Source organism: Chiloscyllium punctatum, chromosome 42 (genome assembly GCF_047496795.1).
Source record: "Chiloscyllium punctatum isolate Juve2018m chromosome 42, sChiPun1.3, whole genome shotgun sequence".
Classification (NCBI taxonomy): Eukaryota; Metazoa; Chordata; class Chondrichthyes; order Orectolobiformes; family Hemiscylliidae; genus Chiloscyllium; species Chiloscyllium punctatum.
This window is the reverse complement of record NC_092780.1, coordinates 26248882-26320970: the sequence shown is the minus strand read 5'-3', so window position 1 is coordinate 26320970 and position 72089 is coordinate 26248882.

The window sequence follows — 72089 nt, the reverse complement described above, 5'->3', positions numbered from 1 at the left end:
TTCCCCGCTCAGGTCTGGCAAGATCCGATTTAACCTGGTGTGGTGTCTTCTCCGCATTAGCAACTCTGCTGGAGCTTTACCTGTGGTTGCACGAGGGGGGGTCCAAAAATCCTATAGTTTTGCAGCTTTAATTGTGGTAAGTTCTATAGCAGGCATTGCCATTGACATTCATCACATATGTGGAATAGGCAAACATGGCACAATAAACCAAAAATCAATTCTTGAAGACAAGCTTGCTTGTTGATTTATCTCCTCATGCCATATTAGGAATACTGTATGTTCTAAACATTTTGGTGTTAATGAAACCACATCTAAAGCAAACAATTAAAGTATTAAAGCTGCGGAATGTGAGCCAGAGTAATGTTTCCCTTTTCCCCTTATTTTACATCTCCTCAGATTATTGGATTGTTGAACTGGCTTTACAAAGTGACAAGTTTGTGTTTACAGGCATTGGGTGGGTCATTGAACGGTTATGTCTTCTGTTAGGAATTCCATGCTTCTGTCTACAACTCCTAAGCATCAGACAATTACATTTTTGCTTCTTGTTAGTGTTGGTATCCCTCAACATCTTAGGTTATTTGATGTTATTACTATTGTATTTGTACCTTGCCTTTAAACTAATTCACCTTAAAGAATTCCAATGCTTGTGTATACCATGATGCAACTCTGTCTGCCAATTGTCCAGCTTTGTGTTTGCAAATTCCAAACATATAAATCAATTGGTTTGATTTAATGTCTGCTTCATAACTTATAATGTTTTTTATAATGTTAAATTATCTAACCCATACTTGATGGCTGACTGATTATTTGACCATTATCATTCACATAACTTGCATGGGCAAGGTAAATAAACTAGGTCTTTTCTCTGGGGTAGGGGAGTCCAGAACTAGAGGGTATAGATTTAAGATGAGAGGGGAAAGATTTAAAAGGGACCTAAGGGGCTATATTTTCACACAGAGGGTAATGTGTATATGGAATGAGCTGCCAGAGGAAGTGGTGGAGGCTGGTACAATTACTACATTTAAAAGGCATCTGAATGGGTATGTGAATAGGAAGAGTTTAGAGGGATATGGGCCCAGTGCTGGCAAATGGGACAAGTTTTTTTAGGATACCTGGTCGGCATGGACAAGTTGGACCAAAGGATCTGTTTCTGTGCTGTACATCTCTATGACTCTATGAACACTAGTGGAAAACATTGTTCTGATGATTCCTATGATACTTGAATAATCAACATGCAAATTATTCTGCAGGCAAAATACGTGATCGATAATTTATGTGTCAAAGAAAATGTCTTTGTTCATTACAGTATTGGAGAGAGTTGATAAACAGATAAATCCCTACTCCGAGTTTAACTTAACCTGACCATTTGCTTTCCCAGGAATGTGCCAGGTCTGTAATAAGCAAAGTCATATTTTCACAATGGTCACAAAATGCCCTAGCTTACACTGGAACACAGCAGACGTCCCAACAGGATCCAAAATGTTTCAGCAATTCTCAGAACTATCAGTTCTAGATTTGTACGTCTGTTACATAAAAGCAAGCTATTACAGTTTGTTTCGAAATTGTAAATGGAGGTTTACAAAGACTTAACACATCAGAATTAATAGCCAAAGCACTAAAAGAGCACCCCTCAAAAAAAGGTTGGCATTAAAAGATTAAATGGAGAGTCAAATTTAACTTCCATGTTCATTGATTAGAATTCATGTCATTTCAACTGGAGCTTACAGAATCTAAGACTGCTTTATGAGCAGGTACAAATGAAAGTTCTCATTCAGAGAATTTAAACAGAATGGTTGAGTTGCTGTTTGCATCCACCTCCATGGAAGCTTTCTGGAATGATTTGCTCAATAAATCATTGCAGGTCTACCTGGGGTGTCATGACCTCACAATAGTCAGAACTTATGGAATCAATCAGACATCAGAGATAGCAGTCCATTCAAGAAACATTTGTAGAATTGAATATGAAATACACAGAACTTCACTTTCTGCTGAAGTAGGGGAGCTAAAATCTCAGCTTTCAAGAAAAATTGAAAATGCAGAAGGAAAAGATTGAACCACTCACTCAGGAGAAATTCACATTTCACAGTGCTATCTCTGAGATGATGAAATGATCTCCTCTTCATCATGACATGAAGGTCTTCTTCATCCACGCAGCTCACAAAGATACATGAAGATTTGGAAAAGAACAAAAGGAAGCAGGCCGAACGATGAGGTCTGTAAACAGGTGAGGCTGAGCAGGAACAGCTACAGAAATATTGACATGGGTTCAAAGCAAAGCTAGAGAAAAGGACAGGACCACAAAACAGCTGAAGTATGCAGAGCACATAACAAGGAGCTACAAATCACTCACAGGACAGCCTTTTCAGAAATAAATGCCAGCAATGGCGTTCTGGTGAAAGAACTCAAGAAGAACATGCCAGAAACCAAACAACTACTGAAGCAGTAAATGGGTGAAGTTCAGCTTCAAAGAAAAGCAAAAAGGAAACATAAATTGAAGCGACGGGATAGTTATTCGAGCTGGTTATGAAGGAAACTATATATGGAACAAATAGCAGGGTGAAACTTTGATAGCATTTGAATATCTGAAACTTCAAAAGAGGTATTATCTTTTAAGGAACTAACCTGTAAATGCCATTCCAACCTCAAGCACTGGGAACACTTTGGGAAATTAGATATTGTCTTACCTTATCAGCATCTTTCTTATTATAATCAGCAGCCACTGATGCTCAGAGAAACTTTACATCTTGAGGTAGTTCAATTGGTGCATATTCAACTTAATCAGCACATGCTGGGTATTTCCTTTCATAAAAAAATTCCTTTTTACCATATATGACACTTGATGTAGATCATAATATGTTTCCAAAATGTTTTTTACTGACAGTGCTACTTTCTATATTCATTGCAAAACCTGAGAAATAAGTGAAAAATATGTGAGAACCATAATAACATCTTTCAAAAAACCATCGTGGAAGATTCATACCAGTTTTTGTATGTTCAGCAAGAATATCTGGAGTTTATCATTAATAATATAAATCTCCATATTTTTTCCAACACCACTGAAGACGTGTGAAGTGAAAACATTATAATGATATCAAATAATGATAATGATATTTGATATCATTATAATGTTTCACTTCACACGTCTTCAGTGGTGTTGGAAAAAATATGGAGATTTATATTATTAATGAGAAACTCCAGATATTCTTGATATTCTGTCATAATTAAGCTCACCAGAGATACCTTTACAAAATGCTCCTAAACTTCCTATTTGAAAATTAAGAATGATCTGCTGGGGTTTCACAAATCCATGAATAGATCTGAACTGAGGGACACAAATTGTGTGTGGATGCATGAGGATATGGCATAATAGCTTTTAATAATAAATTGGATGGTGGAAGTAATGCAAATAGATTGCTTGTACATCCAGTTAAGGACTTTTCTGTAGTCCAAACTTTTACCTTTTATCTTGGATGACCATGCTTGACATAACTGTTATGTATGTTTCAATTATCGCTTGTCCTTGTCCTCTGTTTGTGACCAATTCAGTGCCACTGGAGAGATAGCAGTTTGATGTGATCAGATTTACTGACACAGTTATGTGATGACAGTGGGATTATAATGGTTTATTCTTGTTCATTGACTCCATTTTGACGATAATATTATGATTTTCATATGCAACCATAAACTAAAAACTTCTTGTTAAAGAACTAAACTCTGCTGAAGAATTTCTCAGCTGCTTTGTGTTGTAAGCTGATCTATGTGTACTTTTAAATGTATTTTAAAATGTTGTCACTCATTACCATCATTAAAATACGATCATTAATCCCAAAACTGGAACTCTGACTGCAGTAGCAGGTGGTTGGACTTAGTCACTTTGAAACATTACTTGAAAATTATCTTAATTTCAAACAAAGAATCCTAATTATTGAACTCTGAATAAGAGTCATATTGGACGCAAAACATTAAATTCATTTCTCCATCCTACCAGACTTGCTGAGCTTCTCCACACTTTCTGTCTTGATTTTAGATTTCTTGCAACTGCAATACTTTGCATTTAACTGCATTATTATTTTCAAGATTAGAGTGGTGCTGGAAAGGCACATCAGGTCAGGCAGCATCTGAGGAGCAGGAAAATCAACACTTTGGGCAAAAGCCCTTCTGTCAATTTTCCTGCTCCTCAGATGCTGCCTGACCTGCTGTACTTTTCCAGCATCACTCTAATCTTGACTCTAATCTCCAGCATCTGCAATACCCACTTCAGCCTGCATTATTATTTTGTCCATCCTTGCCATATGATTGCTCCATACGTGTCGAATACAAGAACATATCACTCTAAGTAGACTCATTTCTTTTCCAAGTAACTGCACAGAATTTTACAGTGAACTTTTGTCCATAGCAAAGTGGATGAATAAGGCCATGAATCAATGTATCAGCATTCATGCCTTGCGCTCTGTTAATACCAAGACACTCTTGGAGAAGCTAATGGTTCTATCAGCTGAACTCCAATAGACCATTAAAGGACTCTAAAAGAGCTGCATGCAGAATCCCAATCTCCCCATAACTACAGCATTGAGCAAACATCTGCCTTTATGATATTAGGACATGTTTCTGATTCTAAGCTGAATTTAATCTCCTACTGGCTATCAAGTGAACCTCATCACACCTTTGACTCAATATATAATATTTTCTATCTAAATTGGTAACATATTTTCCCCTTCCTCTGCAAGGAAGGTCAATATAGCACTTAGAAAGAAGGAGAAAAATATATTAACAATTCAGGTAGAAACTATTATATATAAGTTTTTGCAGAGGTAAGCCTTATCATCAACTGTACCTTCAGTGGATTGGGTGCTAAAATCCCAAGAACATATTACAGCATTAACACATGGTCTTTGTAAATCTTAATCTGAAGTTGCAGCACATGAAGAGGTGTGCCAATAATCACACTTTAGACTAGGAAAACATCAGATGTGGAGATATATCTTACCCACAGTTGAACAGGTTCATTGATAGCTATCCTGATGAAGGAGCAGCGCTCAAAAAGCTAGTGCTTCCCAATAAACCTGTTGGACTATAACCTGGTGTTGTGTGAGTTGTAGCTTCACACACTTAAAGCAGACACTTTAGGGAGAAGGGAGCTTTAAGAATGAACGGTTTCCCATTCTGAAGAAATATGGATACTTGGACAAGGCAATATTATTTGAGTTGGTGGTGGCACAGTGGCACAGTGGTTAGCACTGCTGCTGCACAGCGTCAGAGACCCGGGTTCAATTCCTGCACATTCTCCCCGTGTCTGTGTAGGTTTCCTCTGGGTGCTCTGGTTTCCTTCCACAGTCCAAAAAATATGCAGGTTAGGTGAATTGGCCATGCTAAATTTTCAGTAGTGTTAGGTGTAGGGGAATGGGTCTGGGTGGGTTGCTCTTCGGAGGGTCAGTGTGGACTTGTTGGGCCGAAGGGCCTGTTTCCACACTGTAAGTAATCTAATCTAATGGCGGTAAAACGGTCCTTGAAAAGTTTCACTTCAAGCTCATATAATGAAAATGTTTGATGTTCATCCCTTGGTGATACTTTAATTGAGGTTTATATGTTTCCTGTATCCTTTTCAAAGAAATAAAATGGCTTCATAACTGTAATTTTTATACAATATAATCCAGACCAGCAGTTGGTAGTCTTTGAAGACATCTTTTACCTGGCTGTAAAAGTTGTGGATGCTCTTTTTTCGCCTTTCACTACCTGTATTTCTTCATAACTCTTGGTTTGTGCCTAAAATATCAGAAAGATGTTGTGAAATTTGAAAGGGTTCAGGAAAGATTTACAAGGATGTTGCCAAGATTGGAGGATTTGAGCTATAGGGAGAGGCTGAACAGGCTGGGGCTGCTTTCCCTGGAGCATCGGAAGCTCAGGGGTGACCGTATAGAGGTTTACAATATTGTGAGGGGCATGGATAGGTTAAATAGGCAAAGTCTTTTCCTTGGGGTCAGGGAGTCCAGAACTAGAGGGCATAGGTTTAGGGTGAGAGGGAAAAGATATAAAAGAGACCTAAGACGCAACTTTTTCATGCAGAGGGTGGTACGTGTATGGAATGAGCTGCCAGAGGAAGTGGTGGAGGCTGGTACAATTGCGACAATTAAAAGGCATTTGTTTGGGTATATGAATAGGAAGGGTTTGGAGGTACATGGGCTGGGTACTGGCAGGTGGGACTAAATTGGGTTGGCATGGACAGGTTGGACCAAAGGGTCTGTTTCCATGCTGTACATTTCTATGACTCCAAGACTCTATTGTGCCAGCATTATCAAATGCCAAAAATCTAGTTTTGGAGTGATTTCTCAAAGACCTTTGCTCTAGAAGACTAAAATCAGAACTGTAAATGGCTACTTCAAGACCACTAGTTGATTTGAACACCTTGTATTTTACCAAGCTTGTTTGCACTCATTATTATATTTACAGATTCAAGAATGGGGAAACCAAAAGGAGTCCATGGAGCAAAAGGAGGTTCTTGTTCAAAATCCATGAAATGTGAGGATATTTGAGCCTATTTGGTTGGGGAACAAACCAGCTCTCATAAGAGTGGGAATGCTTTTAATTTTCCATGGATAAAAGAATCCTCCTCCTACAGGAGAGAAACGTAAGAATGTAACAATGAAAAGTGATCAACTCAGCTTTGTCATCCAAGCTGTCCTACATGATTCAATTTGTTTATCTGTCCCATCAGATACTTGTTTTATTGGCCAGTGTTTACTTGGTTGGTGGCTCAGTTCCTTGTAGTACTTCAGTTTAGAATTTTTGCAAGGCAACAATAATTACAGAAGACACTGGTTCAAAGTTTGAACGATGCCCACCTAAGGAAGTTAGGTCAAGCCTTCAATAGTTCCTAATTTTGGTTGTGTCTTATAATTTTAGATTTATTTGTCTTGTTCTGACAGAAGGACAGACAGCTGATTCAAATCAGTCCTTTCTACATCTGCATGTACAACACAGTAAAATTAAATTCTTCAAAGACCTTCAAAATTGATCCAATTGTTCATAATCAGATTTCTGAATAACCAATCCCAGACATTATGAATGAACAATTCCAGGCACCAGTTTGCATCTTAAATAAAAGACTTAGCAGTAATATAAAATAAAATGGCAAAGTTATCTAAGTTTTCCATGTTTTAAATCCAAAACTTTTGTTTCCAATCCTAACCACAGAAAAGATAGACAAACACAGTTAAGGATTAAATAAAAGAAAGTAACCAAACTGGCCAGATTACTTAAGTGTTCCACAGGCACAGGTGATGGTTTCTTGATTGATTTTCTGACAATGTCAAACATTTTAGTTCACTTAGAACAAGACAGTAATACTTATAATTTAGTTTGTTTTTATTCTCAGGATTTCTAAGAGTTGAGAAGGGAGGTTAGGTCAGGAGCTTTCAAACTTTCATACTGTGGCATCAACAGCCAGATTCCTTTTGTCACAGAAAACACAGTCCAAAACCCAAGTCAAACTCTGACCATTCCATTGACAGACTGATCCAGACTCCATGAGGCCTTTTCCAGACTTGATGGAACCAATTCTCAGGGTTTGATCTTGTTAAGAGCCAACCTCTGCTATCCATTTAAATATTAGATTACTTACAGCATAGAAACAGGCCCTTTGGCCCAACAAGTCCACACCGACCCGCTGAAGGGCAACCCACCCAAACCCATTCCCCTAACACTGCAGGCAAATTAGCATGGCCAATTCAGCTAATCTGCACATCTTTGGATTGTGGGAGGAAACTTGAGCACCTGGATGAAACCCACACAGACACGGGAATAATGCGCAAACTCCACACAGAGAGTAGCCTGAGGCAGGAATTGAACCCGGGTCTCTGGCACTGTGAGGCAGCAGTGCTAACCACTGTGCCACCATGCCGCCCAGATATGACACTCTTCCCCAGTGATGAAGCATCTGCAGAACCTTTTGGTTGGGAACCAATTTGCAATTAATATCCAGGCCCGGCCTCATGAATAAAAGAAAGCTTATTGGATCTGTTTTCCTCTTAATACAAGCTGTTATTAATGGCTTATAATTAAGCATCGTCTTTGTTCTTTCCTTTTGAAGTGAGTTCCATTGCCTTGCACTTCAAGTGGGGATGGACTCTGCAACACTTTGGAACTGACTAGTCTTATATGGTGAGTCAAATCTTGCTTGCATAATCTATGCTCAAAAGGTTTACTTCTACTCCAAAGCATCTTACTGTCTCTTCAGACACTAAAGTGTTATGTAATATTTGTCAAGCTATAAAATATAAATCCTTTTCCTTAGCTTAAAGATAGGCATGCTCTTCATTTTGTAGTCCCACGTCTTGTTACAGTATGTTACTCATAAAACAGGGTATGATGCTCAACTCATTGATTGCCAGTTCCAACATGCCATAACGAGGAACCATAATGACCTCCTCAGGAGACAGACACGAGCTGCAACCGACAGGGTACCCTTTGTTGTCTAGTGCTTCCCACGAGCTGAAACACTATGCGATGTTCTTCGCAGCCTGCAACACATCATTGATGAGGATGAGCACCTTGCCAAGACCTTCCCCACACCTCCATTTCTCGCCTTTAAACAACGACCAAACCTTAAACAGATCATTGTTCGTAGCAAACTACCTGACTTTCAGGACAATACCACACAACCTTGTCAAGGTAGAAGCTGCAAGATGTGTCAGAGTGTTGACACAGATACCACCATTACGTGTGGGGACACCTCCTACCATGTACATGACAGGTACTAATGCCAACGTTGTCTAACTCATACGTTGCAGGCAAGGATGCCCTAAAGCATGGTATATTAGCAAGATCAAATAGAGGCTATGGCAACGGATGAATGGACACCGCACAATAATGAACAGACAAGAATGTTCCCTCCCAGTCAGAGAACACTTCAGTGGTCCAGAACGTTTAACCTTGGACCTTTGGGTGACCATCCACCAGGGCGGACATCAGGACAGACAACAACGCAAAGTGGCCGAGCAGAGGCTGATAGCCAAGTTCAGTATCCATGGGGATGGCCTCAACTGGGACCTTGGGTTGATGTCACACTACAGGTGACCCCATTGCACTATACACCGATAGATGGACACAGAAAGACAGATGTACACATGCAGACACAACCACACAGACAGACACACGCATACAGACCCTCTCTCATAGGCTCACACATACATTCCCACACACACCCTCTCACAGACTTATACACCTTTACACTCATATTCACACACATGCACACACTCTCTCACAGACACCCTTAAGGCTCCCCTCCCCCCCACCGCCACACCCATGTGCACATATACACATATAAGTTTGTGGAGTGAATTTGTACTTGCAGAATTACATTTTACTTTGCTCAAAAACTGCATGAATCCATGTAAGATTCTGTAAACTGTTTTTTAGATTAGAATCAGTCTGACCATTGTGGCACAGACAGCCTCACACAGGGAAGCTAACACCTTCAATACATCATCTGGGCCAACATGACATCAATTATTAAAATTCACTTGAGAATGCAAATTTTAAAAACAATTTTGTGATTTACATACGAAAGAACTGAAACCAACATAATCATTCTAAAAGCTGAGAGACTTAACAAATAATCCAGGTCTTTTTCAATATGTAATTTCAGTTACATCACACTGTCAACTTTTGTTATAAATTCTGTGTCTTACAATTTTATTCACCACCTGATGAAGAAACAGCACTTCGAAAGCTAGTGCTTCCAAATAAACCTGTTGGACTATAACCTGGTGTTGTGTGATTTTTAACTCAGTGTTAAATGTCAGTGTTAGAAGTATAGATAGAATCATAGTCATACAGCACGGAAACAGACCCTTCAATCCAACTCGTCCAAGCCAAACAGAAATCCAATATAAATTTAGTCTCATTTTCCAGCACTTGGCCCATATCCCTTTAAACCCTTCCTATTCATATACCTATCCAGATGCCTTTTAAATGTTGTAATTTTACCAGTCTCCACCACTTCCTCTGGAAGCTCATTCCCTACACACACTACCCTCTGCATGAAAAAGTTGCCTTTTCGGTCTCTTTTCTATCTTTCCACTCTCACCCTAAACTTATACCCTCTAGTTCTGGAGCTCCCCCACCCTGGGAAAAGACTTTGCCTATTTACCCTATCCATGCACCTCATGACTATATAAACCTCTATAAGGTCACTCCTCAGCCTCCAGGAAAAAAAGCCTCAGCCTATTCAGTCTCTCCCTATGGCTCAAATCTCTAAGGGATAAACAGAACACCTCCAGAGTTGATTGATTAGAAAATACATTTTAAAAAAGAGCTGGGTTCTGGGTTGGTAGAAGTTTATTTAAAAAAAAACAGAGCTAGATCCTTGGCAGTTGCACCCCAATTTAGTTATTGGAAGAATTTTTTTTTCATATTTGGTTGCAATTCAGCCCCATGCTCCTGATCTTTGGCGCCCAGTGTAGAGGGACCTGGCCAAGGCAGAGGACCTTTCCTTGAGACTGTTCCTCAGCCTGGTCAAAGGAGCCATGAAAAAGTCTGGACAGGCAGGAGGCTGGAAGAACATGAGCAAGGCAGGCAGCATAGGAGGTGGAGAATTCGACATTTTGGGTGTAACCCTTCTTCAGGGGAAGCAGGTGGTGGAGAGGGTCAGAGTTTCTATTCCCTTGCCTGTTTTCCATGGTGAGTGTCCTGATGTTCTTGAAGAGGGAGCCTTCAAAGTCTTCAGGGAGAAATGGGCACTGACGGAGTTGGAATGTGTTATTACCTCCCCCTACCTCCATTTTAATTTCATTTCCTTCCTCTTTCTCTGTATCTTCATCTATTTTTGCTGTTGCTTGTAAATTAAAGTAAAAAAAAACTAAGTCTCAGTGCTTGTAATTCATTCATAGTTTTGTTTGAAGCATGGGTGATTTAATAGTTTTAAAACAAAGAACTGGGCCCTTAGAGGTAGACACTACAGGGGCTGAAGTGCATTATCGCCCCCTGCAATTCCATTTTGAATTAACCCCTCACTCTTTCCCAACCCTTCCTTCACTTTAGTTAATGTTGAACTGTCCCTGGTGGACAGTGCTAATTAATTGTTGTGTATTTTCATTTGTTAACTGAGTGATTTTAATGGCCAGTTTTATTTAAATCAAAAGGAATTGGATTCTTGTTACATTGCATGGGCAGTGCTTGTTAATAGTTCCTTGTCTGGTTGTTGAATTGGGTAATGTGGTGGTAAGTTTACAAAGCAAAAGAACTGGGTTTGTGCCCTAGTGGGCAATGATTGTTATTTCTTATTTGATAAGTAAATATATAAATGGTTTGATGAGTGATATTACAAAATTTTAAAAAACCTTCGGTCCCTGCACTACCCCAGGTTCCTGCATTTATTTATTCTGTGGAGTCAATGAACAATGCATATGATGGTGAGGGAGATTATTGTTCTTTTGGTTGCACTTCAGTCCCATGCTCCATTTTGTTTGACATCTGGTGTGGAGGGTGATTGAACAGTTTAAAGGGATGGGCCTGCTCCTGGGCCTGGCTAAGATCGACATGAACAGATCCAGTCAGCAGACCAATTCCTACTGCCTGATTCTCATCTATGACTATGTTTTAGTCTGGGTGCCCTTGGAGAGGGAACACACAGTGTCCACCAGCACGCTGTAATCTCTGTGACAGCGGTGGGCATCACTGGGGCATTATTTCTCTCTCCAACTCTATTTTGATTTAGCATCTTCCCTTAAACTCCCCTTTCCTTGAATTTCTTTGTTGTGTGCCTTTATTTTGATAATTAGGTGTCTTTGTTAATTTGGTAGTTGGTTATTGAAAAAAAAAGTAGCTGGGTTTGTTCCCAGTGGGGGTTGGTTTCAGGACATGGAAAGAGTCCAGAGTAGAAAGGTGGAAACTGGATTTTGTGTGAAACAATCAATTTAGAATAAAATTTAGTAAATCTTTGAAAATCTTTCGCTGCCTAATGCAACGCATTGACATTGGTCTGTTAAAAATCAAATGCAATATGTGAATAATTTGCCTTATTGTTAAAGTTATAAAGATTATTGCTATCTTGTCTGAAGCTGCAAAGTTCCTGCCTAACTGGTGTTATTTGACAACTTGGCCATTTTAATGTGAGACATTAGAGTCATAGGGACACACACCATGGCAACAGACTCTTCGGTCTAAGCAGTGCATAATCGCAAACTAAACCAGTACCACCTGCCTGCACTTGGCCCATATCCTTCCAAACATTTCGTATTTATTTACTTATCTAAATGTTCTTTAAACATTGTAACTGTAGCCACATCCATCTCTTCCTCTGGAAGTTCATTCCAAACATGTACCACTCACTGTGTAAAAAAAATTGCCTCTCATTTTTTAAAATCTTTCTCCTCTCACCTTAAAAATATGCCCCCTAGTCTTGAAAACTCCCACGTTAAGGGAAAGACACTGCCTTTCATCTTATCTATATACACCTCATCACCTCTCAACTTCTGATACTCCTGTGGAAAAAGTCCCAGCCTGTCCAACCTTTCCATGTAACTTCAACCCTGCATTCCTCTTCTTCAACAACCTTTCACAAGTATCATCAGCAGCCAATCCTCAAACCCTTAGCTAGCATTCTCTGCAGCTCATAACTTCAACTGGAATGACTTTGCATGTTTTGTTGAAGTTTATTTTGGCAATTATTTCCTACTCTTATGGCTGCACCTTGCACTTTATTCACTTGTGCTTCAGGAAGCATTTTATCAAATGGGCATAATATATAGAATCATCATAGAATCCCAACAGAGTGGGAACAGGCCATTCAACCCAACTGGTCCACACTGACCCTCCAAAGAGCATCCACCCAGACCCATCCCACAACGCTATATTTCCCATGGCCAATCCACCTCACCTGCACATCTTTGAACTGTAGAATAAGAAAATGCTGGAAAACCTCAGTTGAGAGAGGAGTTAACATATTACATCAATAATTTTTCAATTGTAATTGCTTTAATAATTCAACTCTTTTCCCAAATCTATACTTTCTGCCTGATCTGATTATTTCAGTAGCATTGCAATTTCAAGAGTAGGATTTGATGCTTTAGGTAACGACCCCAACATCAGGGTCAAATGTGGGTTCTGACCTCACAAGGTGTTGGGATCAGCAAACTGACATCAGTTTTGATAGCACCCAGAAGGAATAATCGATGTCCAAATGAGGATGATGGATCTCCCTCAAAGTAGAAAGACCAGTAGGAAGTATTCCAGTGCAGAGAGAGCTGCACCCTGGTGCTACAAGTAAGACAGACTGAATCGTCCCAAGTGTGGGATGTGTGTGGAGGGGGGGGGAATGGTGACGGTGATGAGGATCTGCATATATAACTGTGACCATGGAGGGTGAGGTGTTCTGTATTGTTGGCCCCTCTGTCTGCCACTAGGAGATGACCTCCATGTTGCTGACACTGGGGACATTGCAAGGCAACAGGACAATTCCAGTTGATGTCTTACCAATGACTCTAATTGATCTTTTAACCATTTTAACTCTCTACCTGCCACTTATAGACAAGTATCCATTTCGCTTCTGTCTCAAAAGATGGTTTAGGATTGGGATGCTGTTGGTAAACCAGTCAACCAATGAAGCAAAACTACATATCTGCTCATCTCAGTTTCCATCCTGCATTCGGATTAAAACTTGCTCCATGTTTTCAAGAACTGCTGTATTTGCTTTTGTCCATTTGTGCTGTCATTGTTATTGGAGAATTATAATGTTCCACCTTTCATAAAATCATGGAAATTTGAAATCATTGCTGGTATTCTTGACAAATACCTACGAATTACTTCATGTATGCAATACATTGGGTATTAGGTAAAAGATCAGTAATCTCAAGGGTTATGCTTCTGTTTGTTTTCATTTCAGAGAATGCAGGATCGATTGTAGCACCTAAGCCTTGCTTTGATAGAAACCTATTAAGTTTTCCCAAACTTATTTTCAGTTACTTGAAACCTGTTGATGTTTACTTATTCTCATATTGAGCTCTCAGCTAAAGACTTCCTGGGCATGAAAGAAACTGCCCAGATACGTGATCCTCAACTATGCAAACCTTGTCTAGATTGACAAACACTAGCTTTTGGTGATGATTATGTCCAGCCATCATACCTTTTGTTTCCTTTGTGTTAAATATGTGTCTCCCTCTCAGTCTGATTAAAGTTAATGAGATTGGAAACCTTTCACGTGCTGTCCATAAGGTCAGTTCTGTCATGAGTCAAGTCCAAATCTGAAAGCTGACCATCATTCATCATTTCAATCCAGCTGATCCTTGCTCAACTTGATGATATTCAGTCAATGGTGACCATGAAAAGAAAATGTGAAATGATGCAATCTATGATGAACCCTGTCAGTGTGTGAAGCCACTAGGGCCTCTAACCTAACAAAACATCTTGAATTCTCTGTGCACTTTTCAAAGCTGTAACTAGCTTTGTTAGCATGCTCTATGGAGAGTAAATTTCTTTTGGTGAAGACTGACATGCTCTATCAAAGGTCTTGGTGAAATCAATAAAGATGATTGCAATGGTTAGTTTTTGCAATGATGAGACTCTGTTGTTGATAGGGCATGATTGTTCTTTGCTTCAATAATTGGTCAGGTGAACTGAACTCTTTTGTATGAAGTTTCTTCAAAGTTTCTTTGGTTTTCAAGTATTTTTTACCACACATGGGAGACAGAGAGAGAGATGTCTGTCTGCAGGTTCTTTATATTTTTTGCTGTATGCTGCATTGAAATTTTTAAAATAATTTTTAGCTCTGATAATCAGAGACCTGCTGCTAGGCAGAACTTCTATAACTCAGATTGAACACGTTCGGACTGTTTTCCTTAGGGAAGAAGGCTGAGAGCAGATTTGACAGAGGTCTTCAAAATCATGAGTGGGCTGGACAGAGTAGACTGTGAGATGCTGTGAGTTCCCACTCATAAAAGAAAAAAGGAATGTGAGGGCATAGATTTAAAGTGAGGTAGAAATGAAACAAGGGCAATGTCACATAGTGAGTAGTTACAGCATGGAACGTACTTATCTCCCCTCACCCCACCTCATCCCAGATCCAACCCTCCAACTTGACACCGCCCTATTAAACAGTCCTAACCCTGTCCATCTCCCTCCCTAACTCTCCACTGCATCTTCCCCTCTGATTTATCACTAACACCTCCTCCATTTGCATCAATCTATGGCCTTCCCAAGTACCTTCCTCCACCCCACTTCCATCCCCGCGCTCCTATTTACCTTTTAAACCCCTCCCACTATCCTCCACCCCTGCAACATTTCTGATGAAGGGTTTATGTCTGAAACATTGACACTCTTATTCCTTGGATGCTGCTTGACCTGCTGTGCTTTTCCAGCACCACACTTTTCGATTCTCATCTCCAGCATCTGCACTCCTCAATTTCTCTCAGTATGGAATGCACTTCCTGGAAATATGGTGGAGGCAGGTTCATTTGAGACATTCAAGAGGGCTTTGGGTGATTATTTGGATAGAAAGGGTGTGTAGGGATATGGGGAAAAGACAGGAAATTGGTACTAGGAAAGAGAAGCAGTGCAGGCATGATGGATCAAATTTCCTCCACTGCAGTCTAATAGTTCTGTGATTCTGAGAAAAGATACTTGGTGTCATTCAGTATTGAAATCTCTCTCTTAATTGCTTCCAGAAAGTAGCCGCTCAACAACATGCAAAATGAACAAAGAAACCTTGGAGTGCAGGTTCATAGTTCCTTGAAAGTGGAGTCGTAGATAGACAGGAGAGTGAAGAGGGCATTTGGTATGCTTTCCTTTATTGGTCAGTGCATTGAGTATAGGAGTCGGGAGGTCATGTTGCGGCTGTACAGGACATCGGTTAAGCCACTTTTGGAATACTGTGTGCAATCCTGGTCTCCCTTTTATAGGAAAGATGTTGTGAAAGGGTTCAGAAATGATTAACAAGGATGTTGCCAGGGTTGGAGGGTTTGCGCTATAGGCAGAGGTTGAATAGACTGGGGCTGTTTTCTCTGGAGCGTTGGAGGCTGAAGGGTGACGTTATGGAGGTTTATAAATCATGAGGGGCATAGATTGGGTAAATGGACAAGGTCTTTTACCTGGGGTGGGGGAGTCCAGATCTAGAGGGTATAGGTTTAGGGTGAGTGGGGAAAGATATAAAAGAGACCTAAGGGGCAACTTTTTCACACAAAGGATGGTGTATGTATGGAATGAGCTGCCAGAGGAAGTGGTGGAGGCTAGTACAATTATAACATTTAAAAGGCATCTGGGTGGGTATATGAATAGAAATGGTTTAGAGGGATAGGGTCCAAGTGCTTGCAAATGAGACTAGATTAATTTAGGATACCGGTTGGCATGAATGAATTGGACAGAAAGGTGTGCTTCTGTGTTGTATATCTCTAAGGTTCTATGACTCTGTGACTTGATTTTCAAGTTATGAAACTTGCCTGATATTCCAGTTATAGCAGTCCAACTTTCATTTCAGCTTATAAATAATGAAAAATATTTGGTGCCTTCCAGATGCAAGAATATTTTGGTCTGAAGCCTGCATGTTTCTCTAGTTCACCATCCACTATGTCTCAAATCCAGCTGAGGACATTTTAACAGTGGATTTTACCTGGTATTGGTAGGAGAGTGATTCCCTTCCCATTGTCACACTTGGCAATATAGTTTTTTCTGGGGCTACAGACAATTGACCCATTGTTCCTGTCTTGATATTTGTTTTGCTCTTGATGGAAGTTCTTTTGTTACTTTAAAATTTGAGGCACTGCTTGGTTCTTAAAAAAAAGAACACCTTGGCTGTCCAGTTTACATTTTCTGAACATTTGCAGCAGCCCATTTAGAATCTCGATTGTTTTGTTGTAAATTGTACAACTGACACTCCTAATAGGAGAACATTTATGTTTGCTTGTGAGATGTGGAGGATTCCCGAGTCAAGTGAGTTCTGTTGAAATAGATTTCAGATTTATTAATAATAAAGCCTCTCCAAAAAGACCTGTAAGATTCAACTCAGTACCAGTGTCCTTTCATGAGAATCTTCTGTCAAAATTTCTCATTCTTCTATTCCTTAAATTGTCTTCATTGTAATTTGGGTGAGGTTGGGATGCAGTACGTGGGGGCAGGGAAACTTGGAAATGGATATTATTGATATAAGTTGGATTTGCAGACCTTAAAATAGTACTTTGGTAGGAATGATGCTAATAGTACGGATTTTTGACAATTTTGAGCTAGTGTTTCCTTCAAAGTGTTGTTAGTAGTTTTGGTTCTGTATTAACTCTTAGTGAGCTGGGAAAAATCTCAGCCACAATGCATGCCTTATCTCCCCTGGAATATTATATGTAGTATAAAAGCTATCAATAGGGTGGCTAGTGACACGAAAAGTAATGTCAGGTCACATGACACTCAATTTAGACTTGCATCCAGATAGTTGGGACCACTCCCTGCTCTGTATATAATGTATATTGTTCAATAAACAGTTCTGATTTGCAATATCTATTCTACATCCAGGTCTACGTAATTTTATAGTACAGTAGTCTAGTTAGTTATAGTATCAGAAATCACACAACACCATGTTATTGTACAAGAGGTTTATTTGAAATCACAAGCTTTTAGAGCGCATGGTGATGAAGGAGCAGCACTCTGAAAGCTTGTGATTTCCAATTAGCCTCTTGAACTTTAACCTGGTGTCGTGACTTTTGATTTTGTCCACCTCAGTCCAACACTAGCACTTCCACATCACAGTTAAAGTATATCAGATATTATCACTTCTGGTCCTCTGCATGTTGGTTTCCAGAGTTCTCAATGTAGTGTAGATAAACTTAAAAGATACACGATGAGCTGAAATGAGTTTTTTGTTCTGAAATTAACAAAAGATAACATTGGCTTTGACATTGTTTCTAATCTTCAAATTGCCCATTATGTGTAGGGTTGAGAATAAGAGTAAATTGGAATAAAAAATCTTTACTTATTACATATCATGTCTTTTGCAGAAAATACTTATTTTCTGAAGGTCCCCGAATGGCAAGCTGCCATATTCTGCCTTGGCATACTGCTGCACAATAGAGCTGAATGATTACTTGATATTTCATATGACAAAATAGGCAGTAGCTACAGAAAGATTAAAATCTAAGGTGGTTCTAAACCATGCATAACTCAGTAAATGTTTTAGTGAAGATTTGGCAGCAGTAAGTGACTATTGTGGTGATTTTCTAAGCCAACTTTTTAAATCAGTAGAATCCTAGTTATTGATTGCTCCTGGCTCTGATTCTATTTCCTCATCTCTATTTCCCAAGTTGAGTATGTAAATCTTTGCAAATAATATAGCTACAATTACTACCATATTGAGAGTTTGAAAAAAAGGAAACATAATTAAAAAGTAAATTGAATTTTCTGGGCCTTTGTAGTACAGTAAACTACGAAACAACAGTGACTATTTTGGAAAGTCTCATTTATCAGATTAAAAATGCAAGGAATTGCTCTCTGTCCTCATCAGGTTTAGCATAATCATTAAATTTGAAGCAGTTTATTAATTTAACATAGTTGCTTGAATAATTACTGTTTGAAAAGTTAATGACACTTAAATAATATGAACTTCAAATAACATTACAAATAATCATTGAAATTTAAATTATTGGATGCAGTAAGCTTTTAAGGCATCTCCTGTGATGTGCTGATTTATTTATGTCTTAAATGACCTTCCCAGCACTTTAAAGGGGCACTGTCTTCAGATAAAATGACCAACAAATTTACTCATTTGAGAAATCACATTCTCTTCACTGTGAATGACATTGCTGTCATTATACTTCAGAAAATTAAGTGGTGAAGGATAGAAATGGACCCAATCTTTGCACACTTTCACAAGGTTTTATTTGTAGTGATTTATATTTCAAATATACACCCCCTAAAAGGCACTACCATTCAGTCTATTTCACTTTATAGAAGCACAGATGAACCATCAGTTAATGACTAATACTTACATGCAATTAACACAATTAACATCATGTTGAAAAGTGTACGATTAATATATTAGCATCTTTGAAATTTAGTTTTCAAAATATTTTGTCAGAGATCAGTAGACTGTGAACCCGGTGACATTAATGGAAAGATTGTTGGGTTACAACAGGATAGAGTAAGTATGCAAGGCCATTAGGTTTGTTTTCAGTTTAGTTTAGAAAATGCCAAGTATTGAGTTTAGAAGCATTTTTAGTTTCTATTCTAGAAGGAATTCAGGGAATAAATCATCTTAGCAGAAGGGTTTAATTTGTGAAACCTCTAAGCAGTTTGTAAAAATGTTTAAGCTCTCAGATCTGTGAGAGGTTCATGTCAGTAGATTTGGAAAGGACTATTTGAATTATCGTCTTAGACCACAGTGAGGAAATTGTCAGGAACCAGTTCAGTAGATCAGGGGGAAGTAATTTGTTTGGACTTCAGTCTCTGTCATGGATAGAGTTGGGAACAGGTTGGAGCTTGTCTAGCCGTGCATTTCAAAATCATTCCAATTGTTTCATATATTGAGGTAACTATTTTAAAAAAATGTCTTCCTTTGAATCATAATCTTCTGTTCTGTTATTAAAGATTGTCTGCAGCTTCATACAAATATGTGACTAACTACTTTAATTAACTACCAACTTAGTGAACTAAGCAAAACTTTGGTCTAACATGTTAAATTTCATTCCGGGATCTGACTTGTCCATTAGTACCATCAACTGGGATCACAACAATATAAAATAAATAGCCATTAGGTGGTTAATGGTCCTTTTAGTCGTTTCTTGGTCTCATATTGTATCAAAACAACTTCTCAAACACTCCTGGTGAAGTTGCTGCCCTACTGAAACAGACGAATGGCACATTCTTGTCAACCATTTGTCTCAAACGGGGTTTTATTTTTTGACTCATTTTGGGGATGTGAGATTGATGACAAGGCCAATTTTTATTGCCTAGTCCAAACTGCAGTTGGGAAGGTGGGTTTGAGAAATTGGCATTGAGCTGCTACTGTGTCATTGGTTACATAGTTGACCATCAAGTCACGACTGACACCAAAAGTGTCAAGCAAACATCAGGCAAAGATGGAATTTAGTTCAGTTTGGTTAAAAGCTAACACACAAAGGTCAGCCATGCTCACCACATAGCATTGAGTCACAGAGTCATAGAGATGTACAGCACAGAAACGGACCCTTCGGTCCAACTCGTCTAAGCCAATCAGATATCCTAATCTAATCTAGTCCCACTTGCCAACAACCAGCCCAAAACCCTCCAAACCCTTCCCATTCAAATACCCAACCAGATGCCTTTTTAATGTTTCAATTGTACTCACCTCCACCACTTCCTCTGGCAGCTCATTCCATACACATACTACCCTCTGTGTGAAAATGTTGCCCCTTAGGTCTCTTTTATATCTTTCCCCTCTCACCCTAAACCCATGACCTCTAGTTCTGGACTCCCCCACCCCAGGGAAAAGACTTTGTCTATTTACCCTATCCATGCCCCTCATGATTTTATAAACCTCTATAAGGTCACCTCTCAGCCTCTACTGCTCCAGGGAAAACAGCTCTAGCCTATTCAGTCTCTCCCTGTAGCTCAAATCCTCCAACCCTGGCAACATCCTTCTAAATATTTTCTGAACCCTTTCAACTTTCACAACATCCTTGCACGCAATATTCCAAAAGCAACTTCCTATAAATTCGGAACAAACCAAAGGGACCCGTTTGTTCAGATTGCAAAGTGACCGGAATGTAATGCAGAATACCTCCAACACTACAACCCTGACATCAGCTCAATCCTCACATCAGTTCGACCATTCTTGGCTTTCTCCCATGTTATTACCATGATGTAAGCCATGAGTAGAAACCTCAGATAATGATGATTTCACATAGAGAGAAAACAAGGCAAAAGTAATTAATGACACTTATATGTCAGTGTAAGGTGAGAGGTCAGATTGTGGAGTGTTAAGGTGAATGGGCCATGGCGTATCTAAATTAATAATACAGTACTTGAATGTATGGATAGATAGAAGAAAGTCAACAACACATGGAAAATTGTTTAATTTGGATAATTAAAGATTACTTAAAAGAAGGCATGAGATAGAATACTGGTACAAGTCAAACATTTACCATTCTACTGAAATCAAAACCTTCTTTTAAGTATTATTCTATTCATATCTATAAACGGTAGTGGGTATGTTTGCCGAGCTGAGAAGTTGCTTTGCAGATGTTTCGTCCCCTGTCTCGGTGACATTTTCCGGGATTTGGAGCATCCTGTGAAGTGCAGCTGTACTGTGTCTCCTGGAATTTATTTGGTTCCATTCCTGCTGGGGTTGCCGGTTCCAGTTATAGTGGCCGGTATATTGGGTCCAGGTCTATGTGATGTTGATGGAGTCTGTGGCTGAGTACCATTCTTCTAGAAATTCTCTGGCTGTCCTACGTTTAGCTTGTCTTATGATCATTGTGTTGTCCCAGTCAAATTTGTGGTCCTTGTCATTTGTGTGTATGGCTGGTAGGGACAGCTGGTCATGTAATTTAATGGCTAGTTGGTGTTCTCGATGCAGATTGCTAGTTATCTGCCTGTCTGCATTAGGATCTTGTTCAAAAGAGCTACAACTTACTGCAGCACTCCTGACCTATGAAGGGAAGAAGAACACCTCTACAGAGTCTTCACCAAAAATGGCTATCCCCGCAACTTTATCCGCAGATGCCTAACAGACAAACAATGTGATGAGGACATGCCATGACCTAACTCACAAGCCATGCTACTTCACATAAAGAACAGCTCGGAATTGACAGTCAGACTTTTCCGACCACTGGGATCCATGACAGCCCATAAACTGACAGCCACGCTGAGACAACAGCTTTTCCTGAGATGTTTTCACCCCAAGACTGGTTCCTCTGATTCAGACTTAGACACGGGCGATGTGTACCAGACTGTGGCTCATCTCCTGTATCCAGAGTAAGTCAGGAGAGTTTCCTCCTCTTCTTCCGGTGGTAATGGTATCAAGGCTACATCCATCTTGGACTCCGAGGTTTGCTTGACAGCTTTCAGGTGATCCACATGTTTGTTCAGGACTGTATACCCACCCGAACTTTATAAGAATGGGACCTGACCTCACATCAAACTCTAGATTAGAGTGGTGCTGGAAAAGCACAGCAGGTCAGGCAGCATCCGAGGAGCAGGAAAATCAACATTTCAGGCAAAAGCCCTTCATCAGAAGGCCTTTGAAGCTCCATGATTAATTATTCTGCTGATAGAGTTTAAAAATTCACTTCCAGAGATGCTAAGAATTCACATGGAGGAACAGAAAGTTCAGGAAGTGAGAAGGGCTGCAGACTTAGCAGATGAATACATGCTGGTGCCTCAAACACGATTCCGGCCAGAATTTTGTCCAGTGAGGGATCCTACACTATGAAAGAATGAGTAGAGAGCACTGGTAAGAATTCATCACGTGTTAAAGAAGCCCAAGAGGGTGGACAGGAGGCAATAGGCCTCAGGTGTTTTCACTGTAGTGGAGTGGGACACAGATAATTGCAATGCCGGTGGTTTCAGAAGGACATTGGGAAAAGGTGTTTTCACTGCCAGAAGGTAGGACACATAAAGTCACAGTGCTGGTCATTAAGGAATGGCTCTGTGTGAAAAAGATGTGGAAAAGAAGCTAAGCCAGTGGCATTAGTGACAGTAATGAAGGTAGTAGAGGAAACCCCAAGAAGAGCTAAGGAGCTGCAGGAGAGTGCACAGCCTAGGCAGGGGTTGGGTATGGAGTTAGTACCTGATCTCTACAAAGAATTCATCTCTGTGGGTAAAGTTTACTCAGAAAGAACAGGAGGAGAAGGATAAGAAGTTATAATTTTGAGAGATACAGATCTAACCAGTCGCTGATAGTAAGAGATGAGTATGCACTCTTTCTGATCTGTTACCTGAGTGTGTGGCAATTTGTGGGATAGATGGACAGAAATTTAGCATTCCCTTATGTAAGATTAGGTTGAAGTGCCAGTCAAAGACTGGAGAAGTAACAGTGGGAACAATTGACAGTGTGTCAGTTCCAGGAATTCAGTTTGTTCTTGGGAATGATTTGGCAGAATCCAAGATGCGAGTGACATCCCTTGTTGTGGAGAAGCCCAAGTAAGACCAAGAAACAGAGGAGTTAAAACAGAAATATCCTGGTATTTTTCCAGATTGTGTAGTAACCAGATCCCACTATCATAAATCACAGCATGAAGTGAAAAATAAAGAGAAAGATGAGGTTAGCGGACACCCTGTTTGATGTAATGGTGCAGGAAAAATCTGAACAGGTAGAGGGTCAGACAGGAGTGTTGAGTCCTGAAAGGCTAATGGACTTGCAACAGCAAGACAAAATTATAGAAGATATATATGTGGGTGAAAAGGAGGCAGAGAATATTCCGGAGGCTAAGTATCTGAAAGATAGAATCCTAAGATGGAAATGGAGACCATGGCAGGCTAGTGCAGAGGAGAAATGGGCTGAAGTGTACCAGATTGTGTTGCCAGTTGCACACAGGCAGGAATTGTTATGGGTAGCACATGAGCTACTTGTAGGAGGTCAGCTAGGGGTACGAAAGTCTCAGGCTAAGGTACAAAAACATTCTTATTGGCCTGAAATGCAAATAAAAATGTGGTTAACTTTTGCCATATGTGTCATACATGTCAAATGGTAGTTAAGCCACAGGCGGTAATAAAACCAGCCCCTTTGTTGCCAATTCCCATATTTGAAAAACCTTTCATGTGCGTTATAATTGATTGTGTAGGTCCCCTCCTGAGAATTAAAAGTGGGAACCAGCACTTGTTAACCATAATGGATGTGTCTACCAGACTTCCGTAGACAATTCCATTGCGGAGTATCAAGGCAAAAAGGGTAATAGAGGAGTTAGTAGCTTTCTTCACATGGTATGAGCTACCCAGAGAGATCCAGTCAGACCAAGAGTCAAATTTTACTGCTAGGCCGTTTAATGCAGTTATGGATAGCTTAGATATACAGCACTTTAAATCCAGCACATATCATCCTGAATCCCAGGGAACTTTAGAAAGGTGGCATTAGACCTTGAAGAACATGTTGAAAGCATACTCTCAGGATTACCTGAGTGATTGGGATGAAGGTATCCCATTCATAATGTTTGCTATTAGAGATACCCCAAATGAATCTACTGAGTTTACTCCCTTCAAGTAATTAAGCAAAAGCTGACAGGACCAACGTCAAAGATCTCATACTTAGATTATGTATTGGAGATGACGAAGAGACTAAATTGAGGACGTGAGCTAACTAAACAGCACCTAAAGAGGACATAGTGTAGAATGAAACAGGTGGCGATAAAAACTCTGAGACTCGAACATTTTCCCGAGGGGATGACGTGCTAGTACTGTTATCAGTGATAGGAAATCCCTTCAAAGCCAGGTTTAGTGGTCCTTATCCAATTGAGAAAAAGTTAAGCCAAGTGAACTATCTAGTAAAGATGCCAGATAGAAAAAAAGGTGTCGGGTATGTCATGTGAACATGTTGAAACCGTATTATACGAGAGAGAAAGAACTGGAGAAACAGGTGTTAGTTACTGCCCCGCAGAGTGAGGAATCAAACCCAGATGATGTGGATTTTGATGTACTTTAAAATAGATTAAAAAATGAAGAAGTCCTTGAGGAGTGGAATAGGTTAGTAAACTATCTGTCTCATGGGTATAGTTGAAAGATTTGTTCCTGCAGTATAAGGACATACGTAAGAATTAGATGGGGAGGACTAATGCTGTTGTACATGAAGTAGACGTAGGGAATACAGCTCCGATAAAACAACACCTCTATCGGTTTAACCCTTTCAAAGCCAGACAGGTCCAGAAGGAGGTGGAGGCCATGCTCAATGAGGATATTGTTGAACCAAGCCAGAGCGAATGGAGTTCGCCGGTCGTCTTAGTTCCCAAATTAGACAGGACTCAACGGTTCTTCATAGATTATCGGAAGGTCAACACTGTTACAAAATTGGGCTCATATCCAATTCCTATATTGGAGGACTGTATCGAGAAAGTCAGACAAGCCGGCTACATCTCCAAGTTGTACTTAGTGCGTGGTTACTGGTAGGTATTTTTATCAGAGATGGCAAAAAACATTTCTGCGTTTGTAACCCCAAATGCGCTATATCAATTTAAAGTGAAGCCCTTTGGAATGAAGAACGCACCTGCCACATTCCAAAGCCTCATGAACAGAGTTGTGGCTGGGTTAACAAATGGTGCAGTGTATTAGGACAATGCAGTGATCTTTAGTAAATCCTGGAAAGTTCACATGGTACAATTGCTAAAGCTCTTTGAATGACTGCGAGAAGCAAAACTGGTGCTAAACTTAGACAAAATGGAATTTGCAAAAACAGAGGTGATGTTCTTGGGCCATAACATTGGTCATGGAAGGTTGACCCCATGGAACGTGAAGACGCAAGCCATGGAGGTATTTCCATGACCAATCTCGAAGAAAGAAGTGCTTTGATTCTTCGGACTCAGTGGATTCTATCCAAAGTTTGTTCTAAACTTCAGCAGTGTCGTGGCACTGTTAACCAATTTGCTGAAAAAGGACACAAAGTTTTGGTGGACAGAACAACGCCAGGAGGCACTCAACCATTTGAAATCAATATTAACCACCAAACCAGTTTTAGTGACATCAAACTTTTCAAAACATTTTAAAATCGCCATCAATACTCGTGACATAGCAGTTGGAGCGGTACTACTGCAGAAAGATGAGGATGGGATTGAACTGCCAGTTGGTTACCGTTCGAAGAAACTCAGCGTTCAGCAGAGGAAATACTCCACGATTGAAAAAGAACTATTGAGTTTGGTACTGGCCTTACAACATTTTAATATGTGTGTCACAAACAATGTGTCGGAGACAGTAATGTACATGGATCACAATCCTCTTACATTCTTAGAATTCTTTAAAAACAAGGATATGAGACTATTTCATTGGAGTCTTATGTTATAAACATTTAATTTAAAAATTGTGCATATTGCAGGTCATAAGAATGTCATCAAAGATCCATTATCATGGATTTAACTGATAAAGTTTAGATGAAATTTGTATTTATCCCATTTATACACATGTGTGATGAAGTTAAGGTGAACTTAGATTAAAGTTATCTGTATGTTTGGATTAGATTACTTACAGTGTGGAAATAGGTCCTATGGCCCAACAAGCCAAAGCACAACCCACCCAGCCCCATTCCCCTACATTTACCCCTTCACCTAACACTACGGGCAATTTAGCATGGCCAATTGATCTAGCCTGCACATATTTTTGGACTGTGGGAGAAAACCCACGCAGACACAGGGAGAACGTGCAAACTCCACACAGTCAATCGCCTGAGGTGAGAATTGAACCCGGGTCCCTGGCGCTGTGAGGCAGCAATGCTAACTGCTGTGCCACCGTGCCGCCCACTTTTTAAAAAATTTATTGCCTCACTCAGCAGTTTCAGCCTACACACTGTATACAAGTTAGTTTCTGCAGCTCATTTGCAGGAGGGGGGTGCAATCAAGAGTCAACCACACTGCTGTGGGTCTGGAGTCACGTGTAGGCCAGACCGGGTAAAGGGTGCAGCTGGGATGACTGAGTAAATCCTTTCCTGAAATGGTAGTGTCATTCTCTAAAAAGGACATGAGTGAATAAGGTGGGGTTTTTCTTCCCTTGAAAATGGTTTCATCGTTTATTTCTGAACTCCAGATTTCAATTGCACCATCTACCATGGTGGGATTCAAACCTGGGAGTCCCCAGAACTGGGTTGATTGTCTAGTTGAAAATAGCACTTGTCTGTCGCTCCTTCAAGTACCCTGTGATGGCATGTGAACTCGCTGATGTCTCTGGAGATAGGAGGAGCAGGTGAAGCCCTTCCTGCACTTGGAGTAGGTGAATGGCCTCTCCCCAGTGTGGACCTGCTGGTGTGTCAGCAGGCTGGAAGAATTGGTAAGTCCCCTCCCACACTCGGGGCAGGTGAATGGCCTCTCCCCTGTGTGGACCCGCTCATGCTGCCGCAAATTGCTCACATGACTGAATCTTTTCCCGCACACAGAGCAGGTGAACGGCCTCTTCCCTGTGTGGACTTGTTGGTGCTTCAGCAGACTGGAAGAGTCAATGAATCCCTTCCCGCACTCGGGGTAGGTGAACGGCCTCTCCCCCATGTGGACCCACTCATGATTCCGCAAGTTGCGTACATGATGGAATCTCTTTCCACACTCGAAGCAAGGGAACGGCCTCTCCCCAGTGTGGAGCCACTGGTGCCTCAGCAGGTTACTAACACGACAGAAGGCCTTTCCACATTCAGGGCAGGTGAAGGGCCTCTCCCCCGTGTGGACCTGCTCGTGCCTCTGCAAGCTGCTCATATGACGGAAAGCCTTCCCACACTCTGAACAAGTGAATGGCCTCTCCCCAATATGGACCCACTGGTGGGTCAGCAGTGTGGATGAATGCGTGAACCCCTTCCTGTACACTGAGCAGATGAATGGCTTCTCCCCAGTGTGAACACGTCTGTGAATTTCCAGCGCTGAGGGGGAAGGGAATCCTTTCCCACAGTTTCCACATTTCTAAAGTTTCCCTTGTAATGTGTTTAAGGAATAGCAAAAAAAAGTCATCTTTTCATTTTGATCGCTCATTTTTTCTTAATAGGGAGGTGTTATGAAGGTGTGAGGGGTACTGTACCTTTAAGAGAGTTGAAGGATTTAGCAAGAACACAGAGTACTTGAGAATTTGCAAAGTAATATTTGGTCCAGCTGCTAGTAATATGTGGGTTGCTATGAGACAAAAAACAAATTCAAATTCAGCCAATCAGTTTAAATTATGCCCCAAGATACTAACCTTCAATCAAGTTTGAATTTGGTATTCTGACAGTATTAAAATTAATGAAATGATCTGACGCTTTGGGGGTATAAGACAGGGAAAAATTGAACAGTTGGAGGAGAACTGCCAGAAGACCAACAGATGTAGGCTGCTAGTAAGAACTCTCTGAGAGATACCTGTCTGGAGAAGGAGATGGACAGGAAAAAAGATCGACACCGATCTGGAGAGCAAATCTAAAGAGAAATATACCAAGAGAAGATTCAACAGCTGGCTGGTTTTGAAATTTGAATTTTTCAGTGAATTTTAATCGAGAGTTTTATCAGACCAGTATTGTAGAGGGGAAGGTAAAAGATAGGTTCAGATAAATGAGTCTTAAATAATTATCAATTAATTATTCTCTGTTAGATTTTAAAAAGAAGTTATTAATTTTTACTTTAAATCGTGACATTTGGGATAGTTCTTTGCCTCTTGAGTTTTCACAGATTACAGAATGGGGTGACTCTTTTCTGCGTGTTGGGTTTAGATTAGCAGAGGGATTTACCCCATGTCGCAACAAATATTACAAAGTAAGTTGCTGATGTAGTTGAGATGCTGTACTTTTCTTCCCTTCTGTCTCTCCCTTTCTGTCTCTCCCATACTATCTCTCCCCCTCTGTTTTTCTTCCAATGATCCTCCCTCTCTGTTTCTCCATGTCTACATTACAAAACTGTAAGTGGATTAGGCATGTGCCATGATGTTTCATAGAGACTGGTACATGTTGGATGCCAATGTCCACAGATGTGACGTGCATATGGTCGGTGTCTGCGATGCTTGGTGCCCAGCATCCAATGTGGAGATCTTTTCGAGCAAGTGATGAGGTGAACCCATCAAGAACATTGTGGATGGCACGGTGGCTCAGTGATACTGCTGCATCACAGCACCAGGGGCCTGGATTCAATTCCAGCCTTGGACGATTGTGCAAACTCCCACAGACAATCTCCCTGTGTCTGCTTGGGTTTCCTCTGGGTGCTCAGGTTTCACCCACAGCCCAAAGATGTACAGGTTAGGTGAATTGCCCAAGCTAAATTGCCCACAGTGTCCAGGAAAGAGTAAGCAAGGTGGCTTAGCCATGGTTAATGTGTGATTATTGGGTAGAGTAGGGTGCTGGGTCAGAATTGGATGCACTTTGGAGGGTCAGTGCAGAGCCATTGGGCTGAATAGCCTCTTTCGGCACTATCGGGATTCTACAGTCCTAATCCACTCTGGATTCCAGATCATATTTTCCTGAAATCTTGTTTGTATGGCGAGGTTAGTAAGATTGTAAACTGTGGTGAAGTAGACTGTTAATAAGGTGTTTAACAAGCAACAACGAGCATCATTTGGGATCTCACCACATCACTCGAGAAAAGCATTCTTTTCTTTATTTCAAAAATATACTTTATTCATAAAAATTCTTTGTATAGAAAGACATTGTCACAAATGTAAATCAGTTGTATATCAAATAAACAACACAAAAACATTGAACTTTGACTCTATCCAACTGTCTTTTATGTACAAAACCAATATTTACATATATTTGAGACACTGGGAGGGTCCGATAACTGAATGGACCCCCATTTACCTTTATATCAGAAAGACCTCAGACAGTGGTCTTTCCCCATTGCACCATGGTGGCAGCTGCCTTAAGCTTTAGTGAATCCCTCAGCATGTGGTCCTGGACCTTGAAATCTGCCAGTCTGCAGCATTTGGTTGGGGTCAACAAGTTTTGGGCATTTTTCACCAAGCTGATGGTCCTCCAGGCGTAATTGATTTTTGTCTTGGTGAGTGTCCCAGGGAACAGACTGAAGAGTGTAGAGGGGGAGCTGCTTGTGACAAACCTCAACCCAAACCACAACATCATTCTCCAGCCTTCCATTGCAAAGGCACATTCCAGATGGAGATGTACGACAGTGAGAAAAGCATACAGCATACAGTGAGGTGATCGCAACAACGAGATGTGCTTACCAGACATCTCATCCAATTCTACCACTCATCTGGCCATAGTCCAACATCATTAAGGTCCTGATTAGATGCAATTCTCTGTCTTTCTTCCTTTATTTACCCTAACACACATAGGACACTTCGAGGTTAATACATCTGTCCCGCACTGACTATATCATTTCCTTTCGTAGAAGGGTGAGGAGGGCTGTTATGGTTGAGATATGGTTCACTAGCTCATTAACATAACCATTAGTCTACAAAGTGAACAGTTAAAATGTTCTTCTTTATTGTTGACCTCATTAAAGCTAATTGTAATGTGAAAAAAGAAACTGGCTTAGTTTGCGACTGGCAGAAAAATAAACCTTTCAGGTACTTTGATCTCACAAAAATGGGCAAAATGAAATGGAATTTATTTCAGAAGGAAGAAATGAGTAGCAACTTTAAGCATATGGTTTTAAGTACTATAAGTACATTAAGTAGATTCTATTAAGGAACTCAGCTGCTATAAATAAATTGATTTTAGTGAGAATTGGATGCTGTCAGCTAACGTATAAGACGGGAGTCAAAAGGCAGCACTTGGTTTCATTAAAGTGGGTTGTCTGGGGCTTTGAACGTCTCCAGAATCAATTTGCCTGGCAATGAGGAAGGCACAGTTACAGTCAATTCCTCAGTTGTGTAAGTGGATTCTGGATTGTATTGTTTGGATGTCTTCAGAGTGCTGATTTTATTGGTACATTTTACTGAAACTATAAAGTTGTGCAATAAAATGGAAAATTGAAAGTCTCAGGAGCAGTCCCAAATCAAACCATTTCAAGCAAAGATTCTGTAACATGAGATTGAAGCACATGGAGTGTATGAAGGTTTTAACAAGGATCTTTAATTCTATTGACATCAAACCTTTATAAACCTTAATGGAAAAACTGAATTTGGAGAACAAACTATTTGCAATGAGGATGGACATTAGAGGATAGTTGGGGAGTTTTTCTGATTGGAGGTCGATGACCAATGGTATTCCACAAGGATCAGTGATGGGATCTCTGTTGTTTGTATTACAGGTAAATGATTCGGATGAAAGTGCAGGTGGTCTGAATTGCAATTTTGTAGACGACACAAAAGTTGGTGGTGTTGTGGATATAAAAAGATACAGCACGATAGAGATCAATTGTAAAGTTGGCCAGAGAAAAGTCAGATGGAGTTTAATCCAAACAAATGTGAAGTAAGGCATTTTGGGAAGTCAAATGCAAGAGGGAATTTAATAGTAAATGATAAGACTCTTGTACAGAGGAATCTTGGGGTTCAAGTGAGTAGCTTTCTGAAAGTGGCAACACAAGTGGATAAAGTGGTAAAGAAGCTATAATGTACTCTTACCTTCATCAGTCAAGGCATTGAGTACAAAATTTGGCAAGTCATGTTGGAATGTAGCTGTGTAAGACTTTAGTGAGGCCAATTTGGTGTATTGTGTGCATGTTATGGAAACAATAAGGAGGTTTTGGAGAGGGTGAAAAGGAGTTTGCCAGGATGGTGCCTAAATGTTTTCCCTGGAACATCAGATGCTGAAGGTCCACGACACCACCAAGTTTTGTGTCATCTACACAATTACAATTCAGACCACCTACACTTTCATCCGAATCATTTATCTATAATACAAACAACAGAGGTCCCAGCACTGATCCTTGTGGAATACCATTGGTCATAAGTATATAAAATTATGAGAGGTGTTATTATAGTGGATAATCCAAGTTGTTATCCCAGGGTGGAATACTAGGGGCATAAGTTTAAGATGAGAGGGGGAAAATTTAAAGGAGATGTACGAGGGAAAGTTTTACACAGAGGGTGGTGGGTGCCTGAAACACGTTGCCAGGGGAGGTGGTAGAAGTAGATGCGAGAACAAGGTTTAAGAAGCATTTAGACAGAAACATGAACAGAAAAGGAATAGAGGGATATGAACCATGTGCAGGCAGTTATGAGTATTTTAGAATTGCATCATGGTCAACATAGACATGGTGGGCCAAAGGGCCTGTTCCTGTACTGTTTTAAGTTCTATGGCATTCATCAGATCAACCCAGAGATCATCTCTAACATTTAACCTGACTGCAAATATTCCATGTCCAAGGGATCCAGCTTATGTTGTCACCCTGCCATGATCAGGGTCATCTTTTTTTGGGTTCTCAAACTACAGCGTCTGCCAAAGCTGGTCATCCACTTCCCTGCCACTTGCCAGCTATCAGACACCGTCAGAATCCTGGGTCTGCTATCTGTGGCATTGGCTCCTTAATGCTGTATCGCACCAGTCTTGCACTCTTGCTCCAACTCCCAACTGCTGTCTTGCTATCTCCCACTCTCTCTCTCTCTCTCTCTCTCTCTCTATCTCTCTCTCTCTGCGATTGCTGCTCCTGGCTGTCCTACAACCAGTGCCCTGAGCTCCAGCTCCAGCCCTGCCTGCTGAGGATTTCCTCTTCTGTTCAGAAAGGTCCTCCTGGGCTGATGACATCTGTTGGCAGGGGTCTCCTGCTCTGCAGTGGGATGTCTTTCAGTGGATGGGGCCTAGTAACTGGCCCTGCTCTGCACTCAGACGTCACGAAGCTAAAGTCCCACTTACCTTCCCCTCAAACTGGCTTCTAAAATTCAGTCATGGGATGTGGACATTGATGGCAGGACCAGCATCTAATGCTTATCCTTAGATAGCCCATTTCTAGTGGAATGCAAAGAAATGTATTTCAAGATGTCGGTATTCTATGTCTTTGGTTAGGTTGCAGAAACTGGAGCTGCTCTCCCTGCAGCAAAGGAGGTTGTTAGGATTTGATGAAGGTGTACAAGATTCTTGTGTAATCTCTCTTGAAGAGGAAATATGCAAACAAAAATAAAAACCAAATTGTAGAACATGTGACTAGCAGCTATTGCACAGTCCAGCTTGCAGCCTGCAGAGTGAGGGGATGCTTCGCATTAACAAACTTTGCTGAAGCTTTGTAAGAAATCTGACTGCTGAACAATTCTGGTAATATGTCTTCAAATAAACAGGACCTATATCCAGCATGCCCCAATGTTGTATCTTATCTCTCACAGCTAGAATGCAATATATCTTTCAAGAACATGCTCATTATTACATCACCGTATCATGGTATATGACCTGACAGGAGAAATGTCTCAATCTACAGCTCACTGTGTGTTCTTGCTATGTGACATGCTGAGCGACGCGTGCTGTATTTTACATCTAAATTACTCAGCTTGAGCCCAGACACGCAAATGCCTGTGATGGTTATATCTGTAGAAACCAGAAACTATAATAAAGGTGCATCGAATTTCTCAGTATGATTTTAGCCATGTCAAATTCTTTTGTTACTGGAGCTAACGTAAATGTCAGGCCATCAGGTATGAATATCCTGCTGGGGCTAAAACGCCGATCACTGTATCCCGAGCAGATTGTGAGAGCAGATCAACCCTCAATTCACAGTGATGACCGTTCATAAAGAAAAGGCTTTTTATCACATCCATCATATCACAGTGACAGCAGATCACAGTTATCACATCATGTGTTGCTATGCAGCAGTACCTGTTTATACAAGATTTCCGAGATATCAGTTAAAGTACTTTGTAAATCAGACTGAACACTACAGCACCCAGACCTCAAAGCACTCTGAAGAGCAAAAGCAGCAGGTTGTGAGAGTACTGATCTGTAAATTAAATAACCAAGTAGTTATCTTACTTTCACAGAATCCCTACAGTGTGGGAACAGGCCATTTAGCCCATCAAGTCCACACCTATCCTCCAAAGAGCATTCCACTCAAATCCATCTCCTACCCTACAGCCCTCAATTTCCCATAGCTAACCCACCCTGCACATCCCTGGACACTTTGGGCTATTTTGGAATAGTCCACCTAACCTGCACATCTTTGGACTGTGGGAAGAAAACGATGCAGACACAGGGAGGACGTGCAAACTCCACACGGACAGTCACCCAAAGGTGGAATTGAGCCCAGGTCTGTGTGAGGCAGCAGTGCAAACCACTGTGCCACTGTGCCACTTTTCTTGCTCAACTTCCATATCTACCAAGCTGTAACAATGTTTTATGGTTGGTACAAAAAACACCAAGTGAATTTACAGCTTCTTCCTGACAGTAAGGTTAAGATACAGCAGATTAAAGACCTCCTACACTATTTACAGTACAGTCAAAAACTTAAACACTTCTCACTGGCTTAACATTAAAATTGGCATCAAGGTTGTAGCAATTGGAACCAGGTTGACTATGAGGCCCTTGATTGGCGTTGTTAACCTGTGCCAAACAGGAAAGCCCTGGCTGACCAATATAACCAGGCAACACTCAACTGTTTCTTTTCTTCTTGGTGGTGGACTATGAATGAAATTTTCTGCATTTGTTGTTTCTTCACAGTGTCCTACACTTGCATGTACACGGCATGTGTGCTGGGCAAAAATAAGCGCTAGCACTGTTTGGCGGTAGTATAGGGAGTGGGTTTAGGAAAAAAAAGCCAGGAGATCATATAAGCATTGCCCTTTCATGCCAAGGGCACTGCTTGTCACTGGCTACTTGGGTGTTTCCTTTCTTCCTGGTGCTGGAAACTGAATAAAGTTTTCTGAACTCGTTGTTTCTTCACTTTGTCCTACACCTACATACACATGACATGGGTGCAATGAAAATAAGGAAAAAAATATACAGAACAACCTCGGTTATCTAAACATCAATTATCCAAATTTTGGATTATCTGAACAAGATCTCAAGGTCCCTGTACTGTACATGCATTTCAATTGAAGTAGGAAAATTCTATTTCTCATTCATTTAATGCATCATTTTGGAAATATCAACAGGAATATAGATGCAAGTATGCTTTAATAAATAATTAACTTCAAATAAATACTCCAGACATGATGTTAGAGTTAATAGAACATAGAACATAGAACATTACAGCACAGAACAGGCCCTTCGGCCCTCTATGTTGCACCGACCTGTGAACTATTCGCAGCTCGTCCCCCTACATTATCCCAAAATCACCCGTGTGCTAATCTAAAGATTGTTTAAATGTGGCTGAGTTGACTACATTAGCAGGTAATGCATTCCACACCCTTACCACTCTCTGTGTAAACAACCTGCCTCTGACATCTGTCTTAAATCTATCACCCCTCAAAATGCCCCCTTGTACATGCTGACATCATCATCCTAGGAAAGGGACATTCACTGTCTACCCTATCTAATCCTCTGATCATCTTGTATATCTCTATCAAATCCCCTCTTAGCCTTCTTCTTGCCAATGAGAACAGGTTCAAGTCTCTCAGCCTTTCCTCATAAGACCTTCCCTCCAGACTAGGCAACATCCTGGTAAATCTCCTCTGCACCTTTTCCAATGCTTCCACATCCTTCCCGAAATATGGGGACCAGAACTGTACACAATATTCTAAGTGTGGCCACATCAACATTTTGTATAGTTGCAGCATGATATTGCGGCTCTGGAACTCAATCCCTCTATGAATGAAACCTAACACACCGTATGCCTTCTTAACAGCACTATCCACCTGGGTGGCAACTTTCAGGGATCTATGTACATGGACTCCAAGATCCCTCTGCAGATCCACACTACCAAGAATCTTTCCATTGACCCAGTACTCTGCCTTCCTGTTATTCTTAGTTAAGTCTTACACTTTTTATAAAAAAGGCTCTCCAATCCTTATTCCCCCTGAGGACGAAGATTTGTGAACACACAAGAACAACATTTGTGCAAACCCGAACTGTGTGCTCTAACAGCAAGATTCCCTCTCAACATTGACTCCGAGTTGCAAACCCAACAATTTGTTTCTTCAGCTCATTCTTTGGAGAGTTAAGTCAAAAAGTGTGCTTGCTTCTGTTGCTTTTTCCTCCCATTATCCAAGGACGACTGTTTTTTTCCAAACAAAAAGTCGTTCAATCTCTTTCAGCTGACCAGAGAATTTAATGTAACTTTTTTTTGATGGGGGAGATCCAATCGTAGTGAGTTAGCACATGAGAAAATAAACAGGAGGAAAACTTAACAGGAGAAAACACGAGGAAAAACATTACCTTCCTAAAAAGAATTGATGAGAGGACAGAAACTGAAGTCAGCGAAAAAAATCTTCCCTCTCTCTTGTGTCCCCTACATTTTGTGCCCCTCTCTCTCACTCTCTCTCTCTCTCTTTCCTATCTCTCTAAGGGCTCAGTAGTTGCTGAGGAGGGAGGAACAACACTTGGTTAGTGTGGACGGTGGGACGACACTGAACAGAAAGATGCTGGCTGGTGTCGAGCATTGGGTTAAAACCGAGGAAAATCTCAGTGAAAAATTTCACAGACTTCAGTCAAACTCTAGCCAAAAAGTGAGTTTATTTGTAAAATACCATGAATTTTTAAGCAATATCCAGTTTATGCACATTTTATCGATTGAATAAACGAACATCTCTGTACACATGCTTTTTACATAATTATGTTCAGCATGACTTAGTTGTTTAGAATCAGACCGGTTTTCCGAACAAAATACTTAACTGCCCATCTCAGTCAGACAATCTGTATATAACCAGGAGATTTAGAATCTCCTCAGTTCAAGGGACTGACTCTGAGCTGGCTGGCCACAGTCAGTATACTGTACATAAGTAAATAAAGAGTAACTTGGTGATGGAATTCCAGCCGCTGTGCGGTTATTTCAAAGGTGCACTGTCAATTTAGCTCTGGAGTCTCTCTGTTTGAAATAAAAGCATTTTAAGCACTAAGAATTGATTTTCTAACACAAAGAAACTTATCTGTGTGTAGAGATCCATTGGTTCCATCTTTTTATTTCCTTAATTTGGCACCACAGCTTTTGTGATGTTATCCCTCTAACACTGAGCCTGCTACAACAAGACTTCATTCCGAAAGACACGGCCTCAAAAGCAGCTTCACTGATTTTAAACGGGTTGCAACATTGAAACATACAGTCAACTTAAAAGAAGAAAAAACTAAAAAGCCAGAACACAGGAAGACAAATAGTAGAGAGGAACAAACAAGCCCCATATTCTATTTCAATAAAACATAGCCACAAGCCTTCAACAAGAAATGGAAAACAAACGTTTAATTATGGATAGTCCAGTGAGTGACATCTTCCCTGAATTATGGCTATTTAAGCAACATACACAGCTTTAGTTTTGCAGATCAAACTGTAAATTATCCTGAGAGAAGGTTTCCAAAAGGTTTAGTAAGGTTTTTGCAGAATAAACATATCTCTTTTTTCTGAGGATGACAAAAAAAATTCAGAGAAGATCCAAAGAATATTTGAAGACCAGCTCAAAGTAAAAATCCAATTCTGAATGAACAGACTCTGATTCATGATGTTCAGACATAAAATCCCAGGAGCTCGCAATATTTAGGCAGCCATTTGGATAGTATTGTTTCTGACAATTACCATTTGGGCTATCAATAAGTCAAAACTTATTCCAACAATAGTTATAGGACTATTCAAACACTCTGAAGAAGGGTCACTGGACTCAAAACATTACCTCTGCTTTCTCACTGCATCTGCTGAGTTTCTCCAGCAATTTCTGTTTTTCTTTCTGATTTCCTGCATCCATAGTTGTTTGTTTTGTTTTAGTGGAAATGTACTTGGTTGTGTTTATGTTGCTGCCATTAAAATGGCCATGGGCCAGTCAAAGACAGGGCAGAACCATGATCTTCACCCATCAATGGTAGCTGTACAACAACGCTGACTAGTATTTATCAGCACAGGGTGCCAGGTCAACATCAGCCAAGTAAACCTTGTTGGTTCATGTACTCCAGCCATGGCTTCCTCCCAATGTATAGTACATTGAGGATGCTAAACAAAAATGCCCTCTGCATAGGATTAGGAGAATCTGTGGCATTGTTTGGACTTTTCAACTTCCACTTGCTAACTTTCTATTCTTACTGGTAGCTATTGCTAGCTATTCCTAAATTTGTTGAAAAGATATTGCAACTGAAAGGTTTCCTGAAGAAGGGTGTCTCCTATGTAACATACCTTAGACTACTATGTCTTTGATTCTGTCGAGCAGGCTCTGACAACAAAATCTTGCCTAGCAACCAATGGTCTAACCATTTTGAAACATGAGACTTTCTTCTTCAATGACAGAATGAAAGACACACAAGGCCAGCAAGTATTTTGGTTCTCAACTTAAATCTGAAAAGGGTTGTTTAAAATCAAACAGTGTGGAAAGGATTACTACACTTTTTAAATGCAAGTTACCTGACACTCATTGTAACACACTGTAATATTCTTTGTTCATTGCTGCCTGCCCTAGCACTAGGGGAAGTTGCTATGTATGAGCTGCAGCCAGGGGCTTACGTACACAACAGAGAGCTGTCTAGTCTTTGGAGGGGTAACTAGTTATTGATGACAAAGTTATTCTGCCTCCCAACAGCTATGTGATTGGCTCCCAGGTACCTGAACTGCTTGTGGGAGTGAAAGTTCAGTCTGAAGCCATGTGGACCTTCGAGAAGGAAGGAGCAGTCCCTTTCTCAGCAGTAGAAAAGCACCTCAAACCGGACCAAAGCCATCTTACTTTTCCTCATTGCTTGATGTAAGCTGCAACTCTTAAACAATACGTCAGAGACTTTATAAATGTGAACTGTGCATCCTGTACATCTTGTAAGTGAAGGACCTGGAAAGGGTAGCTCAAGGAGTAGTGTGTTCAGACAAGCTAAAAGAATCATCTCAGTGAACCCTGTAAACAGGATCCACTGAACTACCTTCCCAGTCTTTCCCTCTGCCCATGTTGGTTTTTTTTGTCTGTCAGTATATGTGTGTCTTGAAGAGTTTTATTGTGGGATGAGGTGGAGCTCGAGTTTTAACCGGTAGAATTATATGTTGACAACTCAAAATTATTTATCTGTAGCTAAAATCTATGTATTTGCAATAAACAGTAATTTTTAATAAGTACAGAAACCTGTTTCTCTCTTCCTGTCAACTTGGGTCTAAAAAGCAAGTATATTGGAGAATTTTGCACACTTTATGAAATCTATAACTTTTGTGATGTCTCTAGGAACAGAGACACTTCATTTTCAGCGTGCTACCCCAGTGAATTGTAACATAAGCAAATAGAGAGTTATCACAACCATGTACTGGGCCAAGAGCGTGGACCAGAAATTCAGTCACAAATACCTGGATATAAGTAAAAATGAATCCAAAAAATGCAACCAGCCCTAACCATCTGAAGTCTTTATTGATCCCCATATGCTTCATTGTGAGGGAAAAGAAGCAAGATTGGATCAATGTATGACATACCAATAATGCATGCAGAGAATGTGGAAAAAAACTCTGAAGACAATGATTGTATGATGGTACTGAGAGACAGCAACAAGTAGCAAGCCAGCCAAGCTGTCTGCTAAGAGAAACCAAGAACAATACATCCCTCACCAGGTGAATATATGATTAAGAAGTTAGGCTGAGTTGTCAAACTTCAAAAACATTATATTGAAATTTGAATTGCTATTCTTGTTTTGCTTGTTTGTACCATTATTGAAAAGGTAGCTGACACCTATTTGCATCTATGTATCTCTGTTTGAGATCCCTTTTTCTTTGGAAATAGGGAGATGTGTTATGTCTGCGCTGTCTATTTGTGATGTATCTTTAAGGGACAATTTTATGAAATCATCATTTGATCATGGCATGCAACCTGATGGTCTAAAGGTCTCTTGCAGCATGGCACACTGTAGGGATTGTATAACAGAGTTCAGTTGTATAGCTTAGCTTTATCCCAGACGTACAAGTGCCTGTGTTTGCAATATAGGTAGATGTCAGGAATTTGAATAAAAGTGTATTGAAACCTTCAATATGACATTACAAATATCTCATACTTATGTTACTGGAGCTAACATAAACCTTGATTCAAAAGATATGAATACCTGCTGAAGATAAAAACAAGTTCCTCCTTGTCTATCTATGGTAGATTGTAAAGGCAGAACAGATTTGGGTTAACTGCATTGGCTGTTCATAGAAAACCGACACCCTAATCACAAATTCCACACCTGTCACATCAATACTGGCGTCCAGGCAACAGCACATCAGGTCTGAGGTTGGTAAGTTGTTGTAAACATACACAGATGTGTTGCCTTCGCCCAACAGTTCAATGCCACTGAAGGACTGTCAGAATAGAAGTACCTCTCCTCATTTCAGAAGGAGCACTGATTGGTATTTTCTGTCAGAAGTAGAAAGCTCTTTCATACTATTTAATAAAAGGAGCAGAGTGGCAAACTGTGAGAGATTGTCACTTCCTGGAAAAATCTGGCCCATTATTTCAGATTTCCTGCATTCATAGTGTTAATCTTGTTTTGGGTTCATATCTTCATACAGCCTGGAAATGCATACCTGCTCTCCTGGGCTGACAAAATATCCTTTGCTTCCGTTATTGTGAGATATGTGTTTATAAAATGGTGAGGTAAGCTCATGATGTGCTGGGGAGAGGGGGTCTGGAAAATTTACACGTCATCTGATCTGAGATTGATGTATGTGTGAAAAGGTACATTATCCATATTTAGGAGCTACTTGAATTTCCCCACAGACCATCATATTGTCCCCTGCATCATAAAGGACAAATATTCTGTCAATTTATTTTGATTGATTGATTAATTTAGTTGAATAAATGGCTTTTTACTTACTTTGCATGCCATAAGGTAATAAAGATCAGCAAAGTTCTCTTTGTTCCTTGCCAACTTGCCTCAGGCAAAATCAAAAGGTTGAGATGCTGTTCTGAAGATCAATTAAAATTCCAGGATTCTTTTGTCTTCTGAGAGATTTAAATTGTCTCTTTGTCTGATCCCTTCTTTCAAAATTGCCACATCTCTGATTTTTGCTGCTTTTAACTCTGGAAAGAGTATGTATTATACACATGCTTGTCTTAGAAAATGTTACAATGCAATGTTTTAAGTGAGTTTTATGTATTTTACAGAGGTTCTGAGAAAGAGTCACTTTAGATTCAAGACATGAACTCTGTTTTCCTTTCGACAGATGCTTTCAGACTTGCCGAGATTTTCTGTTTTTATTTCAGTTTATAGTTTCCACGTTACTTTTTGCTTTTTATTTTAATGTTTAATTTACTTTGACTTCTCTTCCAGGTATGCCCTCCCTGAAAAAGTTCTGCTCTTCTCTCTAACAGGATTTCTATTTTAATCCTTCTATCTCCCTCCTGGTGTTTGTTAAAAGTATGTGCCAAAGCTCACCTTCACAGCCATAGCTCTTTCTTAAGTGACTGTCTCCAGCTCTGTCTTTCCAACCACAGATTCCAACTGAAGATCCATCCTTCATCTGCTCACTCGGCCTTTGTCTCAGTCAGACAAGGTCTCCCCCGTAATGACCATGCTCCTTACTGACCTTTGCAAATGCATCTGTTTCTCATCCATTTGTGTCGCAGTGTTTGGTGCAGTAGACACGGAAGTGATTGCAGTTTCTGAGCCTGTATCCATCAGGGAAGGTTCCAGCATGACGAATTAATCCTACTACTTGGATATGACACACAGCAATAGTTTGCAGCCTGGAAAGAGTTGCCCTGGTTGCCAAAGTGGCAATCACCCTCCAAGATTCCATAGCCTTTACTAAGGGTGCAGGACCTACTCACTTCATATACTATAAAACCTCCACGTGATTATCTAATACTCCCTTTTGAGGGCACTGCGGGGATTGGAGTGATGGAAGAAGTCCTTATTATTAAATCCCCTTGTAACAAATTACAACATTTTATTAACTTTCTTTATTACTTGTCCTATCTACGTGATAACCTTTTGTGATTCAAGTATGAGAACACCTAGATCCCTCGACGTCTCAGAACTCTCTTAGAATATTAAATAACATTCCTTTTTGTTGTTCCAATCAAAATGGAAACATTGCAGATTTTCTCACACTATTCTCCACTTGCCACATGTCCATCTGCTCACTTAAGCTATCCACATGTTTTTTTGTGGTGTCTTTATGTCCTTTTGCAGCATGACCAAGACGTGAAATAGTTTCAGTTAACAATTCAGTTGGGTAGAGTCGAGTTTGAAGTAGATGTAATGTCCCATTTTGATGAGCAACGGCCATATCCAGTTTGTGTGCATGGCTATGTGAAAGCAAATACAAATTAATTCTTTACAAGATAAAAATCACAAATCGTTTGTCTGAAATATCATGTAGAAAATTTTCAGCAATAGTATGGAGCCTCATTGAAAGCCTTTCACAGACTTTGCTTTTCTTGTCTTTGTTTCTGACTATGCCGGGGGAGTAACAAATCCGTGTAAATCTTATTGCTCCCTCCTTGCAGACACATTGTTCAAATGAAACTCTCAAAACCTGATTGAATTAAATAATTCTAGGTCACAAAAAGAAATATCCCACAAGTGAAGCACAAACTGGTGATTTCCCATGGTATACATTTAATATTTGGCAGATGCTGCTCTGAAAACAGTAATTTGTCAGTGAAGCGATCCTTCAGAAACCCACTGCAGCGCAGGAATTCTGCTTGTTTTCTTGGTAGACAGCAACACACTGATATGACCCAGATCCAAATGTTAAGCAAAGTTCTTCAGGTGATTGCTATGAAACAGATGCCAGTGTAATTTTTTCATTTCATTCTGACCAGTCAATTGCTGAGATCAAACCCGATGCTTCCAAATCCAAAATGCTCTGCCCCTGGATGTTTAATGACTTGGATTTATGGGAGCTGTGAAAGAATTATGCACAATTATTTTGTTTAATCAGAGCACTTTAAAGTAAAACTTTTCCTACATTACCATCACTTTCTTTAATTGATAATCACTTCTGTTGACTCTTCCATTGGTGTGTTGTTGTTTGACTGTTTTTTGGACATTTAGAATCCCTACAGTGTGGAAGCAAGTCATTTAGCCCACCGAGTCCTCACTGACCCTCTGAAAAACCTGCCACTCAGGCCCTCCATCCTACCCTGTCCCCCTGATCCTGCATTTACCATGGCTAATCCACCTGGCCTGCACATCTCAGGACACCATGAGCAATTTAGAATTGGAGAAGTTTCTCCTTATCTCTGTTCTAAAGGGTCTTCCCTTTACTCTAAGGCTGTGCCCTCCGATCCTAGTCTCTCCTTACAATAGAAACATCTTCCCGACATCCACTCTAACCAGGCCTTTAAGTATTCTATAAGTTTCAATAAGATTCTCCCCTCATCTTTCTAAACTCCAGTGAGTAAAGAGTCCTCAAACGTTCCTCACACTTTCAGCCTTTCATTCCTGGGATCATTGTTGCGAACCTCCTCTGGACCTGCTCCAAGGCCAGTCCATTCTCCCTGAGACATGGTGCCCAAATTTGCTCACAATATTATAAATGTGGTCTGAGCAGAGTCTCATAAAGCCCTAGAAGTACATCCCTGCATTTATATTCTAGTCCTCTTGAAATAAATGCCAACATTACATTTGCTATCCTAACTACTGATTCAACCTGCAAGTTTACATTAAAAGAATCCTGGACTAGAACTCCCAAGTGTCTTTGCACTTCAGATTTCTGAATTTTCTCCTCAGTTAGAAAATATTCTATGCCTCTGTTCTTCCTACCAAATTGCATGATCTTACATTTTCCTATGTTGTATTTCAGTCGCTACCTCTTTGCCCACTCTCCTGACCTGTCTAAATTCTTCTGCAGCCTCTTTGCCTCCTCAATACTACCTGTCCCTCCCATATATCTTTGTGTCATCTGCAAACTTAGTTAGCTTGCCTTCATTTCCTTCATCTAGATCGTTAATGTATAAAGTGAAAAGTTGTGGTCCCAACGCTGACCCTTGTGGAATGCCACTAGTCACCGGCTGCCATCCTGAGAAGGATCTTTTTATCCCCACTATCTTCTTTCTGTCAGACAGCCAATCTTCTATCCAAACTAGTACCTTACCTCTAACACCATGGGATTTTATCTGACTCAGTAGCCTCCTGTGTGGCACCTTGTCAAAGGCCTTCTCAAAGTGCAAGTAGATAACATCAATTGGCTCTCCTTTGTCTAATTTGTTCATCACCTCCTCAAAGAATTCTAACAGACTTATCAGACATGACTTCCCTTTGATGAAACCATGCTGACTTTACCCTATTTTGTCATGCACTTCCAAGTATTCAGAAATCTCATCCTTCACAATGGATTCCAAAATCCTACCAATGACCGAGGTACGGTTTATTTCAAGATGAGCCTCCAATTGCACATATTTACCAACGTTATAACTGCTAATTTCCATCTCGATAACATGGAAAAAGTGAGGACTGCAGGTGCTGCTGATCAGAGTCCAGAGTGTGGTGCTGGAAAAGCACAGCAGGTCAGGCAGCATCCGAGGAGTAGGGGAATCGACGTTTCAGGCATAAGCCTTTCAACAGGAATGAAGGGCTTATGTCCAAAACGTCGATTCTCCTACTCCTTGGATGCTGCTTGACCTGCTGTGCTTTTCCAGCAACACAATCTCAGTAACATGGCCTGATTTCAAGCTCACTCCAGCTCATCCACTATTGAAACCCTCACTCATATTATTCTTAACTTGACTATCCCAGTGCACTGATTGATTGTCCACATTTCTACTTTACATAAACTTGAGGCCATCCAAAACTCTATTACATTGGTCTGAATTTGCAGAATATCCTGTTCCCCTATCAACACTGCGTTTGCTGACCTACATCAGCAGACGGTTAAACAAAATGTTAACTTTGTTATTCTCACTCTTGTTTTCATGCCCATGGTTTCTGTATCGAAATGACCTCATCCATTTCCATTACCCTTCAAGTTATCTTTTTATTATTCTATCACAGGATGTGGGCATGACTGACCAGGATTTCTTACCCATCATCCAGAATTGAGCAGAGGGCAGTTAAGTGTCAAACACATTGTGGGCCTGAACGTGCATCTAAATTGTAAGGTATTGAGACACATTAATGTTAGATTCAAATTAATTTGTGTAATATGCTGATAAATCTGAAGAAAAGTACTTTTTTAAAAAAAGTGTTAAGAACAGGAAAAGACTTTAGGCTCAATATGCCTACCGTTTTAGCTTAAATCCCCACATACCTATCTTTTCACCTTATCCATCTTTGTATTTCTTTCTCCAGAACCATAATCAGTTTTGCTGGATTCTGTGTTCATTCTTAATTCCAGTAACCTTCCCTGTCAAGGTATTATGATGGTTATGTTACTAGGTTGATGATTCTGATGACATGAGTTAAAATCATACCATAGCATCAAGGGGGTCAGATGAAATCAAATAAATAAGTTGGGGTTAAAAATCCAGAGTTAGTAATGGTCACCATAAAATTCCCAATTTTTAAATATAATGATTAAATGACTAAATTCACTTGGAGAAGGAAATTGGTTGTCTGATTGTGGTCAGTCCTATATATTGTAGAATGAACTTCCAGAGGAAGTGGTGGCTGCTGGTTCAGTTAGAATGTTTAATGGACATTTGGATAAGTACATGAACAAAAAATGTTCGGAGGAATATGGGACAAGCACAGGCAGGTAGAACTCATTTAGTTTGGGATTATGGACAGCATGGACTTGGTTGGACTGATGGGTGTGTTTCTGTGCTGTATGACTATGTCTCTATGACCACACAGCATTGAAGTTGAATTTTAGTAGCCTTTGAAATGGGCTAGCAAGCCAACTAGTTGTATTCAAGAACTATCTTCTCAAGTGCTCTTAGGGATGGGCAATATATGCTGCTCTTGAGGTGTCACAACCCAAGAATGAATAAAAAGAAGATACCATAAGTCTTTGTCAAATAAATCACTTCTTATCAATACTGTCATTTAAAGTTTAGCATGTGTTCAAGTAATTTTCAAATCTTTCAGTTAACATTGCTTCTATCTTTCCTTCAGGCAATGACCCTGTTGTCGGGTTATTTGGATTTAAAGCAACTCAAATTTCTGGATTAGCTGCAGTATCTGAAATCAGTGTGGACTGGTTCCAGCAGAGATTTCAGCATGTGCAAACTGATATTATTACTAGTGCTTTCTTCATTGAAAATAAAGAGGCTGAGCAATTGATTTTGAAAAGCAGTACTTCAAATCAAAATAAGGTATCGGGTGAAAGACGATTGCAATTCCTGAGGAGCATACTTGGAAAGAGAAACTAGAACATCTGAAAATTATTGGTAAAATTGAAGGTCGCAGAGCAACAGGGAGACATAGATTAGATTACATTAGATTCCCTACAGTGTGGAAGCAGGCCCTTCAGCCCAACAAGTCCACACCGACCCTCCGAAGAGCAACCCACCCAGACCCATTCCCCTACATTCACCCCTGACTAATGCACCTCACACTATGGGCAATTTAGCAAGACCAATTCACCTAACCTGCACATCTTTGGACTGTGGGAGGAAACCGGAGCACCCAGAGGAAACCTATGCAGACACGGGGAGAATGTGCAAACTCCACACAGACAATTGCCCGAGGCGGGAATTGAACCTGGGTCCCTGGCGCTGTGAGGCAGCAGTGCTAACCACTGTTAGAAGCAGAACGGGTACAAGATTTGAGAACCACATTGTGATGTTGACTGTTATAAATGGTTGTGAAAATTTGAGTGCCATGTTTGCTGATGTTTAAAAATATGGAGAAAGTGAGGATTCAGATATTGGCGAGTCAGGGTCAAAAAGTGTGGTGCTGGAAAAGCACAGTAGGTCAGGCAGCATCCGAGAAGCAGGAAAATCAACACTTCCAGCATAAGCCCTTCATCAGGAATGGGTGTTGGGGGGAAGGGTGATGAAAAATAAGTAAGGGGGTTCAGGATGGGGCTGGGGGAATGGTGATAGCTGGATGCAAGTGGGGGGGAATTGTGATAAGTTGGACGGGGCAGATAAGAGGGAAAGAAGATGGACAGGTGGGATAGTTCAAGAGGGCGGAGCTGAGTTGGAGGGTTTGATCTGGGATGAAGTGGGGGAGTGGGGAGATTTGGAAACTGGTGAAGTCGGTGTTGATGCCGTGTGGGTGTAGGGTCTCGAGGCAGAAGATGACGAGCTCTTCCTGCAGTTGGCAGGCGGCTTGGTTTGGCATTGAAGAAGGTCCAGGCTTTGCATGTCTTTGGGAGAGCGTGAGGGGGAGTTGAAATGGCTGCCCACAGTGCAGTGGTGTTGTTTGGTGTGTGCAGACTGGAAGTCTTCCCTGAACCACTCTGTGAGTTTGTGTCTTGCCTCACCAAAGCAGGGGAAACCACATCAGGAGCAACGGACACAGTAGATGAGGTGGGAGGATGTGCAGGAAAATTTCTGCTGGATTTGAAATTATCCTTTAGGGCCTTGGATGGAGGTGTAAGTAGCAGTAAGGAAAGGTGCTGGGTATAAAGGGTGATTGATGGGGAGCATGGACCTAACGAGGGAGTTGCAGAGGGAATGGACTCTGTGGAATGTACATAGTGGTGGGGAGGGAAATATATCTCTGTTGGTGGGTTCTGACTGTAAGTGGTGAAAATGGGGAAAAATAATGCACTGTATCTGGAGATCCATAGGGTGGAAGGTGAGGACTAAGGGGTGCCATCCTTGTTGCAATTGGAGGGGAGGGGTGGGGCTCGAAGGCAGAAGTATAGGAAATGGAGGAGATGTGATGGATGGCATTGTTGATCACATGGGAGAGGAAACTGTGGTCCTGGAAATAGGAGGACTTCTGGGAAGTCCTGGAATAAAATTGCTACTCCTGCGAGCAGATATGGCAGAGCCAGAGGAATTGGGAATAAATAATTGCATTTTTACAATGTTTTAAAATATGACATCTGAAGAGAGAGATTGCACTAAATTTTACTCCATGTAGCATTTTTCCTTCTTCCAAATTTAAGTTGATACTTTGAAGTCACAATTTACATACATTTCAACTGTTTTAACATTCTTCCATCATGTCAAAGTTAGCAAATCATAATGATCATCTTTTCAATTTAAAAGAAACTTTTCATTTTTTTCATTTTTTTCTTTTTTACATCTGCTATCATCCCAGTTATACTATGCTCTATGCTTTTCATAATTTTAATGTTCTTTCTCCTAACCATACTGAATACCTGTACTTGGTTTTAGCCTAATCATCAACGTTTACCATTTATTGTTGCTCCTGAGCTGTCTAAACCCCCATCTAGAAAACTTTTTTTTTTGTTTTTTTTATTGACTGCTCAAAAAAGAAGTATCAAAGTAGACAGACTGCCTCACATTGACCTGGGCACTAGAAGTCTCATAGATGCAGCCTGCCCAGCCAATCCTACTAAGTTCTTAACAAATATCTGTAAACATAGAAACGAGTTGTGGGTTATCTCACAGATTCATCAAGCAACAGCTTGTCATAGTCATCCTCAGTAAATCACACCTTAGAATCAATACCCTATACTCATCTACCACCCACTTTGGTAATTCCTATGCCACAGGAAATAGGCCCACCAGAGGTGGCAGTACAGTGGGCTGGGAGTGACTTTGGGAGTCCTCAATGCTACTGGAGACCTCTTGGGTTCAGAGTCTATTAGAATTCCTATAGTGTGGAAACAGACCCTTCAGCCCAACAAGTCCACACCAATCTCCAAAGAGTGACCCAACCAGATCTATTCCCCTACTACTCAGCATTTGGCCCTGACTAATGAACCTAACCTACATATTCCTGAACACTATGGGCAATTTAGCATAATCAATTCACCTAAAAGGCACATTTTTAGATTGTGGGAGGAAACTGGAGCACCCAGAGGAAACCCACGCAGACACGGGAAGAATGTGCAAACTCCACACAGAAAGTCAATCATAGTTCAGGAAAACCTCTGCTAATTACCACAAACCACGCTCCCTCAGCTGATGAATCTACATTCCAAGAACAAATAAGAACAAAAACGTAGCAACACGTACTGAGGGGAGAAGAGACCAAATGAGTGTTATCACAATTTATACACACTGATGATTTCATTTTCCATGAAATTCAGTGTAAACATAATTAATGGGCTGCTAACTATGTTGTCCATTTTGCACAATATAAATTTCATTCCAATGATTTTTAAGGTTGCAGAGTTTTAAGAAAACATTTAATCATTATCTTTGTGAGTTAAAGAATTTCAACCCCTCTCTTTCAATCGTTTTGGGTGCATGTTCATTTTGGGAAGCATTTCCAATTTCAAATCCACATTGTATGTATCCATGGATAGTGCAACTCTATTCTGCCCTAGCAATTTTGCTTAGCTCCCAGTCTCATCATAAGACAACCTACTGTCACAGCAAGGCATATTCAGTTCCCACAGCAGCTGTTATATGAGACAACCAATTATCCACAGCTTTGCACTGAGGGCTCAGACCTGCTCAGAACTGGTTTGAAGCTGAAGAAATTCACTTCAGATCTAGTCCTTTTTCTTACTTGCTTAAACTTCAAACTATGTCACAGATGATAGTTAAAAATCACACAACACCAGGTTATAGTCCAACAGGTTTAATTGGAAGCACACTAGCTTTCGAAGCGACGCTCCTTCATCAGGTGATTGTGCTTGATCACCTGATGAAGGAGCGTTGCTCCAAAAGCTAATGTGCTTCCAATTAAACCTGTTGGACTATAACCTGGTGTTGTGTGATTTTTAACTTTGTACACCCCAGTCCAACACCGGCATCTCCAAATCATGACAGATGATAGAACAGTGAGAGAAATTGTTCAGTTTCCCTTGCTGCCCAGATTATTAGAATCATAGAAATTTCATAGAATCCTTAAAGTGTGGAAACAGGCTTTCCAGCCCAACAAGTCCATACAGACTGTCTGAAGATTAATCCACCCAGACCCATTCCCCTACTCGATTATCCTGTATTTACCCCTGACTAATGCACCTAATCTACACACCCCTGAATACTATGGGCAATTTTTTTTAGCATGGCCAATTCACCTAACTTGCACATCTTTGGATTGTGAGATCTCTATCAATATCTCTGTCAGTAAAAGCTGTGGAATTTTAAATGGCCTAAACAGTATTGAGAATTTGTCTTTGTCTCTTTAAGCTCATTTATAGTAAAATGACAGCTATAACATCACAAAGGACTCGAAGATTATTCTGGAGACACCTTTTAATGACCTCCTTAGATATTACAGGCAGCTCTTCAAATTGTTAATTTTGGAACTTGAATAAAACCAGTTTGTTTGTTGACTACAATGTAATTTCATATTGTTGATAAAATGGCTCATACTCTTTAAACAATAAATAGTTGAGAGCTGTGCTTTGTCCCTGGAAAGCTAATCAGATTTGCATGTGAACCAATCCTTCCTACAATCTGTCCAATCAGATTTCCACCCTTGCAAAGAGCTGAGGTGATACGAACCAGACCCAATGTTAGAATTTGTTATATTTTGGTCATGCTTTCACTGTCTTTATTTCTCTTAATGTTATACAATGTTTGACTTGGTTGATCCCTTCGTTCTGCTCTGTGAAACTACCTTCATGTAGTTCTATTATGATCTACTAGCATTTTCAACAATAACTTCACTGGTTGCTGTGCACTAATAGCTCTGGAGTCACTCCTTTATCCATTCCCCATGTATTAGCTGCCTTAGGCAACATGACTGAGACGTCGGGTCAGCATTTATATCTGTGCCGATCGCATCTATTTCTGCCACCCTGTCATCCCTCATGACTGTTCCACTGCCTCTGCAACTGTAGGACAACTATACTGTTGTCCTACAGTTCAATCTTAGATAAACTGTTAGCACAGCATCTTTTGCCAATTACTTCATCACTTCCAAAATCACTTTCTCAAACTGAGCTTTTGACAATGCGTCTTCTCCAGTACAAGGATTTCAGCTTTGTAACATTACCTGCTTCCACCTTTCCTCTGTTCACCTGTAACAATGTTCATCCTTACCATTGTCAACTTCAGACTTGACTATACTGATGCTGCCCTGAGCAGCCTCCCATCCTTTACTTTTTAGCTCTAACAATATGGGGCCCCCATGTTGTGCCCTGTACCATGACCTACATTTACATTTCTTTGGCATGTCTGAATGTGTCGAATCATAAATTCTCATTCTTGTACTTCCATTCCTCACATTTTCCTATTTCTGTAACTTTCCATAACTCTGTTCTTCTGATTTTGGCTGCTTGTGTAATTATGATTGCTATGAATTACAGTTGGCATATATTATATTGGGTGTCCCTTGAAGAGTTGGGTCACATCACACTGGTGGGAGGAGGTGAAAGTGAGGACTGCAGACGCTGGAGATCAGAGCTAAGATTAGAGTGGTACTGGAAAAGCACAGCAGGTCAGGCAGCATCCGAGGAGCAGGAAAATCGATGTTTCGGGCAAAAGCCATTCATCGATTCTCTTGCTCCTCGGATGCTGCCTGACCTGCTGTGCTTTTCTAACACCACTCTAATCTCCACACTGGTGAGAGTTCAGCTACAGGTCATGGGCTTGATCAGACTTGTTTGATCTTTTACAGAGTGTACAGTTTTGGAATAAAAACCTCCCTGCTGGGTGGCAGCAAACGATAAGTTTGTATGTTTTTAGTTCTGATGAAAACACTAACAAAATAACCATTAGCAGGATGTCTTCAGCCATCCTCTATAAGTCTCTCCCTAAATCCCTCTGTCCATTTCTCTCTCACTCTCCTTCCATGACCCTCCTTTTTGATGAAGAATTTGGAAACCCTACCTAACATTTAAGTTAACGAATCAGCAGCTATTTTTTGATTGTACTGTATGAAGTGACAACATAATTTTCTACATTTAAAATGCATTATAATTGTGAATTGTTGTTAATTTGGTTAACATGGCACTATAACATATGCAATGTTCTCACCCTGATTAAGCTATAACTTCTGGCCTTGGGTGGATGAGAGTAGATGAAACTAATTGGAATGGATATGCTGATTGTTGATGTCCGGGATAATACATTTTTCATGAAGTGTAGATATGTTAATAGCCTCCACATTCTAATTCTTTATACTGTCAAATGCATTTACACAAATTTCTGTTCATACAGTTTTTATAGAGTTATTTATTTTTGTTTGCATAAATGTCATCTGTGTTAAAGTAGTGCAGATGTGATTTATGCAAAAAGCAAAAACAGTGAGAGATACATTTTTATTTATGTTCTCTGTGAACAATCACCTTGTTGCATTGTATCATTGGCATTGTAATGAAAATTCAGGATGTCAGTTATATACATTTTACATCCTTATCTGAAACTTAAAATCCCAAACTAATTGAAATTGTGCCTCAATATTTAGAAGAATCTTTGCTTAAATTCTCTAATTGACTGGCTCCATCAAGAAGCTGGGGAATCCTTCCCTTAAATGCTAAGTTAAATAGGAAGTTAGATAAATATGGTATTTAGGTCAAATCACCTAAGTCTAAAGGAATGAAGACAAACAAGAGACAAATGGTAGGGATACCCAGGGCAGATTCTTGAGCACAAGAATCATTGTTGACTTTCCAGAGCAGTACTGATGGAGTGCAGCTCTTTTTGAGTGAAATATTAAACTGAGGACCTACCTATGGTTTAAGGCAGAGTATTTTAATGAAAGGAGGAGAAGTTTTAACCAGCACCCTGGCCAAGGTTTGCTCTTCAATTAATATTTCGGAAGCATGTTGCTTGGTTATTATCAGAGTGATATTTGTGGGAAATAGCTGTATTCATATTGACACCAACAGTTCCAGTAATGCAAAAGTGATTACAATTCTGAAGTATTGTTTTGGCTGTATGGTGGTGTACAGATATCCTTATAACCCTGAAAGGCACTATGTAAACGCAAATCTTTTCTTCCCTCACAGAATCCTGATCTATATTGTGAACAAAAGGTATGTGGGAGTAATGGCAGAACTTTCATTAAGTAGGTAATAAATATTCAAAGATTTTTAAAGAAACTATAATGATCTAAAAAAAATCTGGTTCTAATCTCATCAGTCTATTTCTGAGTCCTCTACAGATGGTTTCTCACCTCAACGAGTTCACCTTTCTCAGTCAATCCAATTTAAGAAGTTGAAATGAGTGGTGGGTTGTTCCATTTATCTGTGCAGGTTGACTGCTGGAGCAGCAGATATGTCAAATTTGTGCTGCGATTCATTTTGATTTAAATCCTGTGGGAGCATTTGGTTAATCTGATAGCTATTAATAGCTTGAATCTGATTCAATTTGATTTAATAAATGGGTGGAAAGCAACGTTTTGCTGCTGAGAATCTTGGACTGATCATACAGAGCAGCATCAGAACAGTGTGACTCTTTTTTTCTCGCAAAATGTAGACTCCTGGCAAAACTTTATATAGTTAAGAAAAAAAAGTAAAATACTCATTAAACTTGCAAATGTATGATTGCTTTGAGTGCACAGAACAGAAACAAGTCACTTGTGTGCAGTTCTGGTCTCCAAATTTGAGGAAAGACATTCTGGCTATTGAGGGAGTGCAGCGTAGGTTCACGAGGTCAATTCCTGGAATGGCGGGACTACCTTACGCTGAAAGACTGGAGCAACTGAGCTTGTATACCTTCGAGTTTAGAAGACTGAGAGGGGATCTGATTGAGACATATAAGATTATTAAAGGATTGGACACTCTGGAAGCAGGAAACATGTTTCCGTTAATGGGTGATTGCCGAACCAGAGGACACAGCTTAAAAATATGGGGTAGACCATTTAGGACAGAGATGAGGAGAAACTTCTTCACCCAGAGAGTGGTGGTTGTTGGAATGCTTTGCCCCAGAGGGCAGTGGAGGCCCAGTCTCTGGATTCATTTAAGAAAGAGTTGGATAGAGCTCTCAAGGATAGTGAAATCAAGAGTTATGGGGATAAGGCAGGAACAGGATACTGATTAAGGATGATCAGCCATGGTCATATTGAATGGTGGTGCAGGCTCAAAGGGCAGAATGGTCTACTCCTGCACCTATTGTCTATTGTCTATTGTCTATTGTCACTTCACCCAATAGGTCTATACCAGCTTCACAGGACTGTCCTTCCTACCTGATTAATCCAACTCTATTACTTTCACTCCCATGTATTTAGTTTACTTCCTGTTAAACATGATGGTGCTATTCACCTAAACCACTCTGTGTTAATGTGCTATACATTTTTACCACTCTTGTGTATAAGGAATCTTTGTGGGAGACAGTCAGAGGGTGGACATGTGGCACCATGGTATATCAATCTCTCACCTACACCAAATATGATCTATAATGACTGCAGGTGCTTCAAGCAAATGACCATGTCTCAAAGTCTAAAGGTTTTAGTCCTCAAGCAAATTGAGGGAGACAACCTCCAGCCAGAAGGTCCCAGCTCTATAAATCACGACAGCTTCTAGTATCGGCTTGGGGGTCAGGCACAATGGGGAAGATGACTCAGAGTGGTTATGGTTAGGGTGTTTGCAGTCCAGAGAGCGGGCCATGGTCAGCTCTGTGGATCTAGTGCGCCCAGTCTGGTAAGTTTTGGGCATTCAGTTAGGGAGTTGTATAGATATCACTCAAGAGTCTGTTTGTTCATCATTCACTGTTGTCCATCTAAGGTGCTCAAGGGGATGGACTCACAGTGCTGGAAGTGCATCCACTAAAAGCTAAAAGGTGCCGATCACAGGACTCTACTATAATGTGGAAGCTGGAGAACACAATTATCGAGATTGGAGGCAGCATACTGGGATGCAGAGGGAATTACAATTGTGAAGGGGAGCAACTCAATATGTAAATGGGGGGATGAAAAGCATTGAAAGGAAAATCGTATTCAGGTGTGGGAGCCATTGACAGTCAATAGTGCTATGACTTCTTTGGGGACAATGCACAACTATATCTGGATGTTTATCTGGGGTCGGGGTTAAAATTGAGAGATGAATATTCATGTAGACTGGTTGAATGAAGATTTGGGAAAGTACAGAGTGGTGGAGTTGATGGGGAGGCCTACCAAGATAGGAATGTGTACATTTGGAGGTTCACCAGAAATTGGGGCTAAATCTGAGATAAGGAGCAACTGCTGTTGCTTCCTTCCATTGTGCTGTAATTAGCTGAAATGGCTGCTACTATACTCACAGCAAGCATAGCAAATATTCATTCTGTAAGGAGAGGGGTTCTATTTCCTGAGTGGGGAGGTGCTGAGGCGGGAGGGTGCTAGACAGTCATGCTGCCAGCTGGTGTGCCAGTCACCCCAGTAGTTTGATCATGTTCTTGTTGTTGTAATATGGGAAAAGCAGCAGACATTTCACACAATGGAGAGGTGATGGCCTGGTGGTATTACTACTAGACTGTCAAAGTAGAGATCTAGGTCATGTTCTGGGGACCCGAGTGTAAATCTTGCCATGACAGATTCCAATAAAAACTTTGAATTAAGAATCTAATGACGACCATGAATTGTCAATCGTCAGGAAAAACCCATCTGATTCACTAGTGTATCTACTGACCATGCATGTTAGTCCAGACCTACAGCAATTAGAGATGGACAGTAAATGTTGGCCTGGCCAGTGATGCTCTCATCCCATGAACGAATAAAAGAAAACACAATAAGACCCCACAAACATTGTGGTGATAACAGAGGTCCTTTATTGATGCTGGTTGAGTGACGAATAATGACAGTCTTTTGTCTGACCTCATGGCATGTCCCCATACATTGCTTAGTAGTGTTTATTATAGTTGCAGAGGACCATACGACTGCTGTCTCATTAGAGAGGGAGAGAGAGAGAGAGGACTGGTGGGGAATGTAATCTGAGGGTCACTACGCCTCAGAAGAGGAGTGAGGTAGAAAAGGGGATAGCTTTTTGGTGATCTCTGCTGACGCAATGACCTGCTGAAAGACACATCAATTGAGTTATTGAAATACCACCTGAATGGAGAGCGATGTTCTCACTGCTTCTGAGTCCAAGTTAAACTTCATAGCTTCCTGCAACATGCCAGCTAAAGTTTTCTCAGCCACTGTGTGACATATGTTTGTATATTTTCGAATTTTTGATTTTTTTTCATGTTTGTGCACACAGTGATGTTTCTGCTATCATTCATTGAGCCTGGCTTGCTGCATTTGGCTTCACATCATTAGCTGCTCAGAAAAAGCTAGCTGATAAGACACAGTGAAATTTCTGTTTTTCGAGGTAACTCCTAATTGTGTAATATTAGGATTTATAGATGTTTCTCTTATGAAGTGTCAATTTTACACAGTTATTAGTTAAACAATCAGCATCTAATGATGTGTAAATTAGGTAGTCAGTTTGAAGCAGACATTTCTAACGAACTGAAGATGGAATTTTGTCAGCAGACTTGGGCTTTTGTGTAATGTTATTTACATATTAATTAGGCTTTGCTTTTACTTTTGATCTCCAGTGATACAGTCCACTGAGACAAATTCAAAATAAAACCCTTAATAAACTGTATCGTCATGGACCCAGCAGCTTTGAAAATGCTCCAGTTGGAAAATAAATGGAATTTTGTATAGTCACATGGTAGTGTTAATACTACTTCTCTAAACAAAACAATAGTAATATCTCAAATACAATCTGTTCTGATATAAAGTGATAGTTCTGTTCCCATGCGATCCTGCTTTATAAGAAAATCACGTGTTAAAAACAGCACCATTTAAAGCAATAGGATCAGAATCACACTGTAGCCAATAGACATAAGGAAAATTTGCATTCTACAAATAATGGTCTAAATTCTTCAATCGCATTATAGCCAGTTCACATTGAAGAAATGCACGTTAAAGTAGAACCGGCTGTACGTGGAAAGCCCATTGCTATGTTGGTAAACCGACAGCTGAAGTATGCACTAACTCCATGGAGTAAAGATACTGCAGGACAAGCCTGACCATGGCACAAAAATCTTGAGGCTGCTAATTATTTGTACCATTATGAAAAGAGAAACTAATGCTTGAGTTGACCCCACAACAGTGTTTGTTTATGGCCATTCTCCTTGCAATGTGAGGGAGGAGGTGGAAGATTATAAAGGTCATTTGTGAACAAAAGTGATAGTTTTGTTATCTGTCTGAATGATTCCTGTTATAAATGTGCAATTATAGAAGTGAAAGTTCTGAGTGTATTGTCTTCATTTAATGATAAGAGATTGTGGTGTGATTGAAGATGTCTGATGTGATGCTCAGATCCAATAGAACCATAGAAACTATAGAAATGATACAGCACAGAAGAAGGCTATTTGGCCTATTTTGTCCATGCCAACCCAAAAATACCCAGATGCCCTTTCCAATCCCATCTCCCTACAGATAGCCCCTAGTCCTGCAGGTTATGGCTCTAAACATGCAGATGCAGGTACTTTTTCAAAGAGTTATGGTCTCTTCCCCCACCACCAACACAGGCGGTGAATTCCAGACACTCACCACCTTCTGCATAATAAAGTTTTCTTCATGTCCCCTCTAATCCTTCTGTCACTTAGCTTGAATCTATGACCCCTGTTTTTTTTTAAATTCTCTGTCAAGGGAAACTGGTTGCTCCTGTCTACCCTATCTCTACCTCTCACTTTGTGCACCTCATATATCACCCCTCAGACGTCTTGTTTCAAGAACAACAACTCTGTAGATATCTATTCATTTTTCAACAACTTTGCGTTTTGTGCACTGTTTGTATTTTCTGCAATGCTGATTCCTGATTACACACATAATCTTTGTTGGTACAACATTAACATTTCAATTCTGAAAAAGACATTTTCATGCAGAGTGCTTTAATAGTACCTTAATTCTATTTACTGAGTAACTATCTGATTTTGTTGCTTCTCACACACCTCCCTTCAATCATTGTGTTGTGAAGTTGAAAATGAAATGGAGCTGCATCTACCCTCATTTCGGAAGGACCAAAGGAGCTACTCTCTCTTAGACTTGTTTCTGAGCCTTATATCCTTTCAACCCAAACAACTTGTACCAGAGTTCCAATTACACACTACCCAGTAGATAACATACCAAATTTTAGGTGTTATGGGTATTTGAAAATTATCCCTTTCTACATATTAATGGGGATAAAACTGAATTTACACTTGAGCAGAGACTTTTGAGTTCTGGATGATGATTCCAGTGAAATTAAGGAATGAGAGAGTTTCTACACATCAAATACAGAGAATAAGGTTTTATTAATTAACCAATAAATTATAGAGCAAGAGCAGATTATTTTTCACTCTCATGAACGCAGTCACACCCTTTTTTTCTTGCTCTGATAATCTCAGTCCAGGATTTGATACTGAATAACAATATGCATAAAATTAAAGCAGCACAAAATGTGCCCGCTTCAGACAATATTATTACTTAGCTTCTTATACTTGTGGTATGTCGCCCTGTTAGTATGCAGTATATTTCGAAATGCCGTGGCCATGATATCGTCACAGTATCATGCCGCGTGACCTGAGCGCATAAAAGTTTCAGACTTCATTTCAATTTGGGCCACTTGACGCCTGACATGCAGATGAAAGCACACTGTTCTTTTTAACTGAAAAGCTTAACATTAATCCAGTCATGGAAGTGCTTGCGACTGTAATATCACAATATATCAGGAGCTGTAACAAATGCCTGTTGATTCTTTCATCAGCTAGTTCTAACATGATGAGAGCTAAACAATAATAATTGCTGCATCGGGTACAAATACCCTGCTAGAGGCAAAGCTCACATTACAGCGGCAGTTCAGTATTTCATTTCAAAGTTTTTCAGAGATGCAAACATTGTACACAAAGTTATATTGAGTTTTGATTGCAGCTACTGAAGCTAAATTCTAACACTGAATATTCGTGATAATTGTGGATGTGATGGTAATGATTTCAAGGCAATGCAAAGTTCCATCTCTGGCAAAACCAAGTGATGTGCAAGCAGATTGTCCATCTAAAAGTTCAGCTTTTATAAGCCATCAATAGATTAGCTTTATAAATGTTTGTATTATTTTTATAGGGATCAATATTCATTACTGATTTATTTTTTGTTACAGATAGTGCCTTCTGCTTTTTTCAGCTTGTGTTCATTACTTTTTAAAATTTTGTCTATGTGATGTGGTATGATGATAATGCAATGATGATGCATTTATTCTCTTTCTTTAATTGTTTTTCACAAAGTGGCAGTGAGCCAACCTCTTGAGTCACTGCAGTCTGTGTGTAGTGGAAAGTGAGTTCTTGGATTTTGAGCCTACAAAGCAACTGGGTTATGTTTCCTGTCAGGGTTGTGCATGTCATTGGCGGATAGGATCACGGAAGACCCTAGGGCTTTCTATAGCTTTATCAGGAATAAAAGAATGACAAGAATAAGATTAGGACCAATCAAGCATAGTAGTGGGAAGTTGTGCATAGAGTCAGAGGAGATAGGGGAAGCGCTAAGTGAATACTTTTCAGCAGTGTTCACACGAGAAAAAGACACTGTGGTCGAGGAGAATATTGAGATATGGGCTACTAAACTAGATGGGATTGAGGTGCATAAGGAAAAGGTGTTAGCAATTATGGAAAGTGCAAAAATAGATAAGTCCCCTGGAATGGATGGGATTTATCCAAAGATTCTCTGGGAAGCCAGGGAGGTGGTTACTGAGCCTTTAGCTTTGATCGTTATGTCCTCATTGTCTACAGAAATAGTGTCAGAAGACTGGAGGTTTCTAAATGTTGTTCCCTTGTTCAATAAGGGGAGTAGAGACAACCCTGGAAATTATACACCTGTTAGCCTTACTTTGGTTGTGGGTAAAGTGTCAGAAAGGGTTGAGAGATAGGATTTATAATCATCTAGAGATGAGTAAGTTGATTAGGGATAGTTAACATGGTTTTGTAAAGGGTAGGTCATGCCTCACTAACCTTATTGAATTCATAGAGAATGTGACCAAACAGGTGGATGAGGGAAAAGGAGTCGATTTGGTGTACATGGATTTCAGTAGGGCATTTGTTAAGGCTTCCCATGGTAGGCTATTGCGCAAAATATGGAGATATGGGATTGAGGGTGATTTAGCGGTTTGGATCAGAAATTGGCTAGCTGAAAGAAGACAGAGGGTGATGGTTCATGGGAAATATTTATCCAGGAATTCAGTTAGTAGCAGGATACTGCAAGGATCTGTTTTGGGTCCACTGTTGCTTGTCATTTATATAAATGACCTGGATGAGGGCATAAAAGGATGGGCTAGTAAATTTGTGGATGACACTAAGATTGGTGGAGTTGTGGATAGTGACAAAGGATATTGTAGGTTATAGAGAGACATAGATAAGCAGCTGAGCTGGGCTGAGAGGTGGCACATGAAGTTTAATGCAGGAAAGTATGAGGTGATCCACTTTGGAAGGAGTAATAGGAATGCAGAGTATTGGGTTAATGGTAAGATTCTTGATAGTGTAGATGAGCAGGGAGATCTCAATGTCCAAGTACATAGATTCTTGAAAGTTGCCACCCAGATTGATAGGGTTATTAAGAAGGCATACGGTGTGCTAGCTTTTATTGGTGGAGGAAATGAGTTTTGAAACCATGAGGTCATGCTGCAGCTATACCAAATTCTGGTGCGGCCTCATTTGAAGTATTCCATACAGTTCTGGTCACCACATTATAGGAAGGATGTGGAAGCTTTGGAAAGGGTTCAGAGGAGATTTACTAGGATGTTGCCTGGTATGGATGGAAGACCTTATGAGGAAAGACTGAGGGACTTGAGACTGTTTTCATTAAAGAGAAGAAGGTTGAGAGGCGTCTTAATTGAGACTTATCAGATAACCAGAGGGTTAGATAGGGTGGACAGTAAGAGCCTTTTTCCTCAGATGGTGATGGCTAGCACAAGGGGACAAAGCTTTAAATTGAGGGGTGATAGATATAGGACAGATGTCATAGGTAGTTTCTTTACTCAGAGTGTAGTAGAGGTGTGGAATGCACTGGCTGCAACAGTAGTAGCCTTGCCACTTTTAAGGGCATTTAAATGATCGTTGGCTAGGCATATGGACAAGAATGGAATAGTGTAGGATATGTGGGCTTCAGGTTAGTTCCACAGGTTGCCACAACATTGAGGGCCGAAGGACCTGTACTGCACTGTAATGTTTTATGTTCTATATTCTATGTGATAGAGGGAGTCCTACAGATGGGGATGTTCTTCTAGGTTTCTTCAATCATCCAACAGTAAAAAAAGGAAAAATGCTCAAGGTGGAATTGTGTGTAAATGTTTCAATGTATTCACAGCCTTCTCAGCACAATCCAAAATAAACTTCAGGTTTGTTGAAGTTATTTATCATCAGGATATTGCTTCTTGATAACTAAGTTGCATTGTTTTTGCCAGAAAATACTTCTATTCCATAGAGCCTGACCTTACACTTGGCTGGAGTTCTGAATCAAATGGGTGCTGAACCACCTAGTTAAATCAAACAAGGACTTTTAAAATATCCCTCCACCTCTTCTCCTGCTTCATGCCCCCATCCCCCTTATATTGCTTTTTAAATCAGCAAAGGTGCTGTCATGAATTGGATATCTTCTACTACAAACTGTCGATGGCAAGTTGTTCCACAAATGCAATGTGACGTAAGTGAGGGAAAGTGAGAGAAACAAAATAGAAATAGAAACACAAGTAAAGGGGAAGATCCAATTGGCAACGAAGAAGAAAGAAAGCAAATGAAGTAAAAGTTTGACTTTATTGTTTTCAGACATAGCATGACCAACCACCTAACCTAAAGTGCACGGACATCATTGTTTTAAACATTTGTTTAATTGAAAATCATGTGAAACCAACAGAATCAAATGTTCTGATCTACTTAATCTTTAAGCATGACAACAGGCCTTAGTGAGCTGTGAATCAAGATATATGTGTGAGTGGATGGATGTGATACATGTCTGTGTTATTGTGTAGGCAGATCTCTAATCATTTAGTGGAGTGTATGAAAGACTGCTGCAAATAATGGTTTACCTTCATCAGTATGTGATGTGCTGTCTCTTTATACTGCTTTCGTGATGCATTTTGCTTAATGATTGCATTTCATTCCAAACTCCAGCACATATGTTGTTGCTGTGTTGTGAGTGTAAGATAAAAAAATGTTACAAGTAACTGTCTGTCACTTTTGGCTACCTCATCCAGGCAACCATTCTTCATTTGTGAACAGATTATTGGGCTTTTCAATATATCACAACTGATTTTCTGAGGGCCTGTGACTTCATGATGCTAATGTGTGAAGGTTTCTATAATTCTTCCCTGGCCATTGAGCCCTTGTTGAGAAATGAATATTTGAATACTGTGTAGGCACAGTGAGGGCTGCTTTGGCTTTGGGCAATTATATAAAATGGGTGATATCAGTTCAGTCATTCATTATGCCTGACATTTAGGGTTATGTAACATGTGCTGAATCAATTATTTCTTAAAGTCACAGTTTACCTGCAATGAGTGGATGAGCAAAGAGACTAAATGAGGAAGACAGAATAGTTAAAGGTCATTGTACATATTGATCAGCAAATAGAGTGCGCCACTACAAATCTTCAGTTTACTTCAATACCAATTCCTCTTTTTGTAATCTTTGCTTATAATCTTCTTGGTAGTCATGCCTAAATGCCTCTTCAAACCACATAGCATTTTATGTTTGGCCATAGATAAAATTCCTTCCCATGCACTGTTGTGGTAGAACACACCAAAGTATCACAACAGCTCTAGGAGAACGTGTTGTTATATTAAACTATTCAGTGTTTGATTTTATCTGTGTGTTGACTATTGACTGCTCAAAATGTGTGATTAGCTAAACCTGAGTGTGGTTATTGAGAAAGAGAAGCCGAGCTGTTAGCAAAAGGTGGAAGCATGAGAACAGGGCATTTTAAAATTTGAGTAAAGCTCACGTCCAAACATTAGGTCTAAAGTGTATCAACTCTGCGTATCTCCCATGTGTAAAGCACAATAAGCACAACCCGTTCAATGGGAAATTAGTTATGGACAAAGGATGCTATAGTCCCAGCAGTTTTTGGTAACAAATTGAGCAAGATGAGAAGATTCAGAAGGCTTCTTAGGTCTTCCCAAATTTTTAAATTTGAATAAAAATTGCACTAATTAAGAAAAGAGAAAAGGATGCATTGTGGGAAAAACTCACAAAGTCAGAAATTAAGAGAAATACTTTTGTCTCACCCAAAGGAAAGGAATGAAGTATACCATTATATCTAGGAGGGAGTTACAAAGTTATTGTTTAATCAAGAGTTTATTACTGGAAGTATTGAATCAAAGCTTGAGTGGTTTATAATTGTTGTAAACCGTAGGACTAAAGAAAAGTCTTGTTAGGCCTAATTTTGTACAACATTTTGTAATCGGAATCAAGGATTATTTAATTTTAATTTAAGGTTGACTTTGTCATCTGTTCTTTCTATTTGGATAAAATGTGTGCATATATGGTGTATCTGGTTGGCTTCCGGGACACTTGAACATCTGTAGCAGAGTTTCTTCATCTGACATGCCATGCAAATCAGATTTTTCAGTATTAAATACTACGCTAACCAAGGCATTTCTTTATTTTTAAAAATTTCTGATAGTGCCATCCTTGCAATTCTCTCAATGTACAGGGCATTTTTTAATTGCCCTAATTTGTGATGACTTTGGTTACAACATAAGTATTTTGGCAAACTACAACACATGATGGAAAATTGGAATAAAAACCCAAAATACTTGATATCTTCAGCAGCAGATCATTGCCCTGATATGTCAACTCTGTTACTCTCTCCACAGATTGTGCCAGCATGGTGAATATTTATGTCATTATCAGTGATTTCCTTTAATAAACAGTCTTTGAAAAAAATTTTACAACTCCCTAACAACTTTGCAAGATGCTGCTATAAAACTGCAAAGGCCCAGAAATAATAAAATGACATAATATGATGGATGTATTTCAGGAGGCTACCTGAATGTTCTTCCACAATGCTACTGGAATAATTCCATTCCTTTGGCTGTTTTTCCATTGGTGTGACCTTGTCTCTATCAGGGTATTTTTTAAGATCTGATGCAGAACAGATGCTATTTACTGAAGTATAAAAAACTGGGTATGGATATTATAATATTGTTTATTACAGCTAAATATTATATACAAAAATACATTTTTTAGGCATTTAAGTGTCTAGGCTAATGTCCAGCTATTATGTTACTGCACATCTTTCCAGTAGCAAGCCATGCTTCAATTAATCCTAGGATAAGATGAAATGAGAAGTCTTCTAACTTTATATTGTAGGCTTGTTTCAGTAGTTATATCATGAACATGCCTCTTTAAGCTATACTAACATAATGACCTTGAGACACAACACAACAGCCACAACCATAAAATCTATTTTCTTTCAAGTATTTATCCAATTTGATGTGTGTGTGTCTGCATGCCACTGATTGCAGAGGTTCATGAAAATAGCTCAGTCCCAACTTCTCAAGGGCTATTAGGGATGGGAAATAAATGCTATCTGTGCCGGTGTTGTTCATATCCTCCAAGAATGTGTAAAACAAAATTACAGGATGCAGATATTGGCTTCAGTAATGCAGAAAAGTCTCATTGACGGCAATTTCTGAATTTCCGTAATTAATTGTTTCTGTGGACTCCAGAAACCGCTGTCAGACTCAGTGAAGTAATGATGGAGAGTGCTGACAGTTTCTCTGTCATAGCCATCACAAAATCCAGGCCAGTATTGTCACACTGTTCTGTTATTGAACCAATACATCACAAAGACATTGCTTAATCACAGCTCATATCCTGAGCTGACACGTCCTGATTTTACTATCTATAATCAGGAAAAAAAAAACAATGCAACAAATGCCTTATACAAATTAAATTACCATTCCATTTTCTTATTAGTATTGATTTGTGTCAAAAATGAAATGAGTAGCCTGCTCAGCTATAAACTAGCAATCAGATGTATGAATAAATTATAAGAAGTTGCCCCGAAGGCCGCTACAGCTCCTTAAATGATTGTAGCAATGAAGTCTGCATTAGCAGAATGTGACTTTTCCATTGAATCCAAAGCTTGTGTTAGCACAAATTGACATCTGCATTGCTGGAATGAAGAGTAATTTAAATAAGCTAGGCTTTCATTGATGCTGAAGAGCTCCATGGTTCATTATTAATTTTCTGTGCTTTACAGGGTTGATGGTAATTAGCTGGTGCCTGGTAATTGAAGGGACCAGCTGGTATTAAAGCATAAACTTGTCTTGTGGTAATGTGAATAAGGTTTATGCCCTATGTTTAACTTACTCCCTGTTGGAAGTATATTAACAATCTACATACAAGATATGATTTGGCTTCCTTCCATCCATTGACCCAAGGGTCCCCTATTGATGGAATAAACAACATTGTTGATGCCTAGAGATGTGGATCTATGAATGTGCTGTTGGATTAAAATATAATTTTTTAAGAAATGAATATTCAGAAGCATTTCCCCTATGTTTTCTATAATTAAGTAAATGTATCTCAATAGCAGTGGAACCCAATATGACTGGCAGTCTTTTGTAGCAATTGGGAAAAGAGACTGGCAGGAGGATGCTCCTCTCTCCAGGAAGGAGCATCAAAAATAGGTGATTTAAAAGAATGCTTAATAGCCCCAAACAAAAATGTTTCAGGAAAACATATTCACTATTGGTAGAAGAGAGTTTTCGGAATATGGTTCTGGATGAGTGTGATGGCAGCATGTTGTGGAAACACCTTCAACAATAAATTACATGAACACAGTGTGGTCATATGTTGTAATGTCAAATGTGGTAGCGCAAGGCAGCAACAGCTTATGATAACCTGATGCTGTATTAGGATATAGTGACAATGTGTTGACACATGATGCAGGAACAAGCTTCAGCAGCATTGTGCATTAATATTGTAAGATGCACATCTTATTAATTTTGGATGTGGACCTAAATGAGAAAAGAATTAGTTTATAGCAAGTACTCTGGAAGGAGTAGATACACTTTTAAATCAACTCATTGTGAGTTGTGTTTACATTGTTGTTTAGTTCATGCAACGGGGGAGGAAATCTAAAGATGTCGCAGCACTAGGGATGATTTCAGAGTGAGATTTGCCCAGTAACATGTTGCTGATTGGTTTGTGTACTCGGGACCATTTCGGACACTAGAAGACATCAGCATGGCAACAACTCTCTGGTTCCTGGGCAGGTGAACAGCATGTGAGTTTCTGAAATAGGAGAACAAGCATTCAGACTGCAGCAAAGATAGGGTCTCTCTCTATATAGAGAAGTAGCGAAAGCCTAGAAGACAAAATGTTACTCTCTCCCAGCAGTTGTGTAAGCTATTGTCTCTAATCAGCAATTAAAAGACTTTATAATTGAGACTATAAGAGCATAAGATATGGGAGCAGAATTAGGCCATTCTGCACAATGAGCCTCCTTCGTCAGCCAATCACACCTGATATGTTTCTCAACACCATTCTCTTGCCTTCTCTACATAACCCTTAACCTCTCACCAATTAAGAACCTATTTATCTCTGTCTTAAATACACGCAATGACTTGGTCTCCATAGCCCTCTGTGAAAATGAGTTCTACAGATTAACCACCCTCTGGCTGAAGAAATTCGTCCTCATCTCAATTCTAAAGGGCTTTCCCTTCTCTCTGAGGCTGTGACCTTGCATCTTAGTTTCTCCTACTAGTGGAAACATCTTCTCCACATCTACTCTCTTCAGGCCCCTCAGTATTCTGAATTTCAATGAGATCCCCCCCTCATCCTTCTCAACTCCATCAAGCACAGACCAAGGGTCCTCTACTGCTTCTCATATGACAAGACATTCTTCCTCAAGATTGTTCTTGCATACCTTCTGGATTCCCTCCAATGTCAACACATCCCATCTTGGATAAGGAGCCTAAAATTGCAGACCATATTCCAAATGTGATCTGACCATAACCTTATGCACCCTCAGCAGTACATCTCTGTTCTTATATTCTAGCCCTCTTGAAATTAATGCCAACATTGCAATTCTTTCTAACCACTATCTGAACCTGCATGTTAACCTGAAGAGAATTCTTAACTAGGACTCGCAAGTCCCTTTGTGCTTCAGAGTTCCAAGACCATTCCCTACTTAGGAAATAGTGCACACCTCTATTCTTCCTACCAAGAAAATAAATCAAGAGATAAAGAAGGCATGGAAGAAAGGCACAGAATCTAATCTAATTGATAGTAGACCAAATATAGGCTAACCGGCCTATATTTTCCTATCTTCTGTGTCCCTCCCTTCTTAAACAGGGATTTTACATTTGACATTTTCCAGTCCTCTGGGACTTTCCCTGACTCTAGTGATCCCTGAAAGATCACTGCCAATGCCTCCACAATCTCCTTGGCTATCTCCTTCAGAATTCAAGTGTAGTCCATCTGGTCCAAGTGATTTATCCACATGCACTCCTTTTCAGCTTCCCCAGCACTTTCTCCTGTACTCATCTCTGCCCTCTGACTCTCTTGAAGTCCTAGAATGCTGCTGGTGCCTTCCACAATTAAAAGGGCTGCAAAGTTCAGTCATTCTCTGCCATTTCTTTGCTCCCCATTACTACTTCTCCAACCTCATTTTCCAGCAGTCTCATGTCCATACTTGCCTCTCCCTTACCTTTTTAGATATCTGAAAACAACTCTTGCAATCTTCTTTTATGTTATTAGCCTGTTTGCTTTCATATTTCATCTTTTGCCAACCTTACTGCTTTCTTAATCATTTTCTCTTGGTTTTAAAGGTTTTCCAATCCGCTGGCTTCCCTTTAATCTTAACCACACTTTTCCTTTTGCCTTTAATGCTGTCCTTGATTTCCCTCATCAGCCATGGTTGCCTCATCTTCCCCTGACCATGTTTCTTACTCCTTCTGATGAATTTCTGCTGTGCGTCCCAAATTACCCCCAGAAACTCCTGCCTTTGCTGCTCTAAAATCTTCCCTGCTAAGTTCCCCTTCCAAACAACTCTGGCCAGCTCCTCCCTCATGTCTTTGTAGTTAGCTATATTCAATTGTTATATCATTACATCTGATTCCAGGTTCTCCCTCTCAAATGCAGGATAAATTCTATCATATTATGGTGACTGCCCCCTAGGGGTTTCTTCACTATCAGCTCTCTAATCATGTTTGCCTCATTACACATCACCAAATCCAGAATTGCCTCTTCCCTTGTGGTCTCTACCACAAACTGCTCCAAAAATAATCATCTCGTAGACATCCCAAGAATTCCTTCTCTTGAGATCTGCTACCAATCTGATTTTCCCAGTCTGCTTGTACACTGGAGTCCCCCATGATTATTGTAACAGTGCCTTTCTTCCATGCCTTCTTGATCTTTTGTTTTTTTTTCCTTCCCTAAATCCTGACTACTGCTAGAAGGCCTGTACACAGTGCCCAACAGGGTCTTCTTTCCATTGTGGTTCCTTAACGCCACCCACACAGATTCTATGCTTTCTGATCCTGTATCACTTCTTGCTATTAGTTTAGTTTTGTTTCTTACTAACAAGGCAATCCAGTCCCTCTGCATTTCTGCCTGTCTTTTCAAAAGAATCCTTAGATATTTAGTTCCCAGCCTTGATCCACTTGCAGCACGTCTCTGATCCGCATAACATAATTTTCCATGCAACTGAGCACTCCCCTCCGCCCCTCCCCCACTATTTAGTTTAAAGCCTTATCCACAGCACTAGTTATATAATTGGTCCCAGCAATGATTCAGGTGGAGCCCGTCCCATCAAAACGGCTGCTTCCTTCTCCAGTACTACAACCAATGTCCCATGAATTCTAGCCTGTTAGAATTATCTCTTTAATGTGCCAATTTGCTCATTACTCAGGTCATAGTCGAGAGATTATTATTTTCTTTGTTCTGTTTTTTCAGTCTTGACCCTTGCTGTTCATATTCCCTCTGCAGAACCTCTTTCCTCTTCTATCTATAACATTGGTAACTACATGGACCACAACAACCTGATTGTCCGGCTCTCATTTTTCTGCAGCCCAGATGAGGTATCCTGAACCTGGGCACGAGGCAGGCAACATAGCCTTCAGGACTCCTGATCCTGGCCACAGATAATAGTGTTTATTCCCCATTTATGGGCAGCACAGTGGCACAGTGGTTAGCACTGTTGCCACACAGCACTGGAGACCCAGGTTCATTTCCTGCCTCAGGCGACTGACTGTGTGGAGTTTGCACATTCCCCCCATGCCTGCGTGGGTTTCCTCCGGGTGCTCCGGTTTCCTCCCACAGTCCAAAGATGTGCAAGTCAGGTGAATTGGCCATGCTAAATTGCCCGTAGTGTTAGGTAAGGGGTAAATGTAGGGGTTGTGGGTTGTGCTTCGGCGGGTCGGTGTGGACTTGTTGGGCCGAAGGGCCTGTTTCCACACTGTAATGTAATGTAATCTAATCTAATCTAATTACAACAACATTTCTCTTTTCTCCCCCCTCTTGAATGGCTCCCTGTACCACGGTACTATGGTCAATTTGCTCATCCTCTCTCCAGCCCCCACTCTCATCCATACAGGAAGCAAGAATCTCAAACCTGTTAGACCAGCTCAAAGGTTAAGGCTCCTTCAGCACTGCCTCATGGATTCCTGTACCTGCCTCACTTGTAATCAATTGCCTTCTTGTCCCTGACCACTGACCGAATTGGAGGGAGTTAAACTAAGGGGTGTAACTGCCTCCCGAAACACAGTGTCCAGGTAACTCTCCCCCTCCCTGGTGTGTTGCAGTGTTCATAACAACTAGCACTTGCTCTAGATGTGGTCACTAAACCACCATAGGGTCCACTAACTCCAATACCATCCGGTTACAATACATCGCCAGGCCTGGCATCTAATTTTTAATTACTTAATTCTAAATTTGATTTTTAAAAATTTTGGGTTCTGATCTTTTAGGTTTTAGCGTGTAAATATTTCCCCTATTTACTTGCAGTCTGAAAGTTACCTACCATAGTCAAATCAGTAGCTATCACCAACTGATGATTTACCTCTGATGTCACTCTTTTGCACTGGGCCCTAATCCTGAGCTTCAATTTTTCCATTAAACTAACTTACAAACTATGAGTCAAAAAAAGATCAAGCAAAAAGCACCTCCTTCCCTCTGCACTGAATTCCCATGTTACCTTGAAATTTCCCAAACTATATACTCATTCAGGCTGTCCGGAGTCCCAGGTGATGTTCTGAAGACCAAGGTTCCCATCCTGCCATGACAAATGGTGGAAGCTGAATTCAATAAAAATCTAGAAATTAGAATCTAGATGACCACAAGTCCATTGTCAATTGTTAGGAAAAAAAGGTTGAGTTCACTGATCTTCTTTATGGAAAGAAACTGCCATCCTTACCTGATCTGGCCCATGTGTGACTCCAGACCCAGAGCAATGTGATCAGCTCTTAACTGCCCCATGGCGAATGAGGGATGGGCAATCAAGTTGGCCCAGCCAGCAACATCCTCATCCTGTGATTTAAAAAAAAAGCTTCCATCTTCCATCCTAATTTTAAAACCATATAATTTGGCCTTTCCAATCTGAGCATCACCAGTCACGTGTGTCCTTATACATGAATAGTAGAGTTTAGCCCCTTCTAGCTGCCTGTGTTGACTGTATCTGTGAAGTTCAGAGATATCCTAGGAAGACATGTAATCCAATGGTAAAATAGCTTAATCTGGACTCTTCTTCTCTCAAAACCCAACTCTATGGCAATATAATGATACTGGCTCTTTTTTTCTGGATAGATATGCTAATCAGCTATAGTTAAAGTTCTCAAATGTATTCTGCCTTGGAGCTAAATAGACAGTTTAATGAATGTTTAGAAGACATTTGGATGAATAGGAAAGGTTTGGAGGGAAATGGGCGAGGAGCAGGCTGGTGGAACTAGTTTAATTTGGGATTATGTTCAGCATGGACTGGTTGGACCAAAGGGTTGTTTCTGTGCTCTATGACTTTATAAGCAAAGATAAAACTTGGCACAGATTTCACTTGCTTGTGAGATTTAGAGATGAACAGTCTACCCATAGTTGGTACTCCTGCTATTGCCCAGAGCTGTGATCATTTCCATTGTCTTCCCAGTAAATGTATCTGTGCCCCACAACTCAATTTTTTTTCAGCCTCTAACAACCAAACCATCTCAGCTTATTGTCAGGCAAATTGCAGAGCAGGTCATGTAATCACTTTTATTCCTCCAGTTTATTCAAAGTTGGAAAGACAGTTCCAAAACATATCAGCAAGTTAACCTTTGTATTTATAACAACACAATGCAGTAGTACAGGATTATCTCCTGCAGTAACACATTGTAGTAATATATGCCAATGAACACTCAATTATGATCCAGAAATTTTCATACTGATGACATTTCTATTGCACTTTTGTGCAGTTTATTTGTATTAGTTACATCTTTAAACAGTTCCTGGAATACTGATACTCCAATTTGTGAATAATAACTAGGAAACAATTTTTGTAATAAATATAAAAGTGCATTAATTTGCTGAGGTTTCTGAAAAGAAGACTGTTTATAGAGCAAAAAAATTATCCTTGGACTTGGCAGCAGCGTAATTTTGAATTCTAAAGACTGAACAGAGAAGAGAATACAATAAAATAATTTTCAGAACTGTCAGCCTTTGAAGGAGAATGCTCCTGAACACTGCCACAAAATAACACTGACAGATACAGACTTGCACTGAGAGCATCTCTGCAGGGAATTCAAATAAAGTATTTGAAGAGATTGCTGTTTGTGTCTGAAAGATTTGCTCATTGTAGGTTATGAAGGGGGGGAGGAGGGAAGATAAATCATCAAAGCACAGTTGCTGTACATAAAATATTCATCATAGGTCTATGTGGGTGGGTGTTCGGTTGACAGCATGCAGTGCAAATAATATCTAAAAGCTCACGAGCAGCGAAGTCACAAAATTACATAAATTATTTTCAGTAGTCAAATGTACTCAGGATATGCAGTTGACCACGCTGATGTAGATTTTTGACCGACAGTGTTTCATTTCTGAGTTTTTTTTTAATCCCACGGAATGGCTTAATCATTTTTCCATACTGTCACTGAAGGAGGAGTGGGCCGAACTTGTGTTGGAAGAGTTTGTCTTGACAGCGATATAGCAAGGGAACTCGTAGCTCCTCGAAGCAAGTCAGGGGCTCTGCATTGTGGTCATTGAGGGAAAGGGTTACGTCTGGTGCAGCAATGCAACTTGAACTTGCTGTGTTACACTGCAGATTGTATGATAGAAATGTAAACTAATCATGGATACCTTTGAGTCAATGGCAACTCATGATTGAACTAGGCTGAATCTTAGGATTGCTTGCTTGTTTTCATAATGCTCACTCACTTAGCACCTATCTGACTCACAGCATTCCTGCCTTGCTTTGCTATGACAGTTAGCACAGTTACACAACCAAAGTAGCTGGCCTTGCTAGTCAGCAACTCACAATTAAGGGGTGGACATCTTGTTGTACAGCAGAATGCTACTTTGATTTCACTCTTGCACTATGTGCCAGCAGCTTAGCTAACAGCTAACACACACCATGTGCTGGAAGCAAGTAGCCATGTTGCAAAGTCTGAGGGGAATTATCCTCACCAACCACCACCAGTTAGGGATTTGTGACACTGAACGTCAAGGGCAGTCTCTGATACCAGTTGATAGGATTGGCCACATTCAGACAT